Source organism: Lottia gigantea (assembly GCF_000327385.1).
Source record: "Lottia gigantea unplaced genomic scaffold LOTGIsca_198, whole genome shotgun sequence".
Taxonomy (NCBI): Eukaryota; Metazoa; Mollusca; class Gastropoda; family Lottiidae; genus Lottia; species Lottia gigantea.
In genome coordinates, this window is record NW_008708390.1 from 86,366 (window position 1) to 158,454 (window position 72,089).

Consider the following 72,089-nt stretch of genomic DNA (forward strand, 5'->3'; position numbering starts at 1 on the left):
CTCATAACTAGGTTAGAAATTCGGGCAATTGCAGCTATTTCGACAAGCGTTTCAAAACATATTTTTAAGAACAGGTTTTTAAGTACAGTTTTAAAAAAATGGTCACTGTGTATATAAAATGGACCAGTCCAGCGACAGATATTATAAGGGTATGAAAAGTTGATAAAAGAGGAAAACGAGTTTTACATCGGTCCATAGATATTTATCAAGACCAGGTTGAGAAAAGACGTTAGTGACTAATGTTCTATGCCAATATAATGGTTTTTTAGGTCCCATCGCGTATTATATATGGATATTTCATAGAAAATATACCAAAGTCAAAAGGTAAGGTGGGAAAAGAGGTCAACTAAAAGAAATACCTGCAATGGAATGGATTTGTACTTCTGTTGAAAGCTTTCTAATCAGATGAAAGTCAACTTGTACAGTGTATAAGAGAAGCAAAAGAAATAAGGTAAATAAAATGAGGTTTCAAGTCCAGAGCAAAATGCTCTTTTATGGTTACAAAAACTTGGAAATGTAGAGATTTGGGAACAAACGTCAATTTCCTCGGGGTTAACAGTCATTACCTGACCCATTCAACCCAGCCATACAGTCTGTTAAAACTGTGTTCGATGCCAATGTAAAGGACGACATTCATTAACTCCAAACCACATTCCACCTTATGTCACTCACGTCGCAACTAATTCATTTGAATTTCATTTGGGAATTTGCGTTTCTGTGACTGAAGGAATTCCGGCCATACATGAGGTTAAAGGTAGAAAGCATTGTGTCATCTGGCTCGACCAGTTACAACCTTTCTTTACTATTTAATTTCAACATTGAACACTGCGAAGATATGGTATAAAATACACAGATCCTTGGTTATGCTTTAGATCAAAATTAGACAAGCACATATCGTAACGGTAAGATCAGACACGCACACATCGCAACAGTAATACCAGACACGCACATATCGCAACAGTAATACCAGACACGCACATATCGCAACAGTAAGATCAGACATATCCTAACAGTAATATTAGACAATAACACATCGTAACAGTAAGATCAGATATATCGTAACAGTAATATTAGACAAGCACACATCGAAACAGTTAGATCGGACACGCACACATTGTAACTGTAAGATCAGACACACAGAAATTGTAACAGTAAGATCAGACACGCACACATCGTAACAGTAAGATCAGACACACACACGTCGTAACAGTAATTTGAGACATGCATGCATCGTAACAGTACGATCAGACACGCACACATCGCAACAGTAAGATCAGATACGAACACATCGCAATAGTAAGACCAGACACGCACACATTGTAACAGTAAGATCAGACACATCGTTACAGAAAGACAAATCTGACCAAGCCCGTGAGAATCGATCGGTGAGCGATTTAGAATAATACTCTTTCTATAACATTAGATCTATTGGTTGCATTTTTTTTCTCAACAGCAGGAGATTTCTTATTTTTAGAATTAATTTAGCATGCAATAAGTTTTCAGAAACATCAGCAAGAAAAGGTTGAAATAACAAACTTTTTCATTGAAGACATTAGTTCAGTTTCTATCGTAAACACGTTGCTCTACGACCTTAATGAGTGGCATTAACGTCAAAATCACCACCGAGAAAACGCTCTTACTTTGATAGAAAGAGCATGAAATCTCATCAAGTCTTCCTATCGATTAATTGCCTTACGAATGTCTGAGTAAAATCCTCTCCAAACCCCCGATTCACCTACTGCTTAATTTGCTTTTAATCAAAACAATTTCCTGTACGTCTAAGCACTACTTTACTTTAGTATAGATATGACCAAATCAATTTAGGAGACAACGATTCATTTATTTCGAGTCCGTTGTAGACAGATATGACAATAAAAAGTAATTATGTGTTTGATGTCCGTAATAGACAGGTTCAGATATTAAAAGTCTGCTAAAGGCAGTTTCAGATATTAATATGTTGCTACAGACAGGTTTAGATATCAAAAGTTTGATGAATAGGTTCAGATATTTTAGTTTGCTATAGCCAGGGTCAGTTATTAAAAATTTCATATACACATGTTCAGATATTACAAAATTGCTATACACAGGTTCTGATATTGACGAGTTAGCTATATTTTTTAATTTAGACGCATATTTTTGATCAGATACAGCGCTGTACGTAACAAGTTAAATCTACACATGGAAATACAATTTGACTGAGATTCCCAAGATTTCATTAATTATAAACGAACCGATGAGAAGGTTAACTATCGGTTGTTATTGGAGAATTTCGACAACAATGGCGTCTCATTTCCACACAAACTTCCAATCTCGTCTTAATGAAAACATTAAGAAGAATTTAAACGTTTTGAGAACGTCTCTTTATAAATGAAAGTGACAAACAAGCTACTTAATCATGTGAATTGGAACGAAATTGATGTTTTCCTGGTGAAAACCTGTTCAACGTGGATCGATATGATTGTTGATGAAATAGACACTTCAAACCAACGGATAATCTGATAGGCTAACCTTACTGGCTCCAACCATCCACTGTTTCTGTTTGATTTGCAATATAAATCTTATACTTCAACAAAATGTTGACACTTTAGCTCTGTACTCAGCACTACTGTGCTGAATGACTTGTGCATTACTGGTTCTATGCGCTTAACTGCATGTGCACTACTTGAATAACCAGGTGCTGTTCACTACTGCGCTGAACGACCTCTGTACTACTGTGCTTAACGGCATGCGTACACTACTGACCTATGCACTAATGATCTAATCGACATGCGCACTAATGCACTGAACTAATGTGCACTACTTCACTTAATGCCCTTTCTTACTGTGCTGAACGGGCCTGTAAATGATCACTAGTGCGCTGAACGAACTGTTAATTACTCAACTGGACGACCTGTTCACTACTGTGCTGAACGAGATGAGATGAACAACCTATGCAATCCTGTGGTGAACTAGCTGTGCACTACTGAGATGAACAACCTATGAACTCCCGAGATGAAATAGCTGTGCGCTACTGAGATGATCTAGCTGTGCGCTGAGTAGAACTAGCTGTGCGATACTGAGGTGAACTAGCTGTGCGATACTGAGTAGAACTAGCTGTGCGCTACTGAGATGAACTAGCATCATTTGAAATTTTGATCGCTGTCTATTGGTTCCGTTGGGCTTCAGACGGCCTTTTTTTCTATGCAGACACGTCTATTCAATAGAATGGCATCGAGTCGACAAATTAGTTGATTAAATTCACTACATAATATTCTAGAAGAGCCTTTATGTCACCATAGTTTTCTGCTTACCACAGACAACTGTCGGTATGCTAGTTTAACACGATAGCTTAGTATGGGAAATTTTCTTCAACACGTTTGTCATACAAATAATAATATGCTATATGCTGTTCTAACGTGTATCTTTCTCTAATCTATAATTCTGATGTAATATTAATTAAATTTTATTTCAAATCCATTACATTTCAGATACATGTCAGCAAGTTTTGATTCAATAATACTTAACAAGATAAGTTCGAGAAAGGTGTCGGAATCAAGATGAATTCCAGACCATTTTTATATAATTTTCATTCTGAGGTAAAACAGAAAAAGGCATAATGGCTTTTTGGAAAAATCTAAAAAGCTTTTAAAACAAAGTTGTGTTATCTTAGACATATCTTATGTCATAAAAGCTCATAAATAATATAATGGATAATAAATTGAATTTTTGATATTTTAGCGAAAGACCCACAAAGCTCATATATACAGTTATTACTTGACGGAATTCTATTAATACCATTAAATGATGATAACAGAATCTGATGGTGATGATGATGATGATGATGATGATGATGAAGATCAGGATAATGATGATGATGATTATGAAAGTGTCGTGTATCGATACTTAACGATACTTTTTATTCCATAAAATATGATATAACATTTTTTTTCACTGAAATTGTTCTTAGCTTTTTATAAGACAATGGATGTTACCACTTCTATCAACTATATTACAAATATCAGTTATGAAGTTATGCATTAATATAGAAACTTTGAAGATAAAATGTAAATTTTTATCCCATTACCCCATATCGTATCGTGGCATGATTGACGATACCCAGCACTGAACTAATATACATTGTACATGCTAAGGCTTACAGACGTTTTGACACTACGCTTAATTAAATGTTGATAGAAAAAGGAATATCTGAATCATGTACGTTAATCCCGACCGTGTCTAAACACAACTTCAATATTCATGATGGATTAAATGGATTCGATTCGTGATTGACATTAGTCACAGTTGAAATTAACAACACATTCATCCAGTTCGATGATAATATCCACAATCAAATGCCCTACCGCGAAAGTTGCGGTAAGCGCTATGCAACATATCACAGTAATGAATTCATTACCGAGTCTGATTCAGCTTTACGAAAACTGCCGAAAATTGCCGGATGGTCTACAATAGTGGACATGACACTGAAACAGCAATATTTGGTTGTTCGGATTCACATAATTCATGCCATCCTGTACTTTAGTTGCGGTTGATGGGTAGAAGGATGACCAATATAAGAACCTGACTAATCACTGGATTTGGACAAACGACTGAATTATCTGCATAATCTGAAAACAAGGCATACTGGAATAAAACTAACGGAAATAGATATTTGTAAGCATTGATTAAGTTAGTCAGGTCATTCACAATGTCATTGTGGTCTTTAATTGGAAATCTTCTCAAAGTAGGACGCCTGTCAATCATTGAATAGCTGTTTCTATAAACTGTCGTTGGATGGGTCTTCTTCAGATAATAATTAATAATCTGTAGATCAAAACCCATTCGGAGTCCGATGCTGCTACTTAAAGATATCCACTTACAGAACCAAACGTGATCAAAGAAACAAATCGATTGCGAATTAGCATTGAGATGTTTGGTTCTAACCCAGCATAAGTTGAAATGGTGCTTCCTAATTATTCAACTGAGCCCTAGCTGATGTGAAAAATCTGTCAAGCCGTTGGGGTAGGGTCAATACAGTCTCCTTCGACCCTTGCAGTTGCCAGTTTACCAGCGCAACCAAGAACAAAAACATGACGTAAAATCCCCAATTCATCACAGGTTCAATCATAACCTGGAACAGTAAATTCGCCCTAGTTTTGGAAAATAAAACTAACTCTCCTGGAGCGGGTTGAATATCCGAATCACTCACGTTTCAGGAGTATGAAATAAACTCTTAACGAAGATCGATCTAAATCAGGATGAACAACCTTCGTCATTCGAATGTCCTGGAGACATGCCTTTTCGTTGTTTATTAACACCCTCACCAATCCTCTCTCATTGACGTTTGTAGCGCCTTTAGGTTGTTGACATATCTAACAAACAGGCGAGTCTTGTAGAGGCAAGCAATCTATTAATGACCAAGGATTGCTCAATGTTCATCTCACGAATTTATGTATACTGAACGAGTACTCAGGCATTAGATTTAAAGGGGCATGCGCCATTCCTTTTGTCTCACAAACGGGATTTTTTTTAGCTTAGGCAATTAGTAACTGTGTTCACAGCTCACTATCGAAACTTGAGCCGTCAAATCCATGTGTTCAGAATTATCCGCGTTGGAATGTTAAAATGACGACTCGTCATTTTAAGATACTCTGTGATATATAGAAAAAACATTATATAGAAATTGTAAAATTCCTAGTTTGAGATATTTTTGAAGGAATTTTCGTAGCACTTCTGAAGACAATATACATATTTTAAAGACCAAAACCAACCCCCTAAAATGGCGCATCTGTCCCTTTAAGGCAATTGTTCGCCATAAGTTTGGTGATCTTGAAAACGTCATCTTTCCAGTTGACCCTGCTATAATGGGTAAGAATATCCAGGACTAAGGAGGTTTGATAAAGGGAAGGCTGTTATCCATGTAGAAAAAAAGATTTTAGAATGATTGAGAAGAGAAGTGTCAAGCCATCACTAATCAGCAACTTAGCATCTCAGCTATTGTAGCAAGATTTAAAAGGTTACAACGAAACGGCTCGTTCAGTTGACAATAACTTCAAAAACTTGGTAACAGTTAGTTAACAACACGCAAGGAAGGCTTGAAAAGACGTCGAAAAGAAGAAAGTGTACAGTTTGCCATTGGGTTGTAAATAATGTCAAGCCACGGCGACACACCAGTCGCAGCCTAATTACTTTAATACAGTGTCATCACAATTTGGTTCCTGGGCATTTTTTATTTTCAGAATATTCAAAGGCTTAGGTAGACTAATAAAGATATAAAGATAGCCAAAGGCTTAATAATTATGTTTATACGGCGTGATTTATTTATATTCTAAGTTACAACTTGGTCATACCACGTGGAGAAAGCCTTATAAGTTTATTAAAAGTGATCATGAATACTATTAAAGTCCAACAGCATACAGACAGTATCAATAATTTGGTGCTTGCTGATTACTGTACAGAATTCATTTGCACCAATTTCTAACACAATTTCTTATCATTTTACAATTCGATGCCCCCAATGGCTCCCTTACCTAATGAGACAAAGAAACACCAGTTCATATAGCCTCTATCATCTAACTCCTCTTTGTCTTCGTACAGCTTCGACGAAAGATCCTCCTCGGGTATTAGAGACTACAGTTCACAAAATGTTTCGAAGTGTTCTTATCTTTACTGAACGAGTTGTGTCGCTTATATAACTATGAGGCATTACAAAATGTTCACACAAAAGCGGGCAATTGAACGCAGAGTATTAAGAGACCCTAACGACATTGCGATCAGCAGTTGCGTATAGTTGGGAGTAAGAACAGTGTCACGTTTCGAACGCAACCCTCGAGCAACAGAGTTGTGAGTGCACCTTTAATAACTAAGAGTTCATTTATAATTGGTATTCCGGAAGGCTGAATGAAAAATGCATTCCATTATGGAGCCAAATTCTCATTTTCACAGTCTGTTTAAGACCTAGAAATATTAGATAATCTCTTTTTCTTTTAGATTTAATTTAGCGAATATCTTTTCCAAAAGAAGGCTCAATAACGTCTTCGAGGCATGCTAATTTCCTTACAATATCCATAGTGATGTCATTACAGTGGTTGATTTTTAAAGATTTTATAGTAGGATAGAACATAATTGTCTAGACGAAGAGTGGGAGCTGCCAATACATCACTTTTATACTTGATGTGTAGTCCATGTTCATATCAAAACATTTATAACGTGTGTATGGCCTCGTTCAATATCCCCCAGCAATGGTATGGGAAAACAAGTAGATTTCCACTGTCATGACAAAATATCCCTTTTAACAGTCAACAGACAATGTCACGCAACGGGCATCAAGTCGCCTATCGCCCAATCCAATTAGAATTAGATTGCAATTTCGTTTCATTATTTTTTTTTCTGTCTCCATTGTAATGTAAAAAAGATTCGTTAAAGGTCTCGTACTGTTAGCCTTCATTTCAACCAATTCACGACGTGTCATGTAGAATCCATGTCTTAATATCAACTATGAATTGTGAGATAACGAAACTCAAAGTAGAGCGATATGGCTTCCGATATCATGACGCATTTTGAGACTGCCGATACTCGCTAGTAAAAGTGATTGAGATTGGTGGGATAGTGGCGCGTGATTGGCTGCTATAAATAGCCTGTAGCGTCACCAGCGCGCGACCTTGGTATAAATCTCGTGAGATTACAATGCATACAATATTACCAATCCAACTACCAACTACAGTGATTACTAACTACCTAGTTTGCGATATCAGCATCCGCTGGAAGCGAACGTTAACTTGTCATCTACCAAACAACCAATGCATACAATATCCAACTACTAACTACTACGACTACCAACAACTACCTAGTTTGCGATATCAGCATCCGCTGGAAGCGAACGTTAACTTGTCATCTACCAACCAAATGCATACAATCTAACTATCAACTACTACGACTACCAACAACTACCTAGTTTGCGATGGAAGCGAACATTAATTATGTCTTATTTTAATCAGATTGCCTATATATCACTAACATATATTAGCGTTATTTCATGTACGATGTTGAAAATCATCGCGTTACAGAAAGCTACATATGTTGCTTGTCCAGATCTACAAATTTGATCTTTGTGTTTGCAATTTTTTAAGAAAGATCGTGACAGTGATTTTGGTATTTTCAATTGAACAGCAAAAGCATATTAAACTCTTCAATTCGTAACACCCCGAAATAATTTGCTATAGTATAACCATAGCAACATTAACGGCTCTGGATCCTACTACCTGTGATATCAAAATCTGCTGGAAGCGGTCGTTAATTAGTCATTTACCAACCGACCATAGCCAAGTCAATCTAAATGATACCTGTTGACACAATCAATCCAAACCAAACCAAAAACTAACATCCAAAAGAATTACCTTGATCATGATATTGCATAAAAATGAAGACCAAGTGACTGGTACCACACGACCAATGGTCGAGCTTACCGCCATGTCATTCGTGTTCAATGTACACGTTGGAATAAACGGGTAGTTCGGACTATACATCAAAGGTCTGTAAAGGACAGTCAAAGTTAGAGCAAGCATGTTTATTATGGAATATAATCGATGATATATTGGACAGGACGTGATCAGTTAAAACTCCAATCGACTAGACAGACATGTGCTTCATTTTCAATCTTGATCGATCGTCAGTTTCCTATTCATTAGGATTTTGACGGTTCGTACCGTGGAAGTGTACTGTTGCTGATAGATGGTTATAAATGGTGTAATCGTATAACTGCATGCGATTAAATGAACTGCCTCAAAGTGTATTTCAGATGACGGGTCACATTTGCACATTTCACAAGATGCATCAAAAGGATGTGATTGTCCTGGGATTCGATTCCGAATATAAATCATTTAACAAGACAGACCCCTTTTTCAATTTGATCGATCGTCAACTTTCTATCCGGAACCCATTAGAACTCTTAGAACTCTCTAATCAAACACTACCACGCCCCACTTGAAATGATGTGAAATGAATGGAGCTTTACGTCATACTTTTCTGCGGCGCCATGTGGGATAATGAAGACGGGCAACACCTTGTTTGGTAAAATGGGGATATTTTGTCAGGACAGCGGCATTAGTCTGCTCTTCGATTTCCAACTGGCGTGGGACCTTTACCGTAAACCTCGGTTTAATGTTTCGTCCGAACGACACTTTTTCCATGTCAGCCCCTCTTTCCTGCATTACTGACAGGGGGACACCGGGTTGAAAAATCGGAAGGTATAATCGAGACTTATGCCGTTGTTGAACCCTGGGCCTTAAGGTTAACACCGTTTTCGAAAGAGCCGACATTACACATGTTCATTCACATGCGGGCTATTGAAAATATGAATCAAACTCCGCAAAGAGTCCTCATGCCTTAATAAATTACATTAAATGTAGAACACGAGGTTTGAGAATCCAATTGAGATTTCTATTCCAAGGGAAGTAAGTAGAAGTTTCATTACTACTAATTCAAACTCGCAGTGAACGTAAATGGAAATGATAAAAATGATATTTATGTTTATAGATTTGTTCATCATAAAAATACACATTGGTGTTCTAGAGCATTTACGAACCGAGCGAAAGACGGTCAAGAATGGGTGTCGAGACATAAATCCCTTTTACATTACATAATTTATCCGTTCTCAGAACAGTTATCAGAACGGAACAGATGAATTGTAAGTAATGTAAACGGTCGAGTTTTCTGAGAACCGTTCCAATTCTGGCGCACCTCGGGGAGGTGGTGTCGAAACGTTTCTCAGTACGGACTCGATAAATTGGTGTAATGTAAACGGTAACGGTAACGCTTTACTGCACATGCCTCACACGTGATCTTTTCCGCGAAATTTCGACATAAGTCAGTACAGTAGTTGACGATAAGGATTAAATTTAACTTCTTAAAGAAGAGTTCCACAGAATAACGGTGATGAGAACGCTTACTACAACTGAACAACCGTTCTCGGAACACTTGAGTGGATTGTAATGAAAATGGGCACATTTTATCGCGGACCGAGAACGGGACGTTTTATTGCTGCCTGGTGTAAAAGGGGCCATATACATGTCACATGTGGGTTTTAAAATAGCAAAAACCGCAAAAAAATTCATTCTTTAGTAAACACCGTCATCTCTGAAGTTACCTCATTAATGCTCATTCATTAAAATTTCATTCATTATTAAAGGTGGGTTCCCTTATTTTCATTTATGAAAATGAAAATACTAATACTTATATGAATATAAAATAGAGGTGTTCTCATGAATTAATTCTAGTGACTAATGACTTAATACCAGTTTGTTTCACATGTCCATAATTAATTCATAATTAGCTAAATTAGAAGAGAATTACCAGCAATATTCCAATGAGTGACCGATCAGAAAAGGTCTAAATGTTTATCAATACCTGGACATTTATGATTGGTTAAAACTCTTAATTATATGCAATAAGAACATAATGATATGATTAAGAATATATAATAATTCATAAGAAACACCAATTCATCAAATAGTTTGCCCAATTTGACACTAAAAAATAAGGAAACCCATCTTTAATCGGAAGGTTTAATCGAGACTTATGCCGTTGTTGAACCCTGGGCCTTAAGGTTAACACCGTTTTCGAAAGAGCCGACATTACACATGTTCATTCACATGCGGGCTATTGAAAATATGAATCAAACTCTGCAAAGAGTCCTCATGCCTTAATAAATTACATTAAATGTAGAACACGAGGTTTGAGAATCCAATGCGGTGACCGATCAGAAAAGGTCTAAATGTTTATCAATACCTGGACATTTATGATTGGTTAAAACTCTCAATTATATGCAAAAAGTACATAATGATATGATTAAGAATATATAATAATTCATAAGAAACACCAATTCATCAAATAGTTTGCCCAATTTGACACTAAAAAATAAGGAAACCCATCTTTAAATAAGGAAAATAAGAACAATTTTATGGTATACTACTCAATGGATAGAATAAAATTAAGAAGATTTCTATTCGAAGGGAGGTAACTACAATTTTTTTCCAAGGAGCAAGTTGGGAAAGTAAAGTGAACGAATTAATGCAAACTATAGTCCTTAATCTAGAGAAATATGCCACTGACCTCATCTGAAAGTTTTAAATAAATGTATCTTGAAGTATATTATATGAACGCCAATAAAGTCATTGATTTTTGTTAGTTTTAAAAAAAAATAATGTACGAAAGTTGTAGTGATATAACTAAAAGTAACAATGTCGAGGCGTTAAAAAGCTGAGCACCAAAACTTATTCCCAATAACCTACCAATTGGCACATTGCATTTTTAATCATCCCTTTAAAACAAATAGCATAATTTAGAAAAGATTTCACCTTTAAATCGGTGTATAGAATATTCACTGATATAATCTATCCATTAGACACTCTCCGATGAACTTCCATGCATAATGTATTAACAAGAGAATTTATCTCTATATCTGGGGGGCAATATCAATTAACTATGTTGGTGGTTAACATCCATTATAATGTAAAGATATTAAAGGGATTGTAAAGAGGTTTTCTATTATGCTGTATGTGTATCGAGGACACTGATTACAACAATTTGCACTATTTTCAGTCATTCATTTTCAGTCAGACGTCTGTGGTTCCTGCAATTAGACAAAGAGTAAGACGGGTGTCGGATGACACAAGATATGTACATGTACCTTTTCATGATTAGTGACGACGTCAAACACTTAGTTTTAGTGCAATTTCACAGACGACTGACTGAAAATTGAAATGGTGCAAATTGATGCTATCGGGAACACCATGAGAAATTAAGAAAACTTCCTTCCAATGCCATTCAAGTAATAGTATTATTAAACTGTCGCTGAATTGTTTCTTGTTCATAAGTTCTGTTAAATGAAAATGACAGGACTGTAATACAGTCTTTTAGAGCGCTAGACTCTTCATGCCATTTACTTCCTAATGTCTGATATATGGTGGTCGTGCGTTCTAATATACGTCACCACATGAAAGTCTAGAGACATCGATTAAGTCATCTTTCCTCATTATTCCAGTCTCTTAATGTGAAAATAATAACTAAACAATAACTCAACACAATATGATTAACAATTAATTATAATCGGAACGGATGATCGATCGTTTAACAAATACCGATTGCCACTAGTATCTAGTGATTCCATGAGATAGTTTGTCAGGCAAGCTAATATACGCCCACTGGCCGCTTTGATTTTGAATTAAAATATTTGGCAGTTCATTAACAATCACCAGTATGAAATATTCAACCTTCAGTCATACACTTCTTTTGAACTTTTTGGGTCGATACTGAATAATATTACCAAGTTTTGTAAAAATCAGTCAATAATTGAACCTTTTAGAGCATTTACAAGCTAAAAATTGAACGTTTTTTTCAAGAACAAGGGCAATAACTCATACTAAATATTTTTCGATTCTTCTGATTTCAATAGGGTTCATCCTTGGGTGACACTCACACCAAGTTTCGTCAAAATCCGTGGAGAATTGTGTCTTGTAGAGTGTTTACGAGCAATTGTGGACGGACGGACCGGCAAACGAACTGATGGACGGAGGGACATGAATGACGCCAATATAATGTGAGCGTATAAAAATCGGCGAAAATTGTATCCCTTTAATATAAGATCATAGTTAATAAATGGAAATATCAGTAATGTTATGACATTTGATGGCATTATCTATATTAAATCTTACTGTTTGATGTACATGTATATTACTCTACAGTACACAATGTAAGATCGTCGGTGTATATACTGTTAATTGTTTTCACATCTGTGAATATGACCAGAGCTACTTTTAGAATATACCTTTTGTTATTGTGCCGATTCCTTGCATGCAGATAGGTTATATTTGGCCATACGTATGTGCTTTATGTAGGTTCGTCGATATTTGGATACTGAAACTGAATGTGGACTGAACGACTTGCGACTTCAACACATTTCATTGGATCCGACTTGTGAAGTAATTGGCCGATTGCGATCCCACTGCGATCAACCGGATGGTCGCAGATTTCTACCGTTTAATTTGATGATCACACCCAACTTTCCTTTATATCCCAAAGGTATAGCTAGAAAGGTGTGATTGTATTGATTTACTTTTATAAAAGATGCGACAGTTTTCAACCGCCGTATTGATAATAAGAACGTTCAACATTGTGAAAGTGCTTGGGATATGATAAAAAGTAACTGCATTTGTTACAATATTATTGTATTTCTGGAGAAAGGCCTCGTTTGAGTTCCATTTAATATCAAAAAGTGTACCGTTTACCTTCAATATAGAAAAATAATCGTTTTATTCAAGAAAGCGTTCTTCAGAAAATGTAAACGGGATTATATCGTTTATGAAACCGTTTCATTTCAAAAAATGTTGTTCAAATAAAGGTAAGCGTTTCAGAAAGTGTCCGAGCGAGATTGCTCATAGGAAAACATCCTTTTTAGAAGTAATGGAGGTGTAACGTTCAAGAAACCATTGGAAAAAGTAACTTTGTCAGACGGTGTCTGATTTTGTTTAAGATTAGTAGTAAGGATTTACTATCCGTATTTGTTATTTCTTTTAATGTAAAGGGTAAAATTATGTCGGTAAAGGCAATACCCAGTGCCGAACCAATGTTAAAATTCGCTAATGATGCTGATGACGTAGTTCAGATGTATGGTAAATCAGCGACAATCCATGGTGTGCATGCTATCATTACTCCACAAGCATTTAAGTGGCGAAGGTGAGTTATCAACCGAAGTCATGGTACGTCCAAAACAGTAAATTTCATGGTATTCATTTAAATATGGGTAACGATCAAGGAAAATAACTTGAAAATCATTTATCAAAATATTTTGAAGTTGTAACCTATCCAAGATACCAAAAATATTCAAAGATGCAGTTTATCAGACTTTTTTTTTCAATGGCAGTATCTAAAACAGTTCAATAAAACTGGCTATTGTCATGTCGTTATACATGTCGTTGTTGGTAGATAACAAGATAACGCCCACTTTAAGCTAACCACGAAATTAAGTCCGCTATACCTGTTTATTTTGCAGATATGTTTGGTTGTTGTTGTTGATCGGCATGACGTTTTCTCTGAGTTTCTTCTTGTATCTACAGTTTAAAAAATATGCTTCACACCCCGTTGTTTCCAGCATCAATGTCGAGTTCACTGATGATCTAAAACTACCAGACATTACAATTTGCAACTCTAATAATTTTCACCGAGACCGAATACCAGATGAACCCATTTTGAAAGAGTTGCTGTTTAATATGAGTGATCTAAATTACCTAAGGTATCAGTTAAATGGTACCGCAAGGCCAAGTACCCCGAAATCTACCGACTCCTTCACTGGTCCGTACCTTCGCAAATTTGCAGAAGATGCCACCCATAAAGTTAAAGACATGTTCATGGTCTGTGAATGGCAATACAAATCATTGAACTGTAGTAGATATTTACGAAAACGGTTCACAGATTTTGGAGTATGCTACACTCTTACGTCTAATCAAGATTCTCCAATAGCTCTACCAGTGCTTTCGCCTTCTAATACAGCTAACAATCTTCGGTTAATTGTAAACATTGAACAAGACAAATACTACTACTCCAGAAGTTCCCAGTCCGGAATAAAGGTGAGCGCATCGTAGTCAGTTCAAAGTTATATTATCTTTCTAAATTAAGTAACTGGTATTAACCTTTAATCAGACGCTATGATAACAAAATTATACATATAGGAGTGCGGAAGTAGAGTACAGTATCTTAGGATCGGACACAAGATCATTTTCAAGAACGTGTTGGGAAGGTTAAGTCTTCTTGTATTGAGTTAGGAGAAAGGACAAGGAAAGACTAAAATAAAACTGTTACAACAATTAGGCTACGAAGAAATCTCTAGACTCCAAAATATCATCTTTTAACCAAAATTGTAAAAGTCGCACCCAAGCATTTAGTCCTTCAGATGGCAAAATACATATTGCTTGGTGTTAACCGTCTCCATTAGCCCATTCTAAAGCAGTTCATGAAACTCCGTTTCATACTTGGGGTTATTTACAGATAAAGCATGATCGACTTGCTCTCCAAAAACCTGCAAAATGTCTTCGTGTTGCTATAATGCTTTAATTGCTTTAATAACAAAATACCTCATACTTATTTGTCTAACCAGGTTGTTCTTCACGAGCAGAATACGGAACCATCGCCGTTTCAACATGGTTTTTATGTTCAACCTGGCACATCTACATCTGTCACGTTCGGCATAACTAAGGTATGGTTAATTTTGATTTAAACTTTTTTTTGTACCTATGATATCAATTACAATACACATTATATTATAACTGTATTCAGAAACAACAACACGCTTATATAAACCCGTCTCCATGATTAACTTTGCTGTTCGAAAGATTACCACTCTTGAATTCGATTATTTTTGAAAGTGGAGTTAACATGGTTTCGTCCTTAAAAACAGGAGTTAAAATTGCAAAATTATTCGTTTAGTGCGATGGTAATTTGAGAAAAATGTAAGGTAGATGACAGTATGCAGGCCATATGATAATGCTTACAGAAAGTCCTTTTTTCAGTATTCGTGGTTACCAGAACCATACAAGGCATTTGGAAATACCAGTTGTGAAGAAATAGACGATAGAACATTTAAAACAGAGAACAACACGTACCAATATTCTAAAGATGCTTGTGTTTCTAATTGTATTAGGAACTATCTGTTTAAACAATGTAACTGCAACTTCTTTCTTAATAGAGGTTCGTATTGCTTCGTCTTGATTTATCAGAGGTATACGAGCTTATTCGTCATTGACCTCTGATCTATGTCTATATACTCGTCATTTCATCCCCTCCCCTTTGTGCTTTTTACGCTAATATCAATTTTGAGCAATGACCGATCAAGGCAGCAATAAGTTATACGATGGATTACAGGATAATCATTAATTTCAGACGCCTCCTTCGCATCATCTGCGACCCTAATTAGTTGAAGTTAGTCGAACCCCTTCTTCCAATTCTTCCCCCCCCCCCCCCCCCCAGTTAATGCTTTGGCTTATTTTATTTCAGGACCAGAACCATTCTGTTCACTGACAGAACTACAGGATTGTTTGTTTCCACACATGCACAACATATCTCATGCACACATTTCCAATTGTCACTGTCCAACACCATGCCAAGTTACAGAATATGAAGCAAGGCTGTCCGTGGCCAATTTTGCCTCAACGTTTATCAAGGATTACTTGGTGAATATAAATCTGATTAAAAGTGCTGACACGATCGAGTAAGTACCTATTGACCATTAAAGAAATCGATCTGGAACGACTTGCTTGACCACAAATGACTAACTACCAAAACAATTGGTTCTCTACATGTTCCTTTAACAATGGTGTTAAATGCGCAAAAGTAGCATGAGTTTTCAGTAGCTTTATGGGCATCTGTAGCTAGAACAAAATGACATTTACGAAATGTAATAACTAATAGACAGTAGACTATTTTTGGTATTGTCTTGTCGATAGCTGCTCGTGGATTTCCTTTCAAACTTTGGCCAGGAAGTCTAAGATTAACTCCATGCAAATATTAATTCAATGGGCTTGGTCATAATCAAGTATCGTTGTGTCCATTTGTTTCAGAAAAGCATCTTAATAAATCCCATTAAAATCCTTTTATTTACGTCGGAATCTCTCACATTTCAGTGAAAATCTGATTGATCTAAGAATTCAGTATAGTGCAGTATCGGCCATCATTAAACAACAAAAACCAGAGATAACCATTGAAGGCATTCTGGGTGAGTATCATTTAAATCTAAAATGATCGAGGTGTTTTGTTTTGTGCTTTTTGTGCAGGTTATTCCACTTGTCATCCATGTTCTAGCGAAATTCCCTAGAATTTTAACTCAATAGGATCATAAGTTATTATTAAACAGAGAATTTGATAGGTTGACATTTGACTGAGAAAGATGAAGTGCATTACAATTTTGTCGGATCATGGGGCAGTCGCCCGCAGAAAAAGTACGAAAGTTTATTGAGTATTACTGAAAGAAGATTATACAATTTTATCGGGATGAAATCTTGAAATGTGGCCAATTGAAATCTCTCATGAAACCATTATCTAATGATCAACGGGTAAGATCCATGTGAATATTTACATATTCTCAAGCAAATATCACTTCAAGCTCTTTATAGATTGCATGTAGTTGGCAAAGCAAATATTCAAAGAACTACATGTACATGTAAGTCCCTTTTCTAAGCAAATTTATTCTTACAAGAAATTTTGAAATTTTGCAGGAAATCTTGGTGGACACATGGGTCTATTTATCGGGGCCAGTGTTATGTCTCTTTTTGAACTATTAGAGTTTCTGATTATATACCTACATCAACTGTGTAAACATGGATTCCAGAAAACCAGAAAAAAGAAATGAGAAAGATAGAACCTTAACAACTAAACATTTATTTAGTCTCGAATTCTTATTCGTTACTGAAACTGTCCATTACATCGGAATACAATATGAGAAAGTGTAAGAAAGTTCTATAAAAATTTTGTCTTAATTTTCCCTGTGTTCAACAATATATAAGTTGTTGATGATATTGTAATAAAACTGTCAAAGCCTTTGTACACGGAATCGTATACGAACTGAGGATATATTTTAACAATCACAATGTATATACCTTTAATATTCCAATCAGAATAAATTGTATGCAATAATTAACCATGGCAACCTTAATACAAAATAAATATAATCAGATAATACGTTGAATATATTGATAGATTATTTGTTTATTGCAGAAACATTAGATTGTTTGTTCAGATTACATAATTATTACAAAACATTAACAATGAATAGTACAATGATAGATTCAGTTTATAGCTTCAACCGGATATTCTATTCTGGAGAGCCTAGTCATTCGGGTTGTGCACATTAAAGGGATTGTAAAGAGGTTTTGTAAAAAAAATATTATGTGTATCCAGGACACTTATAGCATCAATTTGCACCATTCAAATATTCAATAAGACGTCTGAGGTTCCTGAAATTCAACTAAAAATTAAGTGTTTGATGACGTCACTAATTACAGAGAAATGAAATGAAATGAAATGAATGGAGTTTTACGTCCTACTTTTCTGCACCAAGTGGTCTCATGAAGACGATAACGCTATGAAGGGTGCAATGAGGGACATTTTGGCAGGAAAGCGGCATTAACCTGCTCTTGATCGATTTCCAACTGTCGAGGGATTTTTAACGTGCACAGTTTATTGTCCCATCCGAACGGCTAGACTAATGGGGTGCCTTGTGTGCTATGTGATAAGCATAGATAACTGTGTACGTTAAAGATCCTTACTAATAGTTAATCAAAATGTAGACTTATTTCACTGAACTGAAAATATTCGCCTTAACAGAAGCAGAAACCTTTTCATTCCATGACAAAATCTATATTATGTAGAGCAATGGGGCAAAAAGTGGTAGGTTTATATGAATTACCATCGATAACTCGAACATTCTAGATTTCTGATAATCATTGATAAGATTTCAAATCGTGTCATGCATTAAATTCTTATCATTAAGACACCATCTACTGCATAATAATGGCAAACAACATAGTATACGTTATTCTTGGTAATATTTTTCATATTTTTGTTTATTATCCATTAATAAGTAACCTTTCGTAATCATAATAATTTTGCTGCTTATCTGGGATATAAAATATGACTGCAAGCCAGCTATTGATTTCGAAAGTATATTGATATCCAGATTGAAGTTTCAACTTGCGACTCCCACAGACATTAAAGGCGAGTTTGCCTAGGCATGATTCCCCCTCTCCTGAACTTAACCTCTAACCCAGGCAGACTTTTTGGCATATTCTCTTGGTTCCTAATCCTTTACCTATGGTGGTTCAGGTAAAAACTACAAAATGAGACAATGTTAAAAATTCCTAAGGAAGCGGATATAGTGTAACGGACAGACCCAACTTTTGTTACAGGTTTGGTAATTTTGGTTGGGCTTTCTTCAGGACGACTTGAAGATTCAGGTAAGATTAATTTTTGTACGATAACTCAGTCTAGAACTTGCATATTTAATCACTGGTTTGAAAGAGGTCGCTCTAGGTTAATAATAACCATAATAACGATATTTGCCCTATCTGTGATATTGCAAGCTAAAAAATGGCAAACGGTCAACCTTTTAAGTTCCACTTGCGCTCTTCAACATGTCAAGGTATTGACAGACGTTGTTTGCCAGAACTCTGTGTTTAGGGTATCACGTGGTCTTCTAATCGGTTGTGACTACAGATTTTGTAAACAAAGTCAATAAAAAAGAAAATTTCGTCATATATGTATTCAAAACGATCATAAAATACATTATTTTTGAACCGATAATCTCAATGAAGCATTAAATGCATCAGAAAGTGTCAATTATCTTATCGCATTGAATTCAAAACTGAACGCACGATCACAAAATATGGCCATAACCTAGCCATAGTAATTCAATATTTTGCAGATACGTTCCTCAAAGACACCCAGGCGAAAGAATTTCTACACCAAAGACGTGATATTCTACAGGAATTAAAACGAGAGAAACAAGAAACTATAGATAAAACCAAAGCATATTGTCATTCCATTGGGAAGAATTGGTGTAGTGGTGGATATGCTGGAAATTGTTGCTAAAATACAATGGATTAAAACTTTGCAATTGTTTTATTCTATTTTACAATGCCATATCTAGCAAAGACCATCTTCCCAATATGAAGCTATGACGAACTACGTATTAAATCTTGACTGTAATAGTCACTTTCTTGCATCACGGTAGTTAATGCAGCGATTTGGTTGGATTGTACGTAAGCGAATACAACCCTTAGTGTAAGACAAAGTTCGTAATACCCCGACCATTGTGAAGAATCAGATAAGAAGACTGGCTTTCAGTTTTCCCCGTATTTGGTCTTCTTTAATTGTTATGCGTCCTTGAAACTATAAAAGCTACTGTTCGTTTGTGGGGTTTCATAGTACATTTTGATCTGGTTTTACTTTTTTGTGTCTAGTTTAATACTGAATGTTTTGTAGTCTGGTTTTAGTTGTTATGTCCCTTTAATATTGAATGTTTTGCAGTCTGCTTTTAGTTGTTATGTCCCTTTAATACTGAATGTTTTGTAGTCTGGTTTTAGTTGTTATGTCCCTTTAATACTGAATGTTTTGTAGTCTGCTTTTAGTTGTTATGTCCCTTTAATATTGAATGTTTTGTAGTCTGCTTTTAGTTGTTATGTCCCTTTAATACTGAATGTTTTGTAGTCTGCTTTTAGTTGTTATGTCCCTTTAATATTGAATGTTTTGTAGTCTGCTTTTAGTTGTTATGTCCCTTTAATACTGAATGTTTTGTAGTTTGCTTTTAGTTGTTATGTCCCTTTAATACTGAATGTTTTGTCGTCTGCTTTTAGTTGTTATGTCCCTTTAATACTGAAAGTTTTGTAGTCTGCTTTTAGTTGTTATGTCCCTTTAATACTGAATGCATTGTAGTCTGCTTTTAGTTGTTATGTCCCTTTAATATTGAATGTTTTGTAGTCTGATTTTGGTTGTTATGTTCCTTTAATATTAAATGCGTTGTAGTCAGGTTTTAGTTGGTTTTAGTTGTTATGCCCCTTTAATATCAAATGCATGGAAACATAGAACAGTAAACAGTTCTATGATGGAAGTCTGCTTTTAGTTGTTACGTCCCCTTTTATTTTGAATTATCAGTGATCTGATTTATGTTATTATGTCCCCTTAAATTGAATAAAAAGCCGTACATGCAAAACAATTCCGTTAATCAAAATCTTGTTCAAAGTATGGCAAAATCAAGAGCAAGAGTAGTATAGTAGTAGACTCCTCTAAGGAGAAGTATCATCAAGTGTTTCGAAAAGAGTAAGCATGGTAGGCTTCAAGTGCGACCACTACTATATAGGTCAACATCATGAGATACAATTAAACCATAATATAAATATAAATATTTATAACTCTATGAATCAGACCAATTTATGTCTGACCAAACAAAACTGCCAAGATGCAAGAAACACATTTGTAACATTTGTTCATAAGTTCGCTATAACTATCATAAAATGAATGTTTTATGAGGTTTTTTTTTTTTTTGGTCTAGTGTCAGTTGTTTTGTATCCTTAAATACTAAATTAGTTGTGGCCTGGTGTAGCTTTAGTTATGTCCACTAATATTGAATGTTTTGTGGTCTGGTTTAAGTTGTTATGTCCCCTTTAAAATTGAATGTTTTGTGGTGGCAAGACGAGTTTCAATGAAAGCACTGCCCTAAGTACCCAGAGCTGTTGTCGGATTTTAGGAACTTTGTTTGTAAAAACACATTATTTGCAATAAGTAATATTCGACCACTCTCTCTTCAGACTCAAAATTTGATAATTATTTCTTTCGTGAATTGGAATTTGGTAAATAACAGAAAAAGTTAACACCAGAAAGCATTGTGGTGGAGACAACAAACATAATAGTTGTTTACATTCTGATTGTCCATTACTTGCTAAACATAAGTAAATTCTTGTAATAAACTTACCGATACTACAGCAACATCATTTCACTGTCAAAAATACACTTAGTCCATATTTTATGACAAAAAACAGAAAATGTCCACGTTTTCACACTTCATAAAAAATCATGCATGTTTACGATTTCCTTAAGTATGTCTATGACGTAATTTCTTATGAGCGTGATATCTGAGTTTGGATCATTCTATTTTATCATAGGTGTATTGTGTTCGTTTCGTGGTTTAATGCACATTTTCGATAACCACGTGCAAATTGACCACCCCTGTGACAAATAGAATATTCCAATACAAAATTTCGTGTACTGAATTGGGATATCCTCTTCTAGTATCTACTTTCTTGCTGAATGAAAACGTTGATGTGTTTCGCTTTCAAAATAAAATTGAAAATGTGTACAGCAAAAGTGTCTTTGTGGCATCGGTAGCCTAAGTTTATGTTTATGTAAATTTCTTATGTGAAGCATGCAGTGAGAAATTTTTCTATTGGTAAACAAAGGCGATTTTCCGGAATGGTATTTTTCCAAAACGGGAAATTAAAAATTTTATTCTGTATTCATTGGAAATGACAGAAAAAATATAAAGCCAGTAACTATGTGCGAATTTAATTGATTTATTTTGAAATATTTATATAATAGTCTACATGTAAATTCAAAGCTTATTTTAAGTTCTGGTATGTAAATAAAGTGTCAAGTTAAGCAAACTATTTGATTAATTGGTGTTTCTAATCAATTATCACGTATTCTTAATCATATCATTATGTTCTTATTGCATATTATAATTAAGAGTTTTAACCAATCATAAATGTCAATGTATATACAGTCTGGATAAGACTTTTAGACCTCATTGGAATTCTGCTGGTAATTCTCTTCTAATTTAGCTAATTATGAATTAATTACGGACAGGTAAGACAAACTGGTATATTTCCAAGTCATTAGAACACCCCTAATCTAAGTATTTGCATTTTCATTTTCATAAATGAAAATAAGGGAACCCATTTCTAATTTTGAAAAATGGCTAAGTTATGCAGCATGCAGAGTGTCTATTTTGACTACCACAACCTCTTACTCTTTTGCTGATTTTGGACTAGTTATTTTACTTAAGATGAAATTTTGCATATTATTCTGTGTCTGTCTGACTTGAACCGACCTGCCAAGGGAAAACAAAAACAACAATATTTATAAGGATAGATTTAATAGATAAATATATAAATAATCAAGTTGACTCCAAAATCTAATATTCCTCGGCTTCCTCTTCTCCTTCACCTTCAACAGAATCAACTCCAACCTCTTCATAATCTTTCTCTAGAGCAGCTAAATCTTCTCTAGCTTCAGAGAATTCACCTTCTTCCATACCTTCACCGACATACCAATGGACGAAGGCCCTCTTAGCGTACATGAGATCAAATTTATGATCAAGACGAGCCCAAGCTTCGGCAATAGCAGTAGTGTTACTTAACATACAGACAGCTCTTTGAACTTTGGCTAAATCACCTCCTGGTACAACAGTTGGTGGTTGGTAGTTGATACCCACTTTGAAACCAGTTGGACACCAGTCGACGAATTGGATGGTTCTCTTGGTTTTGATTGTTGCAATGGCAGCATTGACGTCTTTGGGAACAACATCACCTCGGTACAACATACAGCATGCCATGTATTTACCATGACGAGGATCACATTTGACCATTTGGTTTGCGGGTTCAAAACAGGCGTTGGTGATTTCAGCTACTGAGAGCTGTTCGTGGTAAGCTTTCTCGGCAGAAATGACTGGGGCATAGGTAGCCAGAGGGAAATGTATACGTGGGTATGGTACCAAGTTGGTCTGGAACTCGGTTAAATCGACGTTCAAGGCACCATCAAACCTGAGGGAAGCGGTGATGGAGCTGACGATTTGACCAATGAGTCGGTTTAAGTTGGTGTATGTTGGTCGTTCAATATCGAGGTTTCGACGACAGATATCGTAGATAGCTTCATTGTCTACCATGAAAGCACAATCGGAATGCTCCAATGTGGTATGAGTTGTAAGGATGGAGTTGTAGGGTTCTACCACGGCAGTAGAAACCTGGGGTGCTGGATAGATGGCAAATTCAAGTTTGGATTTCTTTCCATAGTCGACGCTCAATCTTTCCATGAGTAGTGAGGAGAAACCAGATCCAGTTCCTCCTCCGAAGCTGTGGAAGATGAGAAAACCTTGAAGACCAGTACATTGATCAGCAAGTTTCCTTATTCTATCCAGAACTAAATCGATGAGTTCTTTACCCACGGTGTAGTGACCTCTGGCATAATTATTAGCAGCATCTTCTTTTCCGGTGATGAGTTGTTCGGGGTGGAACAACTGGCGATAGGTACCAGTTCGGACTTCATCCACGACTGTTGGTTCCAGATCAACAAATACAGCTCTTGGGACGTGTTTACCAGCTCCAGTCTCGCTGAAGAAAGTGTTGAAGGAATCGTCTCCACCACCAATAGTTTTATCAGAAGGCATCTGACCATCAGGTTGGATACCATGTTCTAAACAGTACAACTCCCAACAGGCATTGCCCATCTGGACACCAGCTTGGCCGACATGGACAGAGATACACTCACGCTGAAAGGAGAAAAAGGCTTGGGTTTTAAAAAAGTCTCTCAAATACCAAATCAATACCGAATAGTCACATATAAATAAATATACTAAGCCAAGTTGATACTTGCAAAGGTGATTCATATTTTACAGAAGAGTAAATATACCTTGCATTGCTACATTCACTTCTAAGGTTACAAAAAATAGAAAAATTAAAAAATGGAAATAAATATATATTACTATATCGCTTAACAATGGATATATTGAGCACTATTTAACCGTGGAAATATTATCTAAATAAATTATTGAATAAATATTATGAATAAATAAAATAAACGCTGAGATCGGGAATGGTGGTCATTAAGTTTGTGTCAAATGACCATATATTCTAAGAAAGAGAAAATAACTTACCATTTTGATAAGAAGAGAATTTCCAAACTAATGAAACAGTCTAGAAGACTTGCTGAATTGCAATATTGAGCTTGAAGCAAGATAAAACTTTGAATATGATTTGATTAGATTGTAAAGTTTCTTTTATATACTGTTTTGTGTTGTGTATTGTTTGTGATAGAAACCGTTGTTCATAGAAACTATAGATTAATCTCCAATGGGATAAGATGATTAGCTGCTATTGTCATAAACCAATTATGGGGATTATATCTGCTAATCCGATACAAACATGATCATATTAAATTGCATGAATTGTTTTCTTGAATACCTCTTATTTTTATTAATTCATGTAATTTCACTTGGTGTAGAGAACAATATCACGGCATAGGTTTTAATAAAAATAATATGAGATATCGTAGCATTATAGTAGCCAACTGCGTCCATATTTACTCTCGAGCAAAGAAAGAAAAGTGAGAAACAAGGCGAGAAGTCGAGGAAAAAAGACGAGAAGTCGAAAGTAAAAAATACGAGAGGTCTAGGGTACAAAGGACGACAAGTAGAGGGTAAAAAGGGCCTGAAAATGTTCTCGCTTTTCCGTCTCTCTTTCAGCGCTTTCTAGTGAGCGAGAAGTCGAGAGTAGATATGGCCACAGTCGGCTTCCATTCAGCATGCAAAGACCTCTGGTTCCAAGGCTTCTGAAAGCATCCTACCCATCTCTCATACCGTACAGCGACAGGCTAGTGCTAAATCGATAACCAAAATGTGTTATCAAAACATCAGTTTGGTACCCTAGCCCTGTTCTCTTACCACTTTGGTTTGTTGCCTAAGTTTGGTAACCAGGACTCTAGACTGGGCGAATTACAATACACACGGTAGTGTAATCAATTCTGCCCTAACTCCAGGAAACATCACACTAAATTCCTGCCAATAGTATGTAATAGATATCATTAGATAATATCAGGTTCCATCTTCACAATGTCAAGTTATTACAGAGTGTGTCTAATACCTTGACTTCGTTAGACTAATTGCTTGTATCATGGAAGTTTGTAAATGAAGCTATCTGAACAAGAGTCCTCCACAGAAAGTCTGTAAACCATAAGCTATAATGTTTATGTCGAAGGCTCTGGTTGACTGTAATCGCATGCGTATAATTCGCTAAATTCCGCGATATAAGTTTAGAACACAACGGTGTAAAGTTCGTAAAATTGACATTGTGAAGCTGACCAAGTCCATGCTTTATCAGATGGGCAGTTCACATAACTTGGTATCTATGTAAAAAATTGAAAATGAGTATTGCTTTCAACAGTGAAACTTTGTTAGGCATTTAGATTTCCATTGTTAGTAAGTAGCTTAAATAAGCAAAAGAATACTATTCACTATGAACAATAAAACTGACATTCGGACACTACCTGTCCAAGCGCTTTTGCTTCATCATTCGAAGACAAAATTTATTATACATTCAACAAATCCTTTAAATCGTCATTACGGACACACGGTTAAGTTATTAGATTTACTACCACCACGTTTTCCTTTCTTTAGGATGTGTTGCCTGAGTTTCCTCAATGTAGGTTGTGTACAGCAAGAAAGCAGGAAAGAGTTGGCAACTTCTTTCGTTATTATTGGTAGGTGTTGATCTAGAAAAGAAAGTTAAACTTTCATTCTTTATACAATTCCATAGATGGCGGGGCTCATTTTGGATGTAGGACGTACACTCGGTGTCCGATTATGAGAATATAACGAGAAGTAAAAACTAAGCTGAAAGAGGACAACTGGAGTTAGGGCTGTTGTAGATCAAAGTCAGGACGAACTCCTTAAGCGGCAGGAATGGGTTCATATATCTTCAAAAAGCCAAGCTATTACGAACTGCGTCTAATACCTTCGCCTTGACCGATTCGCTACAGTACAATCTAGTCCTATTGCTGCATTTACAAACTTTCGAGGTTACAGTCAAGATATTAGACACAGTTCGTTATAGCTTGACATCGTGAATATGGTTTGGGAGGAGATGGAGAAAGTTGGCTCGACACAAATATGATCATACCTTCTGTAGCTTCAGTAGCCAGCATTGGTTCACACCTTACACCTGAAATAAAGAATAAGAACTTTTCATTCCCTTTTCATCGGTCCTCCGGTCCTCGATTATTTCTGTAGCAATTTTTCAGTTTCAGATGCCAGTTGAATATCGAGTTGCCCTTGGATAATACTAGTCGAAGGGTCGTCTTGCAAGGTATGTAGTCGTGAATTAGACTAGATTTTGATTAAGTGGGAACTGCCAAAGGGCTAAAGAGACATATAAAATAATAGAAAAACCCTAGGTACTGTCAATTCAATCCTCAAAACGAAACTCGATATCCAAAGTAAGTATGTAAGTATTAGGAATACATTGGTTGCAGTTAATGACCTTTCCATATGAGGGAGTATATCATTCATAAAATGTGAAAGTTTTTGATAACAAAAAGGCGTATCAGGTGTCTAGAAGAGTTAGCATACCCTGCTTAAAACATATTAAATTCAAACAACATTTGAGACCAAAGAAGAAAGTGAGAATATCACAAAGTATGGAATCTTGTAATGAACTCGTACGGAAATCAAATTAGTGTGTATGAAAATCTTGGCACATGTTTGGCACCATGCACAGTTACGTAGAGTGCAAATACATGTATTGCATTTGTGAATAATGTAATTCTGTCAAAACAAAATAATTAGGAACAGTTTAAATATAGATCAGAGTAACACCATACCTGTAAATAAACAGATGTCTGAGGGAATTGGAGGTTTTAGGTTGTTGCTTTGGGGATTTGAATACATTAGCCCAAACATTTTTATTTTCTGCTTTTGGGATTTGTATATTAACCGAAATTTGTCCGTTTTGTGATTTTGGGAGTTATATACATTAGCCGAAAATTACCTTTTTTATGCTTTAAGGTTGCAGTACATTAGCCGAAATTTGTCCGTTTTGTGCCTAAGGGATTGCCGTTTTTTTGGTTGTTGCTATTAGAAATTGGTCTTGCTCAGCACATTGTCTAATCTAAAGTAGTTGTGCAGGGTGAATTAAAACAAAATGGATCCGAAAAAGAATCTCAAAAAAATCTATGCATTTTTTTCGATTGTGATGTCATTTTGTTTAGTACAAATACAGTAGACAATTTATCCAGTGCTCACAATTTTTCAGCGGGAAACTTCATTGCAACACTTTTCACTAAGTTTACGGCAAATCCGTCCCGCACAGCTTTTCAGAAACACCCGATAAGACTTAATGTTGAAAATCGAACGAGAAATAAAAATATAGCACTGCTACTTAAAAGGGCAGTGTGATTTTTTCCTAGGTTGGAATTTCATTTCTGGCCAAATTGTTAAAAAGTATAGACCAAAATCCAGAGAAATGTGTCCCTTAACTTATCTGAAAGATTTAACTAAACAAAATCTTGCCGTTAATTTTGTACCGTTAAAATTGTTTAGAAGGTTTACATGAACTTGTTAAGTTCGTTATGATTTTCGACAGGTGTTAGAAAACTGCTGTACGGAAAAATAAACGCCTAATTATAGAGAAATATGTCTCCTACATTTTCTGAAGGTTTCAACTGAAAATATCGAGTATTACTTAGCAATTAATACACTTTTAATTAGCCTTTTTAAAACAAATTCAGTTTGATCAAGTAGATAACTAGATATAAATAGAATATTTAGGAAAGATTTTCAGGTATAATTTACGACCTTTTTGAAAATTTTACGTACTTCACCTTTACGCCTTCAATATTAATTTAAGGAAAAAATTCTAATACAATCTATTTCACGCGGTATTCTGTTTACTTCAAGTAAAAAATTCCACTAGATAGTCCTACGTATATGATGGCATTCAAATTTCAAATATACAAAAGTTTAAAATTAAATTATGTACTTACCTTGCAATAAGACGCATATTATGATACAGATGTGGATATATAAGAAAAGACTGGACATATCTCCATTTCGTCTATGATCTTCTCAGATCTGGTATGTTTTCGATTTTTCTCTTCTAAATATTTGACTGACCTGCAGGATTAGTTTACTTCAGGTAGTCTCGGTTATCATGAACTTTGAGAAGTGTTGAATGATAAAAATCTGTTTTAAACATCACAAGGTAAAAATCTGAATCAGAAGTAGGTGTGATAGAGGCTCGCATACCGTACACTTCTTATTTTCATTTCAACAAAATGGATTAGAGCTCATCTCATGCTGCCAAGACTTGTTTCAGACTCAAATCATCATCAATCTTTTTGGATTCTTCACGTAGGAATTTAGGTGTGTGAGCAAAGTTAGCGAATTTATTGAACAATGAAGAAACGAATGATTAAATATTTTGTTTTCTGTCAAGGGGGAATGTGCTCATTAAAACAGGTATTATGAAAACGCAAATGGCCTAAAACATTTTACACTGAAATATGAACATAAAAATCACGTACCAAGAAAATCTAAATAAATTTCAAGTACCATGTAAATCTACATAAATTTCAAGTACCATGTAAATCTACATAAATTTCAAATACCACGTAAATCGACCTAAATTTCAAGTACCACGTAAATCGACATAAATTTCAAGTACCACGTGAATCTACATAAATTTCAAGTACCACGTAAATCTTCATAAATTTCAAAAACCACGTAAATCTACATGAATTTCCAGTACCATGTAAATCTACATATATTTCAAATACCATGTAAATCGACATTAATTTCAAGTACCATGTAAATCTTCATAAATTTCAAATACCATGTAAATCGACATAAATTTCAAGTACCACGTAAATCTACATAAATTTCAAGTATCACGTAAATCTTCATAAATTTCAAAACCATGTAAATCTACATGAATTTCAAGTACCATGTAAATCTACATGAATTTCAAGTACCATGTAAATCTACACAAATTTCAAGTACCATGTAAATCTACATATATTTCAAGTACGCAAATCTACATAAATTTCAAGTATCATGTAAATCTACACAAATTTCAAGCACCATGTAAATCTACATAAATTTTAAGTACCAAGTAAATCTACATAAATTTCAAGTACCATGTATATCTACACAAATTTTAAGTACCGTGTAAATCGATGCATACTCTTATTATTAATGGATAAATATAGTGCTTTAAATATTCTGAAGTCTTATGGTCCTAAATCTTAAGTAGTAACCTATTATAACTTTTTACTCTTGAAAATTCAACGACAGGTTTATCTACAATTTAATTGACCCGGGAGTCAGCGGAGTCTGCAAAACCCAAGAAAAAAATGAAAAAATGAAAAACCAAAAGTTTTAAAGATTTGAAACAAAATATTACAAATCTGTCAGCATCTGACACAATGTGCCATAGATTGTACAGCAGAACATAAACTTGTTCTTTTTCGGGGGATCTTAAACATATATAGCCTTGGTTTAAGGTCCCATTGGATCGAGAAGATGCTTTTTTCCGACCTGCATTACCAAAATATCCTGCCGCAATCGAACCAGCTATTGCATCCCATGAGAAATCCAAACGTATGAATTTTGTACGAGATATAATGTTTTCTATAATGGAACGATGTTGTATATAAAGATCTATTTAAGGGTACATTGTGTTTGTTAAAACAGTCTGAGACTATCTGATGGCTACCAGCTAGGTTGAAAGAAAGAAACAGCTCGTTATTATTCTAGATGAAATACAATCAATCTGCTGGAATGTTTACTAGGTGTTCGGGAAATCGACCTGTAAACAGTTCAAGTAATACAATATGGGCTGATCTGGGAACGGTTAAAGGTTCTATCGGTAGATGTGACCAATTGAACTTTTTGGAGGGGGGTCCAGCTTCGGACACAGTGCAGCACGCAGAAATTATGCCGGCGTGTGTGTTCATATTTACAAGACAAACCGTACATAGAAGAGTGATGATTTGCTGGTTTTAATATCATATGACATAATAAAGGGTACTACATGCACCATAGTCCCAAACGCAAGGTTTACCATAGTGGAACACGGTAGAAATATCTAATGCATGTATTTGTAAGGAGAGACGACGAGTGTTTCACAACAGGGCTCAGCAACAAGACGCGAATACTGAACGTTTTCTAAATCGGTTGAAATTTGTGTAATATGGGAGACAACTGTGCTCGTTTTGTATGTTTAAAACCAAAGTTAAAGGGAATGGTAAGTAGATTCAGGTATGCGTGAGAAATGAAAGATTGAATGAACAACTGGTTAGAAAACACCTGAAGTCACTGTTCGACTGGAATTGACCATTTTCCACATCATAATAGCGCTTCTTAATTAGAAACAAAGCATCCACATAACCAAATTCGAATATAAGCGAGCAATCGAGTAATACCCAAGGTTGGGTGAACTTTAATCAATACGTTACCATTGGGTTAAATATTTGTAAGCACTGTCGATATAACTAGATATTCCGAAAAGAGTAAGCACTGTCAAGATAACCAGTTGTTCTGAAAAGAGTAAGTACTGCCATTATAACCAGATGTTCTGAAAGGAGTAAGCATTGCCAATATAACCAGATGTTCTGAAAGGAGTAAGCATTGCCAATATAACCAGATTCTCTGAAAAGAGTAAGCATTGTCAATATAACCAGATGCTCTGAAAGGAGTAAGCATTGCCAATATAACCAGATGCTCTGAAAGGAGTAAGCATTGCCAATATAACCAGATGTTCTGAAAGGAGTAAGCATTGCCAATATAACCAGATTCTCTGAAAAGAGTAAGCATTGTCAATATAACCAGATGCTCTGAAAAGAGTAAGCATTGTCAATATAACCAGTTGTTCAGAAAATAGTAGGCACCAGATGAGAGAAGAGAAGAAACTGTCAAGATAACCAGTTTCTCTTTAAAACAGAATAGGCACTATCAATATAACCAGTTTCTGTGAAAACAATGGCCATTGTCAGTATAACTAATTGTTCTGAAAAGAGTAAGCACTATCAAGATAATCATTTTTTGAAAAGAGAAGACACTTTCAAAATAACCAGTTGTTCTTAAAAATTGTACTGTTAAGATAACCAGTTGTTCTGAAAAGAGTAGTCACTGCCAAGATAACCAGTTGTTCTGAAAAGAGTAAACACTTTAATAATAAAAATAGCCATTTGTTCTGAAGAGAATAATCACTGTCAAGATAATCAGTTGTTCTGAAAAGAGTAGTCACTTTTAAGATAACCAGTTGTTCTGAAAAGAGTAAACACTTTAATAATAAAAATAGCCATTTGTTCTGAAGAGAATAATCACTGTCAAGATAACCATTTGTTCTGAAAAGAATGATCACTGTCAAGATAACCAGTTGTTCCGGAAAGAGTAGTCACTGTCAAGATAACCAGTTGTTCTGAAAAGAGTAGTAACTGTCAAGATAATCAGTTGTTCTGAAAAGTGTAGTCACTGTCAAGATAACCAGTTGTTCCGGAAAGAGTAGTCACTGTCAAGATAACCAGTTGTTCTGAAAAGAGTAGTAACTGTCAAGATAATCAGTTGTTCTGAAAAGTGTAGTCACTGTCAAGATAACCAGTTGTTCCGGAAAGAGTAGTCACTGTCAAGATAACCAGTTGTTCTGAAAAGAGTAGTAACTGTCAAGATAATCAGTTGTTCTGAAAAGTGTAGTCACTGTTAAGATAACCAGTTGTTCCGGAAAGAGTAGTCACTGTCAAGATAACCAGTTGTTCTGAAAAGAGTAGTAACTGATAAGATAACCAGTTGTTCTGAAGAGAATAATCACTGTCAAGATAATCAGTTGTTCTGAAAAGAGTAGTCACTGTCAAGATAACCAGTTGTTCTGAAGAGAATAATCACTGTCAAGATACCCAATTGTTCTGAAAAGGGTAGTAACTGTCAAGATAATCAGTTGTTCTGAAAAGTGTAGTCACTGTCAAGATAACCACTTGTTCCGGAAAGAGTAGTCACTGTCAAGATAACCAATTGTTCTGAAAAGAGTAGTCACTGTCAAGATAACCAGTTGTTCTGAAAAGAGTAGTAACTGTCAAGATAACCAGTTGTTCTGAAAAGTGTAGTCACTGTTAAGATAACCAGTTGTTCCGGAAAGAGTAGTCACTGTCAAGATAACCAGTTGTTCTGAAAAGAGTAGTAACTGTCAAGATAACCAGTTGTTCTGAAAAGAGTAGTAACTGTCAATATAACCAGTTGTTCTGAAGAGAATAATCACTGTCAAGATAATCAGTTGTTCTGAAAAGGGTAGTCACTGTTAAGATAACCAGTTGTTCCGGAAAGAGTAGTCACTGTCAAGATAACCAGTTGTTCTGAAAAGAGTAGTAACTGTCAAGATAACCAGTTGTTCTGAAAAGAGTAGTAACTGTCAATATAACCAGTTGTTCTGAAGAGAATAATCACTGTCAAGATAATCAGTTGTTCTGAAAAGGGTAGTCACTGTCAAGATAACCAGTTGTTCTGAAAAGAGTAGTAACTGTCAAGATAACCAGTTGTTCTGAAAAGAGTAGTAACTGTCAATATAACCAGTTGTTCTGAAGAGAATAATCACTGTCAAGATAATCAGTTGTTCTGAAAAGGGTAGTCACTGTCAAGATAACCAATTGTTCTGAAAAGGGTAGTAACTGTCAAGATAATCAGTTGTTCTGAAAAGAGTAGTCACTGTCAAGATAACCAATCGTTCTGAAAAGGGTAGTCACTGTCAAGATAACCAATCGTTCTGAAAAGGGTAGTAACTGTCAAGATAATCAGTTGTTCTGAAAAGAATAGGCACTTTCAAAATAACTGGTGTTTTGCACATAGTAAAATTGAAGGCTGGTAATGGCATCTGAGTGCAACGAGAAAATTTTAAAGACATTTGTTGACATTCAGACAAACCTTTCACTATTCTTAACTTGAACTCCGTAATGGATTAAAGAGGAAATACTCATTTCAAATCTATGTTTGAGTCTCGTGTTCGATTTTCCAAAAAATGTCCTGGGCGATTTTCCAGACATCCAACGTACATTACCATACCGATACCAACGTTTAATATAATCTTCCGTTTACAGTCACGGTGCCGTACATGTCCCATTTCTTTTAGGCAAGGGATTTATACCACGGCTAAGTTTAGTCAAAAGTTGTTCGCATAATCCAAATGTTAGTTTCTAGTCGGCTCGTTTCTTTCGCTTGTAGATCTATGTTCTGTTTTTTATTTATTTAGTGATACCGGCGAAATTTTCACGATACAAATTGTTAAGTTAAAAACACGGAAATGGAGTTTATCAATGAAATTTATCTTCAAATACTCAGTCGCGTGCTAGTGAGTTCTCCGTTGAGTTGTCGTAATCCAATCAACAGACCAATAATTCCCTTGACGGCGTTAAGTAGATGTCAATCATTATTAAAGACCGCCCCTTATGATATTGACAGGTGTACAAGAGCTAAAAATATGAACTGGTGCAATTTGATTGGTCGCTACAGTCCCGCGCTAGAGAACAACGTGGTTTAATGTTTACATGTTTATGCAAATAAGTCTCGACGGAAGTTATACCGAAGCGTAACTTGATTCAAGAATACCGGTATAGTTGAATTCGGCAAAAAGGTGAAGCATGGCTATGTTTGTTATACATTTGCCAAACTTTTGTACTGTGCTTGAGGAGTTTGGATAATACCTATTATTTGGATAGAGTTATTGTGCAACACTAACACGGGTTCGCCAAAATGGCCCGTTGTGTTTGTGAGTGTGGATTCCGAACATTCGGTAATCGGGCCATTGCCGTTACTATATTAACCACTATTGTGTTTGTGCAATATACTATCGCTCAGGTGTTATTGCGACCAGAGGATATCTTACGTTCAAAACGCACAATTGAAGTGCCGTTAGGCCGGAGTCTATACATTACTCCAGAGGATTTGAAATTATATGTTAGGCCAGACGATCGATGTACTGTCACGGTGTTAGAAAATGACCCCCTATCTCAAAGACCTGGCAAACTTATGCCCACTGTGTTCCCTTGTGACTTCGGACCAAGAGATGTTCAATACGCACATTTTGGATCTCGAAACCCATCGGAGGATAAACTTCGATTACAAATTCGTTACGACTCTACTACTCAAACCCTCCTTATTCCATTTACACTCACGTTTAAAGTTTCATTTGAACAGTTACAAGTCGTCACTCGTAATCTACCTATCAATGTAAATGAATTACGCGGATTAAGTCAACCGATTGATTCAGAGGTTCTAGAGTTCTATTTTGATCGTGAGGTTGAATTGTGCAAAGTGACAATCTTGTCCAGTGCTAGTGGATTACCGCGATATGGCCGCATTGCAAACAATACCGATCTCTTGTCCATGGTCGACTGCGACGAATTCCTTAACTTGGGGATCCGTTATCAACATACGTGGGACAAAACTTCGCCCGATCGTGATTTTATTCCCATGGTTGTTGAGGTATTTGACTCGGATGGGACTATTATCAAGCAAGAATATTTCCAAGTAACGGCAAGAATTCGGGGTGGAAAGGCCAACACTCGTCCGCAACAGAGCGTCGATGCATTGCTCGTTATGGAAGTCGATCAATTTGTTATGACGGCTATCACTGATGAGATCCTATCTGCTTACGACGAGGAAACCAATTCTGATTATTTGATCTTTAACATAACCCAGAGATTAGAAGACGACGAGGGTGAAATAGTTAGCACCGATGATCGCTATCAGCCTGTCAAATCGTTCTATCAAAGGGACGTTAGAGATTTTAAGATAGCGTTTAAGCCGTCTGCGAGAGATTCTGACCGTCAACGCATTTATCAAATTGGTATGGAGATCATCGATTCTGAAGGACTTTCTTCTGATCCTTTTATGCTCATGATAGTGGTCAAACCCATGAATACAATGGCCCCTGTTGTAACAACAAATCGCGGTCTTCAACTTTTTGAGGGTCAATCTCGATATCTCCAAAGCGATCTCAATCTGCGTATATCGGATGAAAACGATTTACAAAATGTAAGGATATTCGTTGACAATGGATTAAGACATGGACAGCTGATAATCCCCGGCGGTCGTAAATTTTTCACGCCAAAAGACTTAAAGGAAGGGACAGTTATTTACCAACACGATGATAGTGATACCTATAGCGATAATATCATATTCAAAATGACCGACGGACGAAATGAGGTAGAGTTTCTGTTCCCTATTTCTGTTTACCCCGTCGACGACGAACCGCCAATTCTAAACGTGAATACTGGTTTAGAAATTCGTAAAAACGAATTAGCAGAAATATCCCCATTTGTCCTTAGTGCAACAGACGTCGATAGCGACGATAGCCAAATCGAATTCCTTTTGCAACCCCCATATTCGACAGAAGGCATCATTCTTAGGCGACAATTTGAAGTTCCCCAAAATACAGACGATTGGCAGTTTACAAATGGCGTTTACGAAAAAATTGTCCAAAGGTTCACTCAAATGGATATTATGGATGGGAAGATTTTTTATCAGCACGTTGGATCTCATCATTCAGATTTTATAATGGACAGAATTCGTTTTAAATTATCTGATGCCGGCGAACCACCTAATACTTCTGAGCAGGAAGAATTCATCGTCAAAGTGGCACCGGTAGATGATCAGTTGCCATACATGTTCCCGGATACACCATTAAAAATGAACGTCAACGAATATCAGGTTACGGAATTTAAACGGAAATTCCTTCGATTTACCGATGATGACACCGACGACAGGCAATTGAGGTACACCGTTACCATTCAACCACATGATACCGACCCCAACACTCCACTAGAACCAGGTGTACTCGTCATGTGCGATGACAAAAAACGCCGTGTGAACACTTTCACTCAAGCACAGGTCAACCATCATAAAATTTGCTTCAAACCACCAAGCGCAGAGCTAGGATTTGTCCCAAGAATAATTCAATTTGGATACGATGTGGAGGATATCAACGGTAATGTCATTCGGGACCAACGCTTTACTCTGCTCATTAAACCCATCGACAACCAGCCTCCTAGGGTCATCAATAGTGGTCTCAACGTAATTGAAGGACAATTCACGATTTTGACACCACAAATGCTGGATGCGGACGATCCAGATACCGATGGCTCAAATATTAGATTTGTTATGGACAAACTACCTTCTCATGGTGCACTTCAACTAGATGAAGACATTCTGGATGTAGGTGATTCCTTTGATAGAGAACACATTAGGAGTGGCCGAGTGGCTTATTTCAATATCAGAGACGATAACGGTGAAGACAACTTCATTATTGATGTCACAGATGGTACTCACAGAGTTCCTGTCAAATTCGATGTCAAAATCGATTTCATCGATGACGAGCCTCCTACATTGATCGGTATTGATTCTGGAACTCTTGGAATCACACTAGAAGTTCCTGAAAATGACAAGGTCAAGATCACTCCCGAGCATCTTAAAGCTTCCGATCCAGATACTGATGACCTAAGACTCACGTTTGTTATTTCCAGAGCGCCCTACGAAGGGGCAGTTCTGTTGAATGGCAGACAAACAGAAGAGTTTACTCAGAGGGAAATAGAACACAGAAGAGTTGAATACAGGCATGCTGGGGGAGAAGTTGGACCTGTTGGTCGTAATGATTCTTTTAAACTGATGCTCACGGACAAGTCTGACGATTTCATTGTAGGGGGCAACAGAATCAGCGAGATCTCCGTACATGTGAAGATTGTACCACAGGACAGTGTTGCTCCCATTGTCAGTATAGGTGCACATTTTGAGGTACCCGAAAACGACAAGGCACCCATTCTACCAATCCATTTTGACGCCACTGATATTGATACTGATGACGAAGATATTACTTGTACTATTGTTTCTCAACCTATCCATGGGTATGTGGAAAATATATCTCCAGCTCCAGGTTCCGAGAAACCTAGAACTGGTATACCTGTTTCAGCTTTCAGCATAAAAAATGTAAGGCTTGGACAGGTCAACTATGTTCAGAGCGTTCACAAAGGAGTTGAACCTCGACAGGACTCTTTTAATTTCTATTGTTCAGATGGCGTCAACAATTCACCAACCAGCCAATTTACTGTGAACATTATTCCAGAGAATGATGAAGTTCCCGAAGTGTTCCTCAGAGAATTCATGGTGGTAGAGGGCATGAACCTAATGATTGATTTGCCCATCTTGAATGTGGTTGATGAAGATTACCCGGACCCAACCGAACTTTTGTTCACCATCACCAAGTTCCCTGATCATGGTCAGATAGTACAACAGAGCAGCGAGGGATCATTTCCAGTAGAAAGATTCACTTTTGATGACATTAATGAGCGATCCACCATAGAGTATGTTCATGACGATACAGAGACCTTGTCGGATTCCTTTGAATTTCTACTGACAGACGGAAAATACAACATTACCAAGGTGGTACCAATCATAGTTATTCCCCTTGATGATGAAACACCTCGATTGACGATCAACAATGGATTGGAGGTGGATGTAGTTGGAGATGTGGTCACCATTACCAACGATGATCTCAAAGCTGAAGATTTAGATTCCAAGGATCCTGAATTGACATTCATTGTTCGACAGATGCCGAAGTATGGCTACCTTCAGAAGTTAGTCAATAATTATGCTTACAATATTACCCTTAGCTCTAATTTCACTCAAAATGACATTGATTTGGAGCATATCCAATATGTCCATACCGGTTTAGAAGGGGTGCGAGACCTGATCAAATTTGACGTCACTGATGGACTAAATCCTCTAATCGACAGATATTTCTATATAACCGTGGAAGGAATTGATATGATCTACCCTACTGTTGTCAATAAGGGCATGGAACTGCCCGAAGGTGGAAGAGTGGTGTTGTCTACTGACTTATTGGGAGGGACTGATCTCAACACACCTGATGAGAACTTGCAATTCATTGTGACTCGTGCCCCTGGTCGAGGACATTTAGAACTGACAGACATGCCAGGTGTTCCCATCACATCATTCTCTCAATTGGATTTAGCTGGAAGCAAAATTGTGTACATCCACACCAGCCAGGATGAAATGAAAATGGACAGTTTTGAATTTGAGGTGACGGATGGTTTCAACCCTGTGAGCAGGACGTTTAGAATCTCTATCAGTGATGTGGACAACAAGAAGCCTGTTCTCATGTTCCATACTCTAAGACTCAAAGAAGCTGACAATAAGCTCATAACTCCATTTGAGTTGAAGGCTGAAGATCGTGACACAGCTGACAAACAGACTGTTTTCACCATCACCCAAACACCTATCCATGGAAACCTCTTATTCAACAACACCAGGATAGTCACATCTTTTACTCAAGAAGATCTGAACGAGAACATGATCACCTACCAGCATGATGGATCTGAGACAACACAAGACAGTTTCTCTTTCACAGTGTCTGATGGTAGTCATGCAGATTTTTTTGTGTTCCCTGAAACCACCTTAACAACTCGCAGACCTCAGACAATGCATATTGAGATTAAGCCAGTGGATAATGGCACTCCACAAATATCTGTCAACACTGGTGCTTCCACTCTACAGAATCTTGGAGGAGGTCGTTTTGGATTTACTATCAACACTAAAGCTCTAAAGACTAGTGATAGGGATAGTCCTGATTTTAAATTAAAGTACACCATCACCTCAGAACCAAGATATGGCTATATAATCAACACAGCCATTGGAAATAGAAGCATTGATACATGGACACAAGGTAAGACCCATTTAAGATATAACTGATAATTTTCCTTTATATTACACCACCCTACCATGCCTTTGTCCTAGACTGCCTGACACATATATAAAGACACACACATACTTCTGTTAGGACACATACATCTATTAGTTCACATACTTCTGTTAGGAAACATACTTCTTTTGTGACACATATTTTTATTGGGACACATACTTCTATTGGTTCTATTGGGACACATACTTCTATTGGTACACATACATCGCTTGAGACATATTTTTACTTACATTGGGATATATTTCTCTATTTCCATTATAACACATAACTCGTTATTGAAATTTTTAACTGCCCAGCTGATGTCTAAAGTAAGAGAAATATTCTTGTTCAATCTTAATATTAAAAACATAGTACAATGCTTCTAATTGTCTAAAAATGTTTCAAATATTTAAGAGTAGATAGTATATAGATAAGATGATGTTCAGTCATAAATTTTCTTTTTACTTTTGACAAAACCATGTCTTTCTCGAAGCCTTTGTGCCCTTTTTATGTAATTTGAAATTTCTTTTCGTGATAAGGAAAAATTTTATAAAAAAAAATTTCGCACTTTGAGGACTTAACAATTGTTATTTGTCTATCTTATTTTGTTGAAATTTAGACATCTGAGCCTGTCTGAGCTAAAGCTTGTGTGATTGTAATGAAGAGGTTTTAAAGCACTATTAAATAAGCCTTTAGGTGAGATGAGATCACCAAGATAAAGGTTATTGACAAACTTTTTCAATAGCATACGTTTGATGTTGCCTTTCTGTTAAACAAAATGTGTGAATGCAATTTTCTATACAAAATTTCCCTCATTGCACACTATATGGTGTTGCCAGTCTTAACTGAAAAATCAGCTGAAAAGATGAATTATAAGCTCTGTTTTTTTCATCAACCCAATAAGGTGCAGAATTCTAGGAAATGACCTCTTTAACTAACACTTGCTGATTTTATTTGAGAATTTAACTTCTAAAATAGACCTAAGTTGATTAGCTTGAGGGGGTTCACATATCAAATCATGTTTTTATTAGTTTTAAGCTAATGATGTTCGAGTAAAGAACAGTTTAAATAAGATCATGTGTTTTATTGTAAAAAATTCCAACCCAAACGAAATCTTATTATGATCTTTATTGGCATGTTAGAAAACAATTTACAAGACAATGATGGTTCAGAGAGTGCTTGCTACCCTGGAATGAAATAAAATGAAATGAATGGAGTTTTACGTCCTACTTTTCTGCACCATGTGGACTAATGAAGACGGGCAACGCCATGCAGGGTGCAGTGAGGGAAATTTTGCCAGGACAGCGGCATTAGCCTGCTCTTTTTCGATTTCCAACTGTCGAGGGAACTTTAACGTGCACAGTTTATTGTCTCATCTGAACAACTAGACGCTTTTACTATGTCAGCCCCTCTTACCTGCATCACTGACAGGGGGCTTGCTACCCTGAAGGTCAAGGGTTTAATCCTTGCATAGGGCAAGATAATCCTGAATTTTTCAGAACAGTCTCTCTCAGTCAGTGATGTAAGTCAGAAAGGCTGAAATGAAAAAAACGTCTAATTGTTCAGATAGGACAGTAGACAAAGGCTCTGTGTGCTACACATTGTGCACATTAAAGGTGGAAAACGAATGTTTTGAATTATTTTCAACCCTAGTCATAAAAAAGGCAGAAATAATCTGTAAAATTTTTTGAAAATTGGACTGCTTTTCATACTTTCTTACTCTCTCTGTTAGCTTTACTGAAAAAATCAATATTAACAAAAACACAGATATTGTTGAACAGTGGGAGAAGAAATTTGTCACCTTTCCATTATGAGAACAGACTCCTCCTTTAACAAACATTCTATCTCTTTATTTAAAATTTCTTAAAGGTAACCGTGAATTGAAAACAAGCCAAGATTTGTGTCTGGTCATGCTGAGAACTGAAAGAATATAGTCTAAGAGTTGTGCACTTGTTTAATCTAATTAGTTATAATCACAGCCAATCACGGGTGTGCCTATAATAGTATCAGAAACATGAAAATCCACATTTTACAAAATGGAAAGCAAAATACTACAAGCGCAAGAGATTTGAATGCATGGCCCATGTTACACATAAAAATGAGAATTTGTTATCATAAGAATTGAAGGCAGCCAATATACATTAGCAGTTTCGTTTCCTTTGCTATCAAATTGCTACGTGACCTTAAGTCAATGTCCAAAAGTCGAAAAAATTGTTGAAGAAGAAATTACATGTATCCAAAGCTAGTGACATCCACCAAGATACTTAAAGTGGAGTTTAATTTTAGGGTTGAGTTTGCTTGAAATTGGTTTATTTTGGTATAGTAAACCTCTCTATAGCCATCCCAAGTTTTCATAAAGAAATTGATAATGGTCTCTTTGTGGACAAAATTGCTACTTATTTGATATGTTTATAGTCAGTTGTCACTGTTAATAAAAGCGTCTTGAAGATTGTAAAGATATACTTGAGTGGACAATGATCTGCCCTCTGAATTTATTATCTTTATCAGTGGTTGGTCAAGAATGTGAAACAATGGTCAAAAAATGACCACAGTGGTAGAGGAGGGACCAGTCTCGCTTTGTCAAGTAGATCTTGGTTTGAATTTTACACATTTGAACATTCTTTGTAGAGAGAAGGCATTCTTTTCACTTTTAAATTGCTTTTAGTTGTACTGTTTTGAAAGGAATAGATCCTTTCTCCCAGTGTACACCAATATATGGGTTTTTGTTAATATAGTGAAATAATGTTGGAAAGGGGTGGAATTCTTGGGTTTTTTTCACTTCACATAGTAGATTTTTAAAGACTGGGTGATAATAATCAGAATGTCACCAGTACCTCACCTAGAGAGCAAGCATTCGACTTGCTGAGTAAATGGCAAATTGGTCAATTTTCACTCCTGTGCCAGTGCTCACAAAAGCTGACCCTTTAAAGGATTAAAGAAGTCATGCAAGTCATCTAAAAGTTTTAGAGAGGGCCAAATATTTCTTAATTGTGTCATTTGCTACAGGCCTAGCAAAAGTTAACCTCCATTTCTTAAACTAGTGTTACTGATTAGGATTATGTATCCTAAATGCTTAGCACGATTTAAGCTCTAGTGCATTACATAAATGTATTATTATCAGCTTTTGAATTTTGTCTTTAGAAAAAGGGAGCCAAGAAAAACACATAATGTCTTTAGGTTTATGTTGGTTTTCACAATATTCATGTATTGAAAAAGACATTAAAGAAGAAAATGATTTATGTCACAAAAGGTCAAATTTTATTATAGGTGTAATAGTAATTTTAGTATCATAATATGACAATAAAGCTTATTGTTTGGTGACCATTAAAGTCATACTAGTCCTATATTTGATACATAAAAATCGTATTAGATACATTAATGTATTGAGAGGCAGAATTGTCTACAGAGTAAGGACTCAAAGACTCCTCAATAGTTGGATTGTTTTACTGTAGGCTTTTGCTGAAATTCTTGCAAAGTAACCCACATTGCAGATCGTTTTAGAGCAGGCCTGTGCAACCTTTCTGCAACAACGGGCCACATTTGGGGGATGCGAGTAGGCCGTGGGCCATGTAAATGAATCATAGAATTAACAATGAGAAACATGCAATTTTATTCAAGTCATTTATTCAATATCGTATTTCAATGTAAAATCACTGTTTCACACGAGGGCAGACCTCGTTAACGATTTGATCGATTAGATTCATTTTGTTTCGTTATCAGAATAGGCAGTGACAATCTACGAGCCACAACGAAGCATTTGGTTGCGGGCCGCATTTCCTTCAAATTTTACATGACGCCGCGGGCCACATGAAATCATCTTGCGGGCCTTAGGTTGCACTCGTCTGTTTTAGAGGCATAATTTAAAAGGATTGTAACAAGGTTTGCTAAAAATTTTTATGTGTATCGCAAAGGGCCTCAACTTAATATTTTGCGATTAATGATGTCATCAAACACTTAGTTTTAGTGAAATTGCTGGAACCACAGATGTATAATGAAATTTGGAATGGTGCAAATTGATGGTATCAGTGCCCCTGATACACAAAAGATAGTGTAAAAAAAGAAAAAGAACAAACGCTCTAACCAACCGTGTTATAGAACCCCAGAAACTGAAGCGTATGAAATAAGAAAAAAAAGAAAGATATCTCCCTCTAGTCACCCTAATACATATTTGATATATAGTATACCAAAGGGAAACCTTGACTTTTCTTGACATTAAGAATCTTTCGTATACTCCTCTCTTTAAGTTACATATTTTATATATCATAAAGACATTTAACATGTTATCATTTTATATTTTTATTTTTGTATATTTTATGAAATATTTTCTTTTGTTATCATATGTTGGTGATGGTTTTTGGTCTAAACATTATCTTGTGTTATGCAACAGTCTGATATATTTTCATACCCCCTTCTGAGCCTCATTTTCATATAGTTCACATAGCGTAAAAATTGCCCGTCTGTCCTTGTGACATACAAATCGTTGCGAATTCCATGCTACCCGCTGTGTACAAGTATGCAAGCTCTTTTCAGTTTGAATTGTATGATATCTTAATGACTGTATGAAGCCTATGGGACGTCCGACAGAGATAGATTAGTTTTTTTCAAAAATCTTTTCAAAATTTTAAAAGTCCCTTGACAGGGTCTCAAATCTCAAAGTAATTTTTGATACTTTATCTCGTTTTTTTTATGGGTGATATCTAGGCCTAACTACGTAATATTTTGAGGGGTTTTATTGGATGCAATCAGTAGAGCTGAACTGAAATGAGAATGTTGTTAAGAGAAGTTTAATAGACAAGCGTGTACTTGACAATGAAGACTTCAAGTGTCAGCTCTTCACATGTGAAGGGGAAAAATTTACTGCAGACGGTTGATTCAAATATTTTAATTGAAAATGGCACCTTGGTTAAAAATTTGATTACAAAATCATTGGTGAAACTTTTGAATTTGCATAAAATTGCAAACTCATTACATATATATTGCATATAAGAATTCAGAATTTATTATCAACTGAAGCAAATATAAGAAATGATACAAATCATGCATCTGGCTCATTCCCTTATCCAAATGTAATACTATTAAAATTGGTAAGGATAATAAACAAGATAGCTAAATTGGTGTTAAAGGGGCATTATGACATAATATTGCAACAAACAATGTTTATTTACAGTAAGTACAAGAGTCCAGACAGATAAAACTGACCAAGTGACACTTTAAATTCATTAATCCATATTATACTGTCAAGGCTTGAAGATGTATATTTGTTAAAGCTGATATGTTAATATATGTAGCCTTCCTAAGGGCATTTAAGAAAATAAGGTAGTTAAAAATAAGCCCCTATCTTATTTATCTCTAACTGATGGGAGTTTTAGGGCCCATTAAGTGTTTTTTAGTATGGTAATTCCATGGATTCTATAACATGCATCAATGCTCAGGAGACTTTATTTGGTTAGCAAACCAGCATCTGGGTTTTAAAAAACATAGAATGATATAACTATAGGGTGGCAAGCCTGTATTTTGGTTTTCAATGGCAAATTAAAAATGGTTCACATGTAGAGTTGCACCAAGGTGGCAAACCTGGAACTTTGTTTTCAATGGCAAATACAGAATTTTTCACGTATAGAGTTGCACCATGATGGCAAACCTGGAACTGGGTTATCAATGGCAAATTAAATATAGTTCAGATATAGAGTTGCACCAAGGTGGCAAACTTGGAACTGGGTTTTCAATGGCAAATTAAATATAGTTCAGATATAGAGTTGCACCAAGGTGGCAAACTTGGAACTGGGTTTTCAATTGCAAATTAAATATGGTTCACATATAGAGTTTCACCAAGGTGGCAAACCTAGAACTTTGTTTTCAATGGCAAATTAAGTATGGTTCACATAAAGAGTTGCACCAAGGTGGCAAACCTGGGACTTGGTTTTTAATGGCAAATTAAATATGGTTCACATATAGAGTTTCACCAAGGTGTCTAACCTAGAACTTTGTTTTTAATGGCAAATTAAGTATGGTTCATATAAAGAGTTGCACCAAGGTGGCTAACCTAGAACTTTGTTTTCAATGACAAATTAAGTATGGTTCACATATAGAGTTTCACCAAGGTGGCAAACCTGGGACTTGGTTTTCAATGGCACATATATAAGATTGTTGCAAATGTAAGGAGACTCTAAGGTGGCAAAATAGTGTATTCTTACTAAGACTCATGAGTAATCCTGGGTTATTTTAGTGTCAACTGGACTTTTTCCTTGGGTGGCAAACCATGTTGCAGTCATAGTGTCACCATGACTGCAATCATTTTATGGGGGTGAAATGTTGAAATAAAGCTTTGGAAAATCAAGATTTTGGCGCCATCAAATCACTGTAATTAAAAAATTCCCAAGACGAGATAGTTTTCATTTCAAAAAAATATTTCTACTGAAATAACCATATTTCATGAATAATTACAGTTCTATGTTATATGTAAAATATAAATTATGCAGTAACCATTTAATAAATGAAGGTTCACGAAACTGGATGACATACTTTGTTCTGATACTGAAAGTTGACATTGTGTCATTTAAACGGAAACAAAAGAACTATTTTTTTTAATACGGCGATCTCTGATCTCAATATAAAAGGAGGGTAACTAGCAGCATTTTAGTCCGGAAGTTGATAGGAGTGATACATGCACCTAACCTTTCCTGTGCACCTAACATCATGGGCTTCGGTACACAGTGTCAAAAGTGTTAATACATATGCCTTATGTATCTTAATATAACACTAGAAATATCAATATAACACTATCATAACTTAGTGTTAAATATAACAACTCAGACACTAGCCTAACTATTTATAAAATTACATAGTCACCTTTCTTCTCCAGACTCATAAAATAGTCACGAACTTCACAACAAGTTTATGTCATTACCATGCTATGTGACCTTGGATTTTACCACAACTGATATGGCTACAGGACACATGAAATAATCCTCATAACATTTTAAAATCAATGTGTTTTGTCATAATATATCTTTAATTTGACTACAGACTGTAACAAGTGGACAAAAAAATGGATTCCCCCTCTAAAAATCTGACAATCAACCAATTCCATTATGGCACCACACATCATTGCCCCTCTAGATATATTACTTGTCCCAACGAACAATCAAGTCTGGCTATGGTCCTGATGAGTTATTTTTATAACCAAGTAGATTATAGTACAACAATAGTATACCCTGTCTCAAGTAAAAAATCATGTCAACTTAACCAGTCAAAACACTAGTATATTATATTATAGTCTGTGAGTTTAAACGGTCAATTCAGAATAAGAGCAACGTTGATTTTGACCAAAGTGACTTTGAACTACAGAACAAGACGAAATTCTTTGGCAACGTTGCTTTTCAAAAATTGTCACAGCAAAAGATAAGTTTTGTATTATTTGATTGGATTGATAATCTTTAAATTATGTTAGCTTGAACTAGATAAACATCCTTCCTTCCTACAAATTTCAAATTTCCAGATCTTGTCTTAAAATGACTTCCTAGATAATAAAATAAAGTTTGCTAGTTTCCATTGAATATAAAATTACGGATAAAAGTTTTATTGTCTGAGCAAATTAAAAAAAAATTGAATTTTTTCGAAAGTTCTTTGAAGAATTGGAATATCATCCTCTAGTAGTACTGTTAGTCTTAGAATATCTTTGCGTCGAAAATTAAATTTTTTGTAAGTTTACATTGAAAAACAAATTTCTCTCCTAGAAATTTCAAACCAAAAAAGTCAAAAATTTTCGCTGAAATTGTCCTTAAATTCTGAAGACTTAATGTGTGTATATTTTTATCAATGCAAAGACATTCTAAGACTAACAGTACTATTCCAATTCTCATAAAAATAATGGAAAAAATTCAAAAAACTTGTTACTTTGCTCAGACAATAAGACAGCCTACAGCATAATTGCTAGAATAAATGTACCTAATAGTATATATACACCTATATTCTTTAGTCACTATTATTATGACTGATAATAGTAAAAGAATTTGGTATGATATGACTATTAAAAAGTGAACTAGTCTAAGCTAGTAGGCTATTCATACTCACACGCACTACTTCAAATGTTTATTTTATTTATAAAGACATGTTTGAATGTGCATTCAATATTCTATGTTGTATATATACACTTGTTCAGTAGAGATATATAAGAATCTAATATGAATTGTGCTATACACACTACCCTCGATTAGGGCCCTGGGGGCTGATAAAATGTCTGTCATTTTTTAATTGGCTCAGCTAGAATTTTTTTTGTTTTTCTTGTTAACTTGCGAAAGAGACAAAATTGATTTTTTTTTCTGCTCCATGCAATGGAAGATTGACATGCAGTGTGCAATAAGGGAAATTTTGTAGAATAAGGAATAAGGCTTCTCTTTTTTTTTAACTTCCATCAATCAAGGGCTAATTTTACACAAGGCAACAGTATTAACTGACAAGTAAAAAGAGTTCAACTGTTCAGATTGGACAATAAACTCTGTGTGTTACAGGCTGTGCATTTTAAAGATCCCTTGACAGTTGGAATTCGAAAAGTAGTATACTATTACTGCTATCCTTGTAAAATTTACCTCATTCCACACTGTATTGTTTTCATAAGCCCAGTCGAGAGCAGAAAAGTGAGATGAAAAACTCAATTTCATTTCAAAATGAATTTCTAAAGAATTTCTTTTTCGTTTGATTTAAGTCAGTGTGTAGTTGACTTTAGACTTTGAAATTGTCAAGTTTATAAAGACCTTAAATAGCTGATATTGACTTTTACGATAATGACAGGTTTAAAACGTTTTAAAAATAACATAACAAGATGTAAACTTGTAAATATGTAGAAGTTTTTTGAAGGATTAAATATTATACATGTATGCATATTTATGCATGACAAATTTAGGTTAAAGATATTACAAGCTTATGAATAACTTGAATTTGTAGTGGAAATTCTTTAGATATATACAAATGTATGAACACAAGTTTATAATGATTTAAAGTCATATAGTTCAATTTTCTTATTTCCAAACTCTTATCATTTTTTAACTCTGATGCCTAGTTCACCTACAATTAAACAAAAATGGTACAATGTTAGTTCATGCTTACTGTTGTCATTTGCACATGCAGGCCATTATGATTATTCTTCCATGTTTACCAATACCATCTTAAAATAGGCAAGTGAGAATGTTTATAATGCCCTTACTTATTTGATTGCAGTAGAACGGAATGTCAGATATCATTTCTGAAAAGTGACATGATTAGCTAAAATTGAGCTCTTTCAGCTGGTTAGTCAAATATTTAAACGATCATATCCCTTTACATTTATTAGTTTGTATTCAACACACATTTGATCCAAATATCATCAGAATCTGGTAAAGCCAGTTTTTGCCTTGTAACTCGTTTCTTATTATATGTAATATATATATAAGTTGAGATCATAAGAATTCCTCTATGATTTAATAATACATGGTTAGGTAGATTAGTGTCACAGTACACCATGATCCATAAATAATCTCTCTTATTTCTTATGATACAGGACAGTAGGGGTCAAAATGTTAGTATTCTCATCAAAAGAGCAGGGCAAAGATCACATCCAAATAAAGATCATAAATTTTCTTGCTTTTCTATTGTAAAGCTCTTTATCATTTCTTATAGCATAAGTCTGAAGGCCGTACTTTGGTCTCAGAAATGGGATATTTTAGCTAAGCTTATCTTAGTTCACAGTTAAAATTTGAGCCATCAAATCTATGTGTGTCCAAAAGTTTAAATGATGACTCGTTTTTCTTGATACCACAACATATATAGAAAGAACATTTATGTAAAAAAGTAAAAAGTTTAAAGTATATTTGAAGGAATTATGCAATTTTATACATTTCTAGTACTTCTGAAGACTATTAACATATATTCAATACTCAAATCAACCCAACAGTCTTCATTGGGCAACCATGGCCACAAAGGCACATTGGGTTTTAAGACACTGGTAAGATGTGAGATAATTGGTTGGTTATTAAAATGAGGTCTGTAATTTGAGCAGATGGCATCAAGTGGACATAGTCTTTATTATTTCTACAATTCTTTATATCTTCACTTTTATACTTCTAATAAGAGAGTGGTCAGCAGATGGTGTGAGAGATTTGACCATTATTAAATATTTTAAACCTGATGCCTACTTTCTTCTGTCATTTCTTTATGCCAAAATCTTTCTCAAATATTGGATTTAAGTTTAAGCCAGATCAGTTCTTTTAATTCTGGGTTTTGGCTTCTTTGTGCCCAGCCACGTCGTCAGGAATGAATTAGCACTGGGGCTCAGATTTTTTACTTAGAAAATTTGAAGAATAAGAGGCCTAGGGAACTTATTTCTGACAATTTTTAGGTGACAAAATCTATATCTTTGTGATTTTGTACAAAGACACTGTAAATGAATCAATCTTTGATGAACTGAAGAAGGTTTTGCTGGGGCTTAATTCTCACTTGCTGCGGCCCAGCCCACATGGAACCCACCCTAACGACAGGGCCGTTTGTGCCTTTTTAAAGTGATATTGCGACTATTTACTTTACCAGCTGATAAGGCTTACTTTCGCCTAATTGTACAACAGTTGTTTGAATCGTTAGATTTGGGTCTGAGTAGGAAAATGTCAATTGGTGCTTGCAAGCAGTTCTTTAGATGATTAAAAATTTGAAATTTTTAGGTAAAATATTTGGCTACTATAATAAGTTGTATAGTTATTACATCTTTATCTCATGTTTTAGCATAATCAGATTTGGCCAAAGTCTCTGGCAGACACATGGAATTATAAGATCAAAATGTCTTCCAACCCCATGCAGTAAGAAGAACATGACAAATATTTCTATTCTCTGATTTGTTTTCAATGTAAATGCCCTAAGACCCTAATGAGCAAACAAAATTTAGTTTCTGCTCCTGCTGAAAAGATGGCTTATGGGATTAAAATCAAATCTTGCACACTTTTAGTAGTTTGGGCAAATGGCCGCAGAAAAACATGTCAAGCGTGTCCACCCCTTTCTTATAGAAAATATGGCTTAAGTAAGATTAATGAAAGATGGCCACTTCATTTGTTGATTTAACTCCTAGAGTTTGATAAATCCAAAGGATTAAAATTTCAGTTAGCAGATGCTTGATGTTGATTTATTGTGCTTTATTTATCAAAGAGCAGATCATGTTTAAAATTGGTGCAGATTTCATGAACAGATTGACTTAAAGGCCTTGCTTGTTCAAAAGTGATAAAGGAATAATTCAAATCCAATTGTGTCATATTTGAAAGTTAAAATGACGACTCGTCTTTTCTTGAAACTCCGCCATATATTGAAAAGAAATTTTTAGAAATACAAAGAGAAATTCCTCGTTTGAGATATATTTGAAGGATTTATGCGATTTTTTTCTACATTTCTAATGAAGGCTAATAACATATATTCAAGACCTAAATCAACCCTCGACAATGGCGAATCTGTCCCTTTAAAAGACTGTTACTAATGACGTCACATAACGTCAATCAATGTCATACACCTTAAGTCACACTGGAGTTTAGGGCGTTCTTTTTTCAACACTCAGTGTTCAAAGGGTCATACTCATTTGACATGCATATAATCAATATCATCAAAATATGGTTTATAATAATTTCATGATAGCAACACCTGCCACTGCAATATTGTCATAATAAGTTAATAGTACATTTTAATAACTTTTAGGTTTGAATTTATAAGCTTAAATTGAATTTGGTATTGATGAGTTTTTTGGTTAAGCTTATAAATATTGATTCCATTTTTTTTGAATAAGTATTAGATTAAGCTTTAAAGCTGAAATTGAATATAATATTGGTGAGTTTTATGGTTAAGCTTATATTGATTCCATATTTTTGAATAAGTATTACATTAAGCTTTAAAGGTGAAACTGAATTTGATATTGATGGATTTTAGATTAAGCTTTAAAGCTGAAATTGAGTTTTATATTGATGAGTTTTATGGCTAAGCTTATATTGATTCCATATTTTTGAATATGTATCAGATTAAGCTTTTAAGCTGAAATTGAGTTTTAAATTGATGAGTTTTATGGCTAAGCTTATATTGATTCTATATTGTTGAATAACTATAAGATTAAGCTTAAAAGCTGAAAGTGAATTCCATGTTTACATTATTAGATTGAGCATTTAAAAAATTTGGGTTTAGTCAGATGCAGAGATGAACCTTAAACATATTGTTTCAATTCATTAGAGTCAATTTATGCCATTTCCTAAATAAAGCATTTGACAACTAAAGACCTTTGTTAATAAGTGAATTGAATACAATCCTCCAAATTCTGAAAATGAAAAGCAGCATTTGGCATACAGGAAAAACTTAATTTAGGTGTTTCAAAGAACTAATTCAAGCCCAGTTCCTGCCCTTGATTGTAATTCTTCAATATCAGAGACACAAAAGGCTTTGAATATTTTGAAATAGTCTGATCTATTCAAATGCAAATATTGAACAAGTGAAGCAGACGCTTGCTTGAAGCTAATGAATTGGTCAATGGAAGGTCATGTGCTGAAAATGGCACTTTGAAGGCCTGAAGCCAGGGAATTTGATTTGCCTCAATCATGCTCCTGGTCTAGTCTTTGTTTTTATCTTCAGAACAATTTATTGACAATCATTTAACCTTTTTGTTAGGGATTGTAAGGAGGTTTTTCTAAACTTTTTATGTGTATCAGGGACACTGATACCATCGCTTTGCATTGCTTGCACCATTTTCTATTTTTGGTCAGACATCTTGGTAGCTGCAATTCGACTAAAAAAATTAAGCATTATATGATGTCACTCTTGCAAGGACCTTGTATAAAATAAGCAGCTTTGGAGAAAGTGACGTCATAAAACTCTTACTAGACTGAAGTTAACAGATTATTATTATTATTAGATATGCAAAAAATTGTCTTAAAGTTGCTTATGAAGGGAAATATTCATATATTCATTCATTCATTCATTTATTCATTCATTTATTCATTCATTTATGAAAAGGGATATATACTACAAGCATTGTATACAACAGACTTGATGGGCTAATAAATGTACCGGTATATGGATGTCTTACTGCTAAAACCATTCAGATATGAAATGAAATGCGAAGAATTTTTCAATGAAATCAATCACAGTTCAACCTTTATTGGCAATGGGATCATAAAGTGCTTTTTCTGAAAAATATTACAAAAACACCACTAAGTATTTGTTCAGACCAGATCATAAATAACATGTATCTGGTATTTTTTCTTTGATGTCTATAATAGTAATGATTTGTTATTTTGTTTTTTTGTAGTTAGTCATTCTAAATGGATATTTATGGCTCCCCATTACTGGTCAGCTATAAATTAGGCATTATTTAACCCTAAGTGAACATCAGATAGAAGTTACTCTTTCTCATTATTTAATGAACAATTAATATACCAAATGAATAGTATAAGTCATGTGGACACTCTGAATACCATGTTGATAAACCTAGTCGTACAGTAGCATCAGGTATCTAGGAACAGTGACCATGCCCGGAAAATCAAAATTGAATAATCATTCATAAAAACCTCGAATCCTAGACAAAGTATGAGATATGCAATATATAATGCAAGATTATTGAAGCAGTAGAAGCGAAACGGTATCAAGACCAGTATCTCGTGTATTCATCTCATTTAATTTTTCTTCTGTATCGATTACCCTGCACCAGACACCGTACCTCATCTTTTTGCAGCTTAAGACAGAATAAAACTTTCGGGATAATAATAATGTCTCACCATCATAAATTTAACACTTCCAAATAGACTATAATAGTAACCATTATTTTAGAAAATATCCAAGAAATGTATTAAATGCTGACTTGGCCAATTTTCCACAGAAATGGAAATGCGATTAGTTTGTGAATTTGCCATTGCATAATCTGTTTTCTGTAAGCAGACGGCAAAGTAATTGTGAAATGACTTGAAAATAAACATGGCATTATGCAAGAATTATTCGTCTTGTGTTCATAATTGTTGATTATTTAAGTGTAAAATTGTGTTCATGAATAATACGACTAAAATATCAAAGGAAAAGATTAAGTCTTTTGTCAAATAAAATGGGGCTGAGTTCAAATCTATTAATTGTGTATTTTCTTATGTAAAATTGTACTTGATGTTAGGCTAAAAATATCCAAATCAGTTTTTGCTTATTCATGTCAATAATGAATTTTGACAGGGGTGGTTCTCATTTTTTTATGAATTCGACAATTTTTTGTGAATCATAATGATATACAATTAGTTATCAAAAAAAAATTCCACTTTTATTTGAGATGAGAATATTTATAAGAGAAACCGAAAAAAAAAATTGAAATGTATCGAAAAATTCAAAAAAATAAAAAAAGCTAATGAAATAGAATGCTAAGATATTTTATTTAAAATGCATTAAGACATCCCAATGAAACCCCCTTTACATCAGGCAGCTATCATGCGTTCCATTCTCGGTCCGGAGCAGGCCGCGATTAAATGTGCCCATTTACATTACACAAAACTCATCTGTTCCGTTCTGAGAACCGTTCAGAGAATCGTTCAGAGAAGGGATAAATTTTGTAATGTAAAAGGGGTTATTAGGTTTAAAGCTCAATTGGTCTATTTACTAAATTATTTCAATTAGTCAAATCTTTTATATGAAACTTTGACAGTTTATTTTTTATCATTAGAAAATTTAATTGCAAACATTTAGAAGATTTGAAAGAAGGATGTCCAGTCTATGCATTTGTCTCGGGAACTCTTCTAGCAGTTATATTTAAATTTCTAATAATGCAACAAATGAAACCAAATATTCATAGTTGTGTGATTTAACAAAAAGAATGGTATATACTCCATTAGACCAGACATTGATTCTATTTCTGAGTCAACTCTAACACATTCAATATTGCTTTTAGTCAGTTAATGAAGGAAAGAAACTCTGATAGCATCATTTCTTTACCAATGTGTGGAAGATATACATAAATATTATATATTATTGGCTTTTGTTAAAGCTGGAATCCCATTTAGGTGATGATCTTTTTTTATCTATTAGCTTTATAGTAATTAAGCTTTTGACTCCATATGAGCTTTAAGCTTTTGACTCCCTATTAGCTTTAAGCTTTTGACTCCTTATGAGCTTTAAGCAATTGACTCCATATTAGATTTAAGCTTTTGACTCCCTATGAGCTTTAAGATTTTGACTCCCTGATAGCTATAAGCTTTTGACTATAGGTCTCATTACACGGTAACCTTTTGACTCTGAGATAATATTAGCTTTAAGCTTTTGACTCCAATGCCCTATTAGCTTTAAACTCTTGAATCCATGACAATATTAACTTGAAAGCCCTGTTTTCTGCAAGCTGTGAGTCTTAAACATCCTTAGACAGATCGATTGGAAATCAAAAATGGTAGGCTAATGCAATGGTAATAAATCATCGATTTGTCTGGTAACATTTGGTAACCAGTATTACATAATTTTGTAGACAGTAGAGTAGTTGCTAATGACAAAAAGCTTAACAGTAATATTCAGCGCAATGTAAGTGGTAGTCATGCTTTAAGCTGGATGTTTAAGGGCACTGAGTTCCCAATGATATGTTTGTTATCATCTTATGTTTGGTATGTAGAAGAATGATAAAGGAAAAGGTCACATGTGTAGACCAGAGCCTAGAAATAACAAGTGTTTTTACTCTGTATCATGTTGTATTTGTTGTCTTGGATACTATCAGGTGCCAAAGTGACCCACAGACTTACTCAAAGACTGTCCAAGACTTTTTGCCAAAATACATTGTTTCAGGACAGGCACAGAAAAGGATTAAACTGTTGTTTCATTTGTAAAGTTCTGTTATCGCTCTTTTCCGTTTCTGATTCTGCTTTTGAAAAAGGGGGACACAATACATGCAGTGTACAATGAGGGAATTTTTTACAAAGGTAGTGTCAACTGTCAGGGTCATGATTCTTGATGTTCAGACTCCATAGAACATAGGTTCTGGGATTATTTTCCCATTTGTACGAGACAATCTTTAAATGTCATCCTTCTGAGCTGCATCACTGACAGAAGAAAACTCGACTAAAAAATTAATACCTCAATCAACACTACACCTTCATATTGCCAAGAAGGTGCCTAACTCACTGAGCCACCATGGCTACTTTGCTTTGAGATGGCTATTACCATGGTAATGACTTAAGAAGTGATTGAAGAATAAAAACAAGTCCAGTCTGGCCACCAAGCGAGTTCAATAGAGAACAATAGAGAATGTTTTATAACTATTAGCCTACTTGATCTGATTGTTATCTATTCTGACCTAATGACCCATACTTCTTCAGTTCTCTAGTCAAAGAGATTTGAATAGTCTATTACAAATATATTATAGACTTTAGAGTTCAAAATTCACATAAATCTTGGCACATCTTTGTGTGTAAATAATCTAATGGTTCTGTACTTTTGATGGTTTTGTTGACTATTCTAGTTTATTGTAGTCACTTCACAATTTTGAGAATATATTGGTAACATAATGGTGTGAATTTTCAAAATTGTTGTAAGTGGGATTCATCATATATCATAGAGTAATCACTATCCCTGACCTAAGAGTAATCACTATCATGCCCTAAGAGTAATCACTATCCTGCCTTAAGAGTAATCACTAAACCTGCCCTAAGAGTAATCACTATCCCTGCCCTAAGAGTAATCACTATCATGCCCTAAGAGTAATCACTATCATGCCCTTAGAGTAATCACTATCTTGCCCTAAGAGTAATCACTGCCATGCTCTAAGAGTAATAACTATCCCTGGTCTAAGAGTAATCACTATCCTGCCCAAAGAGTAATCACTATCACTGACCTAAGAGTAATCACTATCTTGCCCTAACAGTAATCACTATCCCTCACCTAAGAGTAATCACTACCCTGTCCTAAGAGTAATCACTATACCTGCCCTAAGAGTAATCACTATCCCTGCCTTAAGGAGCTCAAATATTGATGAAATGGGATAAGAGATCTACCCCTAAATATCCCTTCTAACCCTTTATTTAAAAATAAAGATAAAACATCATATTCTTTTCTGAGTTCCAATGCCAACTTAAATCGTTAGACACTGAAATTTAACGTCATTTGGTACTGGCATTTCACTGTCGCTTGGGTATAGATTATGTTATTATTTGGTCATGGGATTTTAGTACCTTAGCTAATACCAAATTTTTATATAGCTCTGACATGACTTTATTGAAGATGTATCATTTACAATGACTAGCTCTCACAGGTAACACAAATCTCCAGAGTGTACTCAAAAACCAAACAGACCCAGTTTGACTGGTATTTTTAACAAAATACTAACAGCACGGTTCCACTATGATTCACTCACATATAGTCAGTTAGTACGCATTAGTATAATAATTATTTGATATACCGGTACTATAGCAATGAGAGAGACTTCACTGACTAATTTTGAAGCATAAATGCCTTTCCTTTTTCTCTCTTTCTGTCTTTCTCCATCCTTCACTGTGGCAACCATTTTTTATTTTAGATTTGCTAAATTTGCTCAAAGATTCTAGAAAGTTGAATCCCATTTCCAAACCATGCAACTGTCCTGATTAGGATTATATATCTCAAACATGTCAATTTTTGTGTACAATGGGAAAAAATGCTTTTTTCCAGTTGAAAATATTCTGCACTTCCTGAATTGTTAATAAATTTTGCAATTTTTCTTTATGATTTTTTTTCATAATTTCACAGATTTGATAAATCTGAAGTAAAAGTTTTGGCAGAGATGCCAATCATAAATATTCTGTAGGTACTGCTGCACAAAATTACGTCTTAATAATTGGCAGAACCAAGATCATTCAACATTCCTAATTATGTTACCAATTCCAAATGTAAAGATGTTTTTTTAACATGGAACTTGACAGGGGGCGCTGGTATGAGTAATTGAACGTCAATCCCATTCATTTCTGCTGGCAAATTTTTTTGTGCGATTTCTCAAATTGCACACATTTTGGTGGTGTTAATTAACTTGTTGAACATTGAGAAACACACAGCAGATGCTTTGAGCGTTAAAACGTAACATAATGTCAAGTGAGGTCAACATTTATGACTTAAAAAGTATTTTTCTTTAAATTCGATCCGTTGCAGATGGGCAGAGATTGAGCAGCCATTGAAAGACAAAACTCTTAAAGGGGAAGTGTGTGTCAACTGTATAAAAAATAGCAATTTTGACTTTTCTCTTAATGTTTAAGTGCTAAAGATCCACAAAAGTTTGAAATCAAAAGAGAGTAGGCCAATCTCCTGGAAATACTACAAAGTCACTGACCCTGGCTTTTCCTTTTTCATTTTCAATAAGGTCTTACTGAAAATGATTTTGTCTTTATTCCAATTCCTGAAATTTCAGTAATCCAAGACAAAAGTTCTGCCTGTAAGAATTATAGTGTTGCAGACTAACGGGAACAATTTAAGAAAGATATTGACAGACAGCTTGTCATCACTACCCAAACTAGAACACTGTAATTTCAACTTTGACATGATCTGTTGACAGACATTCATATATATTTGACAAAATATAACATTACCTTTAATTACAACTCTGTCAAATTCCTTTCTTAAATCAAATTACTTTTTGATAGTAATCTGAACTATTGCTTATATAGCAAAATATGAACAGCTATTGAGAAAAATTAAACAAATTGGGAGGTTTTGTATGGTTTTTCTGTTGTTATGGGCAAAATAAAGTTGACCAATGCCATGCACTGTGTAATGAGGGAAATTTTGCCATGCAGGGTACAATTAGGGATTTTTGCCAGGACAGCCGTATTAGTCTGCTCTTTTTCGATTTCCATCTGTCGAAGAATCTTTAACGTGCACAGCCTGCAGCACACAGGTTGAAAAATCCGAAGGTATTATCTCAACCTATGCCAGGATTGAACCCTGGACCTTTAGGTTAACGAGCAAACGTCTAACTCACTCAGCCACCATAGCTCCTACAAAGATTAGTGTCCCATCCCAAAACAGGACACGTTTTGCATGTCAAGCCCTCTAACTTGCATCTTGGGAAATACTGGATTGATTTATTTGAAGCATTCAATACCTATCCTAGATTGTCTTACAGTGAAAGTTTTAAAACAACTGACATTTGATGGACGAAGGCAGACAAAAGCTGTCAAGGCAAACTTTGACATACTTGTTAGTTGACACAAACACTGTCATTTGACATCTAGATGTCTGTCAAAAGTCAATTTAGTCTTGTGCCAGTGACATAAGACATTTGAAGGATGTCCTTCAGCAGTTATTAAGAAAATATATTAAAATAACTCTACCAATTAAGAAAATTAAACAATCCAAATCTGATGAATTTCTTTTATCTAAGTCCATTAAAGGGACAGTGTCATCATTTTTTTTGACCAATCATACGTTAGTCTCAGAAACTGGAATTTTTTAGCTAATCCATTTAGTAATAGTGTTCAAATCTGAGCCTTAAAATCCATGTGTACAAAATTACCCAAATTAAAAATGTTAAAATGATGATTTGTCATGTGATATATAGAAAATATATTGAAATAGTGAGGACTCTCGTACATTTCTAGTACTTCTGAAGACTATTTAAATATATTCAAAAATCAAATCAACCCCCCAAAATGGCGCTTCTGCCCCTTTGAGTCACATTTAATTGTCATAGCCAATTACAACCAGCACTTTTCAGAAATTAAAAATTTATGCCTAGTTCGCTTGTAATTCAATAAATTTGCTCTCTGGATGCTTACACTGTCAGCACTTTCAGGAATAGTAATAGACAAAACTGCATATGAGGGGGAGAGGGATTGGAATTGACAATTTAATAAACTTGCAATGTCTGCACAAATTCATGGTTGAAAAAAGTTATGGTTGCTTTTGTATTAAGGGGACAGGTGCGCCATTTTGGATGGTTTATTTGAATCTTGAATATAAGTAAATAGTTTTCAGAAGTACTAGAAATGTAAAAAAATTGCATAATTCCTTCAAAAATATCTCAAACTAGGAATTTTACTCACTATTTCCATGTATGTATTTTTTATATATCACAGAGTATCTTAAATTGACAAGTCGTCATTTTAACATTCAAACGTAGACAATTCTGAACACACATAGATTTGAAGGCTCAAAGACTCTGAGCTGTGAACACTATTACTGATTGGCTAAAGTTTGATTGGTCCAAAGAAATGGCACATCTGACCCTTTAAATACATGAGCTTATATCAATATATCTTCATAAACCAGGTATTTGCATACAAATTTATTAGAGAAGTCATTAATATTCTCAAAATTCACCTAATTTTCTAGGTCACCTAATTAAGGTGGTGCTTTTAATTACCTACCACACAACTGACCTATTTTCATCATTGGTCATTAAGATAGTAGACAAGTACTAATGATGACAATAGTATTGTTGGGTAGTGTTTTGTTAGTGATATATTAAACCATTGGTTAATTACTATCATTGCATGTTGATTAGTGAATTAGTGACATATTGTGTCATATGATCCTAGCTGGAGTTTACCTGCCAAGGCTGTAGCATAATGGAGACAAATGCCTCGCTTCTGAAACAACGACCAAACATAAGTGTCTTTTTTTTTCAATTATGTATTCACCAGACACCCTCTTATAGTCTGAGCAAAGTAAAAAGTTTTTTGAATTATTCCTTTATTTTTAAGAGAATTGGAATTATCAGCCTCAAAATAGTACTGTTAGTCTTAGAATATTTTGGCATTGATGAAAATATAAATATAAGCACACATTCAAAATTTGATTTTCAGCCAAAATTTGTGACGTGAATGGGCAAATTTTATCGGGCCCTGGTCTGGACTAAGAATGGAAAGCTTTATGGTTTTAATGATTTTAAATATTGTCTAATTTCTCCAAACAAATAACATTTTACAAGCATATCAGTGAAAATTGCCTTTTAAAGTTTAGTTGAAAAAGCTGGTAGACAGTTGTATAAAGATCACCTATTTAACCAAAACCAAAATATGTTTGAACTGTAAAATATCATGAAATAATGACCAATTATTGCCAAGTGTTGCCACATAATCTTCTTGTGATATCATATAACTTTCACCAAGCACTAGATTGACCTTAAAAAATCACAATCAAAGATAATCACCCTTCACAATAGTCAGACCCTCATATCGAACAGCTGATATATTTTTCATGACTTGATTCAATGTTACAGCTATTTTCATTGATTATTGACAAAAAGAATTTTTCTCATAAAAAATCTCCAAATTAAAGGATTTAACTTTAAAGGGACAGATGCCCCGTTTTGGGGGTTTGATTTGAGTCTTGAATATACTTAAAAAGTCTTTAGAATTACTAGAAATTCCTTCGAAAATCTCCCATACTAAAAAATGTTCAAATTTGTGAACACTATTACTGAGTGGCTTAGTTAAAAAATTCTCGCTTCTGAGACTTGAGTAGGCCTATGATTCGTAAAAAAAAAAAATGGTCCATCTGTCCCTTTAAGTTCATGGTAAAAATTTCATATACTTTGAACATATGTTCAGTCTTTTTTGCATACATGTACATATTGAATATTTGTATATTAACATGAATTTAATAACATAAGATCAATATAAGAATGTTAAAGATTTAAAAAAACTTGTGACAAACATAATATTCAATAAAATAGCAATATTGGAACACAATGCTATGAAATTTTTTAAAGAAATATTTTAAAATGTAAAATTTCTAATTTATAACTCCTTACATATATGGATAGCTGTTAAAATTGTTATGTTTTCTTACTATTATGATGACAATAATACTAAAGGTGGGAGGGGGGAGGTTGGGCAATTCGGGGTTCAATGAAAAAACTGGAAAATTTCTAATCTGAAAATGAAATGAATGGAATTTTCCGTCCTACTTTCTGCAACCTAATTGGGCTAATTAACGCTGGCAACACCATGAGGTGTGCAATGAGGGAAATTTTTCCAGGACTGAATTACCTACTTTTTTCGATTTCCTACTGTCCAGGGATCTTTAACGTGCACAACCTGTAGCACAAAGGGCCTCAGTTTATTGTCCCATCTGAATAACTAGACATTTTTTCCATGTCAGCCCCTTCATCCTGCATCACTAACAGGGAAAAACCAGCTTTAAAAAATTGAAGTATTATCTCAACCTGTGCTGGGAGTGAACCCTTGACCTTCTAGTTAGAGAACATTTCATTTTAAATGATGATGATTAAATACATGGTAGTCTAAACTTTGTTTACAACACCAGTCTGATTTGAATGTTATTTAATTTTCATGCATTACAGTGCAGTCTGGTATTTCAATACAAGAACATGAATTCTACATTAATTATTTATTATTTTCTTCGCTTTCTGTTAAAATACTCACATGTTTATTGAAATGGAAATATTTAAGAGTTTTTGATTTAGGTGCAGTGTTTTTTAGAAAGGGTAGCCATTTGTGGATGGATAACCACATATTTTTGGTAGCTAATGATGTTATTTTGGAATTTCTAATGCACACTAAATGGGCTGATGACTCAGTGGCTCAGTGAATAAGAAACTTGCTGGCTAACCTGAAGGTCCAGGGTTTGATCCTGACATGGGTTGAGATAGTACTCTTAAATCTTTTACCTGATTTTCACCACAGTGATGCAGGTCTGAGGGCTGACATGGAAAAACAATCTTCTGGTGGACAATATTGCCCCTGAGGTCATTTTATGAGCTATCAGTTTTAAGCTCTCGGTCCAAACATTATTGAATATAAATTTTCTTGTAAGTGCACTATGACTAGGCTAGTGCTTTCATTGAGACTCGTTTCAATGCACCTTAATTCCAGAATTGCAGGAACTTTGTCATTTCAAGTACTTGCCAGAACATCTGGAGTCATTTTTCATTTGATCCTTATAGATAAGATAACAGTAATTTGTAATCTACAAGTAGCCAATACATGTAATATAAAACAGGTACACAAATTAAGCTCCTGCACAGTGTGAATGAATATTGAAGTATTGGTACTTAATACTTTATCTACCTTATCTATTGAAGAGTTATATTGTCAATTATGTCATGTTAACTTTCTCACGGCATCAGATCTCATCTTACCCTCGTAACTCAGTGTTGTTGTACCTATTACACTAGCTACATCCGTTATTCCCACTTCAACAGGATTGGCATTGTGGGTTTTTTGGAAGATTGCACAACAGATGCAAAAATTTGAGGTGTGTTCAAGACAGGTTTTTTTGAATGCATGATTTCAGATAACAATTTGTTTACCATAAACTTAGTCAAGATGGCTTAGCTCTTAGGTTGCCTATCCCACTTTGAGATCTTATGCTTGAGATCTTGACAGTGTTTACTGGTACTTGATTATGGAACCTGGCAGAATTTTCAAAATGTCACCATAAAATCACTTTGCATTTCCGAATTATTAGTTTATCTTGTAAATCTATCCAGAAGTAGGTAATATTCTATCAAATTGATGAATTCCAATGCTGAAATCCACAGTCCCTACTTGCGAATAACAGAGTAATTTTTTCATACGTGCACATTAAAAGATGCAGAAAAATCAGATTTACATAGAAGCTATTTTAGTGCATGTAGCCTAACATATTTGCTTTTCATGAAATTCGACTCCTGAAGTTTTATTACAAATTTTTTGCAAAGTTGTTCGTCGTATGACATAGAAAGTTAAAAAAATTTCCCAAACAGATGATTAAGGTCATTGTGTGTGCTTACAGTGCCGTGATATGTAACAGATGCATAATTCATATAATTATAACCAATTATCTTTTACAAATCTGAATGACATTTTCAAGTTGTGACAACTGAGGACTATTTTGTTCTCCTTTTTTGAAGACTTCTGTCAAGTTTTGAGGAAATTGATAAATGTTGTTTTTCATAATCGACTACAGATTGTTTTTAAAGTGGCTTAATTGTTTTTTTTATAATTATTTCAATTGATAACAATTATCAACTGATTCAGTTATAATAATTATCTTTAAAGTTATCATGTCTTCGAAATTTGTGTGTTTGCTTTTTATTGATTATCATTTTAGTTAAAAATTCATTTAGAAAAGAAGTGCTCTCGAAAACCTTTCTTTCAAAAAAGCATAACTTTCAGTTTTTAATCAAATCTTCACATATTTCGGCAAAAATATAGAGAGGGGTGGGGGGGGGGGATGGGTATAAGGGTGAAGGAAATTTAAATTCCACTTTATTAAAAATAAGGGCATCAATTTGATTTTATTTTAGAAAATTCAAAATTCGGAATATCGAAATATTTTGAAAATCACCTCCATGACTTTTGTGCAAATCATGAAGCCAAAAAAAATTCTAAGCTTATATAGCTTTAATTATTTTTTATCACATGATGAAATTTCCTCTTTAAACAATACCATGGTTTTTATGACAGAATTCCTTTCATGTGGCTTCAGTTCTGCTCTGATTACCAAATTTACACCATTGATTCCAATAATTACTCCATATTTTATTGACAAGCAGAATTTATGTCAGTTTCGAAAAATCAATTTTAATTTAGAACCAAATTGGTCATATAATTTGTTTAACGAAATTATACCTACTGTAGGATGGGACAGCAAAACTTTATTTTAATCTAATATTTTCAAAGAGCACAAAAGAAATGTTTTCTTTTCAATTCAATTTATATAAATAGAAGCTTCTCAAAACACTGACTTGATGATAATGCTGATATGAATCTTGTCTGTTTCTATGGTTAGTTTCTAAGCCTAACTTTGAAATACATTTGATTAAGAAAATAACTTAAAGATGGGTTTCCTTATTTTTTAGTTTCAAATAAGGAAATTTTTTGATTAATTGTTGTTTCTAATGAATTATCATGTATTCTTAATCATATCATTATGTTCTTATTGCATATAATTAAGAGTTTTTACCAATCGTATATTATGTCCATGTGTGTACAGTCCGGTAGACAAAAAAAGACTTTAACCTTTCTTGATCGGTCACTTATTGGAATTCTGCTGGTAATTCTCTTCTAATTTAGTTAGACATGGACATGTGAGACAAACTGATATTTTCCAAGTCTACTTTCTATTCATTTTAGTATTAGTATTTTCATTTTTATATATAAAAAAAAAGAGAACCCATCTTTAAAAATGAATTTTGTGACTTTCGTGAGAATTTGTACATCTGTAGACACCCCTAGAAAACGGCAAAAATTTCTCTTCGGACAAAAATTATGAATTGTGTATAACAACATCCTATTTTGATATTTAATAATGAAATATTTATACAACTGCTTCAAATTAAGTACACCTGATAACCCTGTCTATATCACACGCTTTTGATCCACATGTTCGAAATTTATTAAATTGTTTCCTTTTTGAATCTAGCATGTGATGTTATTCATGTGAATTGGAATAAACTTCAAAGGATTTCATCGAGCTATTCATATGCTATCAATAGTTTTAGAAATATGTTTCAAATTATATTATTAAAATTTAGACTTCTGCCATTTTGCGTCTGACGCAAGATAATGTCTTTAGATTCATTATTTCCATAATTTGACTTGATCATACTAATTTTTCTCTTTTCATGATTCTTTGACAATAATTTCTCCTTCTGCTTCCACTTTTGTTTAAATATTTATTAGATCTACCGTAAAAAAAGTTTCTGCTAGCGAAAATGAGCAACATCGTGCAGTGATCAATGCAGGGAATTATGCATTGATTTCTATGGAATCCCTGACTTTTATTTCATACCTTTGAAGCATTTTGATAACTATTATTATTAAAACTAGGATTATTTTTTTGATGGTTATAGAAAATATCCTATTTTAGTCTGCAGCAAAATGTAATCTAAATTCCGGCTCTTTTATCTAAAGGCAGTGAAATTTTAAATGTGTATCAAATTCATATTATTAAATTTATAAACTTCTGCCACTCTTCTTCTGCCTTAAATCAACCAACTCTCTCTTTTGATAATGGTTCTGCTACAATATCTGTGTAAATAGTTTCCCCGTGACTTAGCCCAAGATTATGATCTTCTGCTATTTTAAAAGGCAATTAGATCTGGACCTCCTGGAATGAAAAGATTCCTGATTTTCTTTTTCTTTGAGTCCAGCTATCAGGAATCAAGAATATATTCAAATCAAGATGATTTCATTAAAGTTTTGTTTTAATTTACAGTTGTGCATCTGTTACAAATTTTCAAAAAACTAATTTCACCTCCTTTTCTAGAGAAGACAAAACATGAACCCACATGAACCTCAAGATTACAATTACAATCTCCTTACATATACAGTGACACTGATGAATGCACATTTGCATATTGATATGCACATAAGTGTTGTTACTAGCTGCACTTTCAATTTACATTAAGGCTGTGAAGTTATCGTAAAGATTAACAACAATGCATATTTGTTACTTCATCAAAATGCCATTTCACACTTGGTCTATTGAAGTACATGGTTGTACATATTTAACATGATAATGGCCTACCTGATTTATTTAAGGTACATGTCCATGTTTAAGAGTGGTAGGGAAGGCTGTAGACTAAACTGCAATATGGCAAGAGCTGTTCATTGAAATTTGGGCAATACCTGATTTCAGCAGTGTTACTTGGGTTCCACCATGAGTATCTTGAAGATCTTTTTTTGTCTTTTGGCTTTCAAAATTTAGGCCAATGCTCCTTGTTCCAAAATAATTGTATCACAAATAGGAATTCCCTCATATAATTTTAATCAAAGTTCATGACCTTGTATATGCATTAAAAGACATCAATTTTCAGTTATGGTTTTCATTTTTTTTTATTTTTACCTGATAATTTTGAAGGTAAAAAGATTCTAGACCACAATTTTTTCAAAAAGAGGGAAAATAAAGGAAAAAAATTAATAAATGCAAAAAAAGGGTAGTGAAAAATGTTTTGAAGTCCTTGATTGTATTCATAGATCACAGAGCAATCCCAATTAATAGAGATATTGATTTTGACAAATGCAAGTGTGATAGACATTTGAATGACACGTGTTTTTTCAAACTTTTGAATTGCACGCAGATCTAATAAATACGTGTGACTCCATTCACACTCAATTGTATAGCCATTTGAAGCAATACAGACAGTGAATAGAAAGATGCTTCAGGGACAATGAAACATAATATTTGTTCAAGTTGTTTGGACGATGTCCCAAGGCTGGCCTGTAGGTGACCTGAGATTTGAAGCAGGTGTGAAGCGATGTGACCAGGTACAATGGCCGCCCCATGTTTCTTTAGTCTGGAGGTGACAACCTTTCGTTCATTGTGAAAAGCATTAGCGACAAACAGTTAATCTTCTAACACTGTCTTGATAGCCACTTACACTAACTACTAACTAAAGCATGTACAATCTACTTGAGGTATTTGTAGATCATTAATAAAAAATGACTAGCATGTCGTATACCATGTCAGTCATGTGATCATTTTCTTTTCTCTTCATATCATTGAAATATGTCATATATTTTTAAAAATCTTTTGTGATTATCCTTAACTCTTTTCAGAATTAATATACGACTTGGGGTTTGCAAATGTACAATCCACACCATGTATTTACAGAGTAAGGCTGCCTCATGAAAGAGATCAAAGCAATGACATTTTAGCAATTCCTTATTTTGTTCAAGAAAAAAAAAAATAGATGGGCATTATTGCACATTTTATGAGACATGGTTGTCTTTAATATTAATAATATTAATAAGTTTACTTGATTGTGACTACCTGTAACTCTTTTTAGAATGACAATGTAACTATGAGTTTGTCTTCTATACAAAGAAAATGTAGGTAGCTCTTAAATATTGGTCACCCACACAAAGTTAAAAGAAAAACTACTAAAGTCAACTGATTTGTTCAAATTGTCAATTTGTTCTTAATTAATTGTAGATGAACCAGATTCTCAATTGTTTAAAGTGATATGCATAGTTTGAATACCATTAGTTTTATAAAGGTGTGAAATGATTTTATAACAGTACAATAACTTTTAATTACTGTATTCTAACTAAATTCTGTTTTCATTATTTATTCAGAGTGTGGGAACAGTCAGATTTAATTAACAAACCAATAAAAAATGTCCGTCTGCCTGGGGGTAACTGGTCACTAAATAGTTTCTTGGTTGATATTTTAAATACAAAAAACATTTCAGACACTATTTGTTGATTTTTCTAGAAACTAAGGTTGTTATTTATGGTTCACAAACCACCCTAATCCCCTGCAAGACTAGATAAGCTTCTCATACCACTGCAAGTGCTTTAAGAAGTCAACCCAACTACTACTAGCAGACTACTCCTTGAAGCACTAGCCCCATTTAAACTATCGATGGATTTTGGTGTTTGAATGATTTACTCGAAAAAATTCATTTTGAACATATTGTAGGAACCTTAATGAATTATGAACATATAGTATTAACATATATGAATTATGAACATATAGTATTAACATATATGAATTGTGAACATATAGTATTAACATATATGAATTGTGAACATATAGTATTAACATATATGAATTGTGAACATAGAGTATTAACATCTATGAATCATGAACATATAGTATTAACATATATGAATTATGAACATATAGTATTAACATATATGAATTGTGAACATAGAGGATTAACATCTATGAATCATGAACATATAGTATTAACATATATGAATTATGAACATATAGTATTAACATATATGAATTGTGAACATATAGTATTAACATATATGAATTGTGAACATAGAGTATTAACATCTATAAATCATGAACATATAGTATTAACATATATGAATGGTGAACATATACATGTAGCATTAACTTCTACGAATCATGAACATATGGTATTAACATCTATGAATCTTGAGCATATATCTAAAAATCATCAACATGCATGAACATGTAGTTTTTATATATAAGAATCATGAACATATTGTATGAAATGTGAACATACTGTATGAACATCAATGATTTATGAACATATTGAAATATAATTTTAATCTGACATATGTTTGTATTAAAAACAAAGCATTACCTCTAAATTTAAAGGACTTTCAAGTGGTTATAAGTAGACACTATTCAATTGAACTATTATTTGTTCTTTGTTCTCAGTTTAAAGGGATATGATACTGTAATATTTTCAACAGTATAGACTTTCCTGTAATGATATTTTTGGGTAAGGATTACATTAAACTATGAATGAATTGGTATGCTACCTTCTTATTGGGTCTCGAAATACCTATTAATGCAGGCTCACTTTTCCTAATGTTTCCTTGCTTAGGAGGTTAAAACATTGGAATCTTGACATAATTTGCTGTGTCACTGTGGGATGGTGTGCGAAAGTGTTGTGACCTCGAATAACTCCATGTTCAGTTGACTAAGCTGTAAAAGGTACAAATAATCTTCAGAATAGTTCAAGAGGTTTTGTCAAGGACCAGTTGTAGAAAGGATTCTTATAAGTATGCTGTCTATCTTGGCTAGTTATTCTTTTCCCCAAAGACATACATTCCTCAAAATATTCTGACAGAAATTGGGCATTGAATCATGCTACAAAACAAGCTGTCTTGATGAGGAGTTTGTGTCCAAAACACATGCCAGCAGGATTTGATAAGCTCTTCTCAATAGGTAGGAAATAAGGATATCATCCCTTTAAAAGAAGATTGTTTATTTTAAGATAACCTTTCCAGACATTTGATATCTTTTCTATATTTATTTTGTATTTATTATGAAGGGGGCTAGATTAAATTCACATTTCATTTATCAGATTTGGGAGTTTTTCAAATATTTTGTGCTCTAAGGCTCTTTGACATTGAAAATGTCATGTTTATAGAATTGTAAGTTTAAAAATTCTCAGCTGTTTTGCTAAGTGTTAAATATCTATTCAAGTATAAAGTCTTGAAGGGATACTGGTATCTAAAGTTGTATTAACCAGCTGATAGAGATCAATTTCAACTATGTATATCCATATCCAGACTTTAGGTTCTCTTTAAATTCAACTGTTGTTATTTTCAGGGCATTTTTTTTCTATTCTAGCCGCATGTAAAAATGTTGTAAATGCCCTGGAAGTGATGACGTCTCTGATGGCATGATAGTTGGGTTTTAATGCTAGAATCAGACATCAGAGTTAATTCAGAGATAGCTAAAGTGTTCATTCTTTATATTTATAAGATATCTAGGATGATTATAAAAATTATACAATAAATTATATAACATAATAACACCTATTATTGTATAATAATATAAATTATTGAAACATATTTCAGTGTATTATTATTTACTCCCTCAACATGGCAGTTAAATTTCTGACACCACATTCAGTGTTTTTGAGGTCCATGCTCTATATTTATAAAATATACCATCATTATAAAAAGTATATTATAAAGTATATAACATAATAACTCCTATTATTGTATAATAATATAAATTATTGGAACTTATTTCACTCTATTATTATTAAAGATGTAAAATTCTGATGCCACATTCAGTGCTTTTGAGTAACATGCTTTATATTTAAAAGATATACAACGATAACAACTGATTGTATAATGTTAAGAAAAATGTACAATAAATTATAACATAATAACAAGTATTTTTATATAATAATATAAATTATGGGAACTTATTTGACTGTATTGTTATTAACTAGGTCTGTCTATTATAACCTAATATTAACCTCTATTGTTATGACATTTTAAACCTATGATTTTAACACTGTATTTAAATTTAGGTGTATTGTTTTCAATTTCAAAGTTTTTATGAGGGATGAGTGAAAAGTTTTGAGATGGTGATTGGTAAATGAAAATCACCTTGAAGATGACTGAAGATTATGATTTTGAATTAAAGGGTGCAAATTGTATTTCTGGATATCTTTCCACTCTTCCCAATTTACTGATTCCTTTGATTGCCATGAATGTATTTTTGGGTTAGGATTAGCAGTAGAATGAGATAGATATATTTTTTGCTGTAGCTGAAATTCAATTTGAAAACTCAGAATAAGTTTTTTGAGATGTTAGGTTGAATATTTGTAAACACACAAAAAAAATGATGGGGCCTGGAACACATCTGTATAATTTTATAGGGACTTTAAGGAGGTTTTCTGTGGGTTCTGCAAATGGTGCAAATCAATGCTATCAGTGTCCCTGATACATATAAAAAATTTAGAAAAACCTCTTTACAATCCCTTTAAAAAAAGATCGACTCCATCCTATAGACCCATGGTTACCCAAAACTTTTCAATTAATCCTCATATGAAATTGAAAACCAAGTTATTCTAACAGTTATTAGAATTGTGATTAATTGCTTTCGTTTCAACCCCTAATGTTTAACAGGAATTTTTCATACATAACCTAGTCTAGTTTTTAACTTTCTATATAGAAAGCTACACTAGCTACTGCTGAAATAGATGCAACTGTTTTTTGCTGCATGTAAAAGTGATCAGAAATATGAATGCCCCCACCACCTTGACTCTTATGAAAATTTGCATCTCTTGCCTATGTCGATCACATAGCCCCAAAGGTAACTATCATTGGGAAAGTTGAGGAAGACAATATGTAGATAGTACTTGGTATTCTGAATCACTAATGAGATTAACCTATAGTGTTTAGTTTGGTGACATGGTAAAAACCCTAATACATCAAGATTAAAAAAGGATAAGGTGTCTGATCTATGTGAAAAAAACAACTAAGGACCTGACCTATTTCTGCTGACATAGACTGCATTGGTGGCTCAGGGAGTAAACATTTTCTCTTACCTGGAGGTCTAAAATTAGACCCTGGCATAGGTGGTGATGGCACCTTGGAATTATCAGCCTTGGTTCCCTGTGCCACGTATTCTTTCTCATGTATCTTCTTGAAAACAAGTTTTAAACTGATTGAATGGCAATATTTCTGAGAATATTGTTAGGATATCTTAGTAGATAGCTAACAGGAATGTTGACTGCTGGGTGATTAGATGGTAAGATGAGGTAAGAGATGCTGCAGTACTGAGCGGACCCAATGTCAGATGTCAATCCTTCAACTAGAGTATTTTGGGAAGGCTTTAGCACAGATGTGGTCATTTGGATGGAGCAATGAACCAAAGTTACTAGTGCTTTAGATCCCTTAACAGTTGAAATGAAAATAGAGTTTTTTGGATCCTACTTTTCTGTACCTTATGGGCTAAAGAAGACAGGCAACATCATGCAGTATACAATGTGGGTAATTTTGCCAGGACAGCAGCATTAGCTTACTCTTTTTCCGGTTTCCACCTGAAAGGAATCTTTAACATGCACAGTCTGTAGCACACAGGGCCTCAGTTTATTGTCCCATCTGAACAACTAGACGTTTTTTCCATGTCAGCCCCTGCATCACTAACAAGGGGAAAGTGGGATGAAAAATCTGAAGGTATCATCTCGACCCTATACACTTGAAAATAGAATAACAAGCTAATGGTGCTTCATAACATAACCTATCCTACAATACAGAAGGACATAAAATCTTACATCACCCAACCCTAGCCGAGTGTGTCCATTTTGGGTTCATTATGGCCAATCATTCCTGGTCACACACCAATTTAGGACAGTGACTTTATAACAAATCATAATCCCTTTGACAAAATGAGACAGATAAATTAATATTGGGAAGATAAAAGGAATGATATGTATATATGAAGTATACCATAAAAACTGTGGTATATTAGACTATAATATATGTTAATAAGGTGATATTTTATGTATATACATGTATCAGGGTGTTAATACATACCTTATTGAATTAATAAGCTCACAGGGGGCAAAGGTCAAGTGTGAAAGTGCAATTTTTACTAGCCAGTGTACTAAGATATGATTGACTGGGGTTGTCTATCTGCATATTCTGCTTGAACTTACAAATTATAATGTTAGACTGGACTCAAAAACAGTATCCTAGTCTTTGTATTTAGTATATTTATGGACATCATTCCGATTTCTCATCCAAATTCTGTAATAACAGGAACTACAGACAGTCATCAGAGTTGTACAGTTAGCTATAATTCATACCACTTCATACAGAGCCCAGCAAACCTCTTTTGAATTCCTTTTAAATAAAGATG

General features: G+C 34.4%; 4 protein-coding genes across 4 annotated transcripts; 3 read left to right on the plus strand and 1 right to left on the minus strand.

Moving 5' to 3' along the window:
- Nucleotides 1–13,564: 13,564 nt before the first annotated feature.
- Nucleotides 13,565–17,371, plus strand: LOTGIDRAFT_174471 (hypothetical protein; the record flags this gene model as incomplete). The annotated part of the gene is made up of 7 exons (XM_009053054.1): nt 13,565–13,707; nt 14,024–14,597; nt 15,125–15,223; nt 15,537–15,714; nt 16,021–16,234; nt 16,647–16,738; nt 17,238–17,371. The coding sequence occupies 7 exons, from the start codon at nt 13,565–13,567 to the stop codon at nt 17,369–17,371; spliced, it is 1,434 nt and encodes a 477-aa protein (XP_009051302.1).
- A 5,277-nt stretch (nt 17,372–22,648) lies between these two features.
- LOTGIDRAFT_201826 (hypothetical protein) lies at nt 22,649–24,532 on the minus strand. The gene is made up of 2 exons (XM_009053055.1): nt 24,443–24,532; nt 22,649–24,058 (listed from the first exon to the last, which is right to left on the minus strand). The coding sequence occupies exons 1-2, from the start codon at nt 24,443–24,445 to the stop codon at nt 22,706–22,708; spliced, it is 1,356 nt and encodes a 451-aa protein (XP_009051303.1). The 5' UTR covers nt 24,446–24,532; the 3' UTR covers nt 22,649–22,705.
- Nucleotides 24,533–34,075: 9,543 nt separating this feature from the next.
- Nucleotides 34,076–41,011, plus strand: LOTGIDRAFT_174474 (hypothetical protein; the record flags this gene model as incomplete). The annotated part of the gene is made up of 2 exons (XM_009053056.1): nt 34,076–39,062; nt 40,947–41,011. 2 exons carry the CDS (start codon nt 34,076–34,078, stop codon nt 41,009–41,011), a joined length of 5,052 nt encoding a protein of 1,683 aa, XP_009051304.1.
- A 25,185-nt stretch (nt 41,012–66,196) lies between these two features.
- Nucleotides 66,197–67,921, plus strand: LOTGIDRAFT_174475 (hypothetical protein; the record flags this gene model as incomplete). Its single annotated transcript, XM_009053057.1, has 2 exons — nt 66,197–66,239; nt 67,416–67,921. 2 exons carry the CDS (start codon nt 66,197–66,199, stop codon nt 67,919–67,921), a joined length of 549 nt encoding a protein of 182 aa, XP_009051305.1.
- Between the last annotated feature and the right edge of the window lie 4,168 nt (nt 67,922–72,089).